Raw genomic sequence first — 72,089 nt, 5'->3', positions numbered from 1 at the left:
TGTTTCGGAATAAATAAATTATTATTATGTTTTATATTAAACAGTTTTACATCCAAATCAGTAGTTTATCTGATGCTTTAATTTAAGTGAAATGTTATTTCTTCATCCAAATGATTTCTAAAATAAATTCATTTCTTTGTTGATTTCTTACTCGATTTAAAAATTTTAAACTCACTTTAGTGGAAATAAATTGATCATGTGGATCTTATATACATTGATATTATTGGCACGTGAGTTGTCCGTGCAGTTATGATAGAAATATGGGCACGAGGTGCCGTGAAAATATAAAAGTGGGCTGATACCCGTATGTTTATGATTTTGAAATAAGGTATCACAAGGTGACTTTTATTTGAAAGATATTTATTTGAAAGATTTATATTGGAAAGACTTGATTAATTGGTTGTACTTGTATTCATTATTTGTTGCGAAATATTTATGGTATTTTTTTCACCCTGCTGTGTATATCACTGGTTGATTATTGTTGCCATCATTGCTATTTGTTTCCTATTATTTTTTTTGTATACTATATTGCACAGGTTATTAGACTAGTGAGTGTCTTGACTGTACCTCGTCACTACTCCATTGAGGTTAGTCTTGATACTTACTGGGCACTGTTGTGGTGTGCTCATTCTACACTTCTGCACAATGTTTTGTGCAGATCCAGGTATTTCGAAGTCAGTTGATCATTAGCTAGTTGTGTGGACTGTTGCTGTGGAGACTCAAGGTAAACCTGCTGCTGGGTTCGCAGGCTTTGGAGTCACCTTCTGATTTGTATTCATACTGTTTACCTTATTTCAAACAGTTGTATATGGAAAAGTTTAGCAGACTCTATAGAGCTTATGACTTGTACTACCGGTTTTGGGAATTTATAGAGATTTCTATTTAACTTGTTAGACGTTATTTAGAAAAATGTTGTTGTTTCAATTAATGTTAGGCGTACCTAGTCCCTAAGACTAGGTATCATCACGATACCAAACGGAGGGAAAACTGGGTCGTGACAAGTTGGTATCAGAGCTCTAGGTTCATAGGTGCTACGAGGCATAAGCGAGTTTAGTACAGTCTTGCAGATCGGTACGGAGACGTCTGTACTTATCTTCGAGAGGCTACGGAACTATTAGGACAACCTCACTTCTTTCATTCCATTATGGAGCTTATTGATCTCGGAGTTTGAACTTTTATCATTCGATTCTCTCAGAGGTGGTGAGAACACGAGGTGCAGTTATTGACGACGCTGTTCCCGGAGCAGGTATCGCTAGAGGCAGAGGTAGAGGCCAACGAGGAGTAAGTGTCGCAATCAGAGCACCTACCAGAGCAGCAGTTGAAGAGTCAGTAGTTGCAGTTGGGGAGCAGGTACCAGGTGCGCCTGTTGTTACCCCCAGACTTCAGGAGACCTTTGCACAATTCCTGAGCATGTTTAGTACATTGACTCAGGCGGGGTTGATTCCGGTTGCCCTAGCTATTTTAAAGACCGGGGAGGAACCCAAACTCCCGCCGCCCACACTCCAGAGCAACGAGTTCATGTTGGTCAGGTTCCAAGTGTCATAGCGACACAGCATGTGGTTCCAGTTCAGCCCGTGGTCAGGGCATCAGCATCTGAGGAAGAGTAACTTAGACTTGAAAGGTTCAAGAAATATGACCCTCCTACATTCAGTGGTTTAGCTTCAGAGAGTGCACATAGTTTTCTGGAGGAGTGCCACCGCATTCTCCGTACTATGGGTATTGTGGAGACTAGTGGGGTTGTTTTTACTACGTTCCATCTCAGGGGAGCGGCTTATCAGTGGTGGCGGGCATATGAATTAGGTAGCCCAACCGAGTTAGCTTCACTTAAGTGGGTTCAGTTTTCAGAGATGTTCCTGAGAGAGTTTTGTACCTCAGTCCCTTCGAGATGCATGGCACGCAGAGTTTGAGCGGCTGCACCAGGGCACTTTATCAGTGTTAGAGTATGCCGTTAGACATGCATCTGTTTTGGTCGCCATAGTTATAGAGCGTGTCCGTAGATTCATTGAGAGACTCAGACATGTTATTCGGTTTAGCATGGCTCGAGAGTTAGAATTAGATGTTTCGTTTCAGCAGGTAGTAGGGATCGCTCGCAGTGTAAAGGGTATGTGGGATCAGGAGAGAAAGGACAGGCGGGGCCATGAGAGAGAGTACAGGCGAGATCAGGAGAGAGAGGACAGGGAGGCGAGGAGGCTTCGTAGACCGGAGAGATCTACTGGTCCTTATTTTGGAGGCAGGGAACGACATGGTTGAGGTTTTATAGGTCAGCCAGTTCAGTTTGCACTTCAGGCTTCGCACAATGTTTCAGGTGCTCATGGGTCTCAGAGTACCCGTACCGCACAGTTCCCACAGCCACGCCAGCAGATGGGTTGCTTTAAGTATGGTGACCCTAGTCACATTATGAGAGATTTTTCTAGACTTGGGAGGGGTGAATTTTATCAGAACACTCAGACTATGGGGCCCAGTGCAGCTACTACCCCACGTGCACAGCCAGTTAGGGGTGAAGGATAGACGGGTAAAGGGCACCTAAGAGGTAGAGGCCTGACCCGTTGATATAATCATTATGTTTTGGCTGAGGCCGATACACCATATGGTATCGTTACAGGTACGATCCCGAATTGTTATAAAAGAATATTTTCCCTTAATTTGATTCAGATCTGAATATTGAGGTGAGTCCTCCTATTATGCTCCGCTTATGGGTGAGCTTCGTAAATTTGTGACCCACTTATATGTTTATCCTTGTTGGGAGATTTGAAGGTGTGAGCCCGTGTCTGTCAGTTATTTTTGTACACTATTGAAGGGTATAAATTCAAAAGTAATTTTTATTATTCATTACAGTGGGTTTAATGTATTTCATAATAACTGACTCCAATTTTTATGAATTATATGCCCTACTGGTATGAGGGTACATTATATGTTATGAAAATTGCTTATGAAATATATTGAAAAGAAGAAAGAAAGGAAATTGAAAATTTTATTTGGCACAATGTGCAACATACTTGTGATTCGGAGTTGAGGACGAGATCCTCGCATTTTTACATGGTGTAAAATATTTAAACCGGGCTACAAGTCGCGGTGGAAGTTATATAAGGACGAGGTCCTTGTGATGAAATATGTATAAGTTTAAAATTCTCCCTTTGTGAAATTTAATTTGTACAATAATATTAATAGGGAGTCATGCCTGTTAGGCTTATTTGATAATTCTTTTATATTTTATGTTCATAATGAGCCATTTTTGTACTGTAAATATTGAGTTTTATCTTATGAGATGAGTGCCCAGGTGGCATTAAATGTGACTCATTAATCCGAGTAAGTAATCATGAGGTCTTCATGCCTCACATTTTGTTATCAGTATTGTGAAAATTCGAAATGAGGTGTTGGTCAATATAGGATTAATTGATGATGCCAGAATTAATTGTGAACGGTTTTTAAGACCAGAAATGTGGTAATGAGCATACATATGATGTGCTTCATATCCTAATATCATTGTGATAATGCAGTGCTTGTAATGCTGAGATTGTGCTATTGATATATACATTGTGCTATTTTATTGGGTTGTGGATGTGTTGTTAGGAGTTATTTTGGTGTTACTCTGGCAGGTGGTTAGGCCTAATTACAGGGGAGACTCTGCCGAAATTTCTGAAAAGTTTGGGAGTTAGTAAAATTTGGAGGATTGGGATTTACAAAGGAAGAGATAAGTATGTTATGTGTTTGGGGACGAATGATCCTAGGCGAGGAAGAATGTAACACCCCAGAGAAAGTTTTAAAGTACTTCAACACTATCAAGAAAAATTAATATGTGAGTAGGCACGAGTTGCTATATCCAGTTAAGACTAATACAGTATGTTGTTGTAAAAAAAATCAGGCCTTTTGAAAAATGTTGGACTATAAGATATTGATCTTGAAGTTTATCAAGATGGATAAAACAAAATCTCAAATGAGATGGTGTTGTCGATCTTATCTCAAATGCGGTAGCATGGACTCAACCGTAAGTATATGTGTAAAAGTAAAATCATCAATTTGGTAACCTCAGAATAATTATTAGAACGTTCGAGGACGAACGTTTGATTAAGAGGTGGAGAATGTAACGACCCGACTTATCGTTTTAAGAATTTAATGCCTCGTTTAGTGGCTTAAGGTCTCGAACAACTTCACAATATGTATTATGACCCGTGGGTGTGGTCGAGTTTGATTTACTAAAGATTCAGAATTTAATTAAAAGAGCAATTCTTATTTAGAAACTTAAATGGAAAGAGTTGACCGGAGAGATTACTTTTAAGCAAACGACCCCGAAATAGAATTTAGAGGATGGCAGTAGTTTCGTATGATGATTTCGGACTTAGGCGTATGTTCAGAGTTGGATTTGGAAGTCCGTAGGACAATTCGACGCATTTTGGCGAAAGTTGAAAAATAGAAGATTTTTGGAGAAAAAATCCTACCGAAGGGTGAATTTTTGATAACAAGGTCAGATTTCGATTCCGAAAATGGGAATAGCTCCCTTACGTCAATTATGACTTGTGTACAAAATTTGAAGTCATTCCGGATTTATTTGATACGTTTCGGCGCAAAACATAGAAGTTGAGAGATTTATAAGTTAAGAAATTTGGGAGTCTTGCCATGGTCAATATCGGGTCAAGACAACCTCTTTTCAGTATTTTGAATACGCGAACAGGTCCGTAGCGTATTTTATGATTGAAATTCATATATGGTTTGTGTCTAGGAGATTCCAGATGAGTTTCAGGATGAGTTTTGAGCGAGTCCGGACATTTTGGCACTCTAAATATTGTTCTGGCACTTTCGGGGATGCGGACCGTGCATTTTTTGGCGCTGAGGCGAAGGAGGGACGCGGCCCCCGAAAATTGGGGTGCTGAGGCGAAGGAGGGGCATGGACAGCAGCAGAATTTTGCGGTCACGCTAAAATTTTTGCGAACCGCGCAATTTTGTCCGCGGCCGCGCTCCAGGAAGTTCTGCAGCCCGTATGTCCGACTTCGGAAGCCTATATCTTTTGATTCACAAGGAATTTTGAGATGATTCAAAAACAAAAGTTGTACTCCCTTCATGTCTAGTTTCTAGAAAGGCAAAGAAGTCATCATTTGGACATCTGTAGAGAAAGTTATGGCCAAAATACTAAAGCTTGGCAATGCAGCCACCAACCTTTTGCAGCCGCAGTGGGAATTCCGCGGACCGCAGTAAGGCGTTCGCAGGGGCGGTGGAAATGCGCGGTCAGCGTATTGAGAATATGATAGGTGTACTATATATCCGAGGTTTAGGTTATTATTTTATTTTTGAACTTTGGGAGCTCGGTTGGAGATGATTTTTCGTGAGTTTTTCAAGAAATTCATCAGGATAAGTGATTTTAACTCGGATTTGGTTAATATACATGAATATATCAGTGATTTTATCATTTAGTTAGTACTTTGAGATGGAAATTTGGGGAAAAGTTGTAGAAGCTTCATAAACCACAAATTTAAGATTTGAAGGTTCATTTGACATCGGAATTTGATAATTTTAGTATGGTTGAACTCGTATCGGAATGGGTGATTAGATTTCGTGAAAATTATGTCGGATTCCGGGAGCGGATCCTGCGTTGACTTTTATTTACTTTTTGAAATAAAATTTTAAGTCGACGTATTATTATCCGAAATTATTTTCGATTAATTTTAATGAAGTTATGCAATTAATTTGGATAGATTTGAGCGGTCCGGAGGTCAATTCAAGAAAGAAGACAATTTTGGAATATCGGCATAAATTTAAAAAGGTAAGTGTCTTGCTTAACCTCGAGTGGGGGAATTACCCCTTAGGCATTGAGTCTTATGTGCAATTTGTGTAATTGAAAATCAAGTACGTGAGGTGACGAGTACGTACTTGGGTTATATGTGCAAATTACATTGGTTAAAATCCTTAGGCACGACTTATGTATTAAATGAAAAATTATTGGTACTTATTAAATCTTTTAATTGTCTTGCCTAAATTCTAGTCTTGTTGGTTTTGTTTCTATATGATGATTTGGTGGGATTGCCACTTTGATTCTTATGTGAATTATTATTGGTTGAGTTGTTCACTCCCGGATATATTTTGTTAAAATTTTGTGTACACTATGGTCGAGCCATGGGCTCCTTATTATGAAAATTTATGTATTATTGAATTTTATGGCAAATTATAATATTTGAGCACTCGATGTGCAATCTGTGATAAATTGTAATAACTAAGCACTTAATGTGCAAATCTGTGATATGTTGTAATATTTGATCACTTGAGGTGAAATTTATGAGATGTGATATTGGCACGTTATATTGTTGGGAAGTTTGTTCGGGTGTTTGCATGAGGTTTCTGCCGTGCTATTATTATTGATTTATGCACATGTGATATATATATATATATATATATATATATATATATATATATATGTGTGTGTGTGTGTGTGTGTGTGTGTGTGTGTGTGTGTGTGTGTGTGTGTGTGTGTGTGTGTGTGTGTGTGTGTGTGTGTGTGTGTGTGTGTGTGTGTGTGTGTGTGTGTGTGTGTGTGTGGCGAGACAAGGCGGGCACTTACTTTATTATTGCACACGTGGCGAGACAATGGGGGGCTATGTCGGGGATTGATTTGTGATGGCCTGGGGGCATTGTTTGTTGTTGCATATTTATTTTGGGACTATGAGGCGGTACCTCGGGAGATCCCCTGTTGAGCATTTACTTTGGGACTATGTTTGCACTTACCCTTGGTTACTTTGTTTATTTTTCATGATATGTAAATTCCTGTGTTCTTCCGTGATGTATTATTTGATTTTATTATGTATTTTGTATTCCTTATTGTACTGTGTTGATTCTGGCTCTTTGTACTAGACTCTAAGAATTTGTGTTTTACCGGGTTTTTTTCGAGATTTGAGTTGTTTCGAAATAAAAAAATTATTATTGTGTTTTAAATTAAACAGTTTTACATCCAAATCAGTAGTTTATCTGATGCTTTAATTTAAGTGAAATGTTATTTCTTCATCCAAATGATTTCTAAACTAAATTCATTCTTTGTTGATTTCTTACTCGATTTACAAATTTTAAACTCACTTTAGTGGAAATAAATTGATCATGTGGATCTTATATACATTGATAATATTGGCACGTTAGTTGTCCGTACAATTATGATAGAAATATGGGCACGAGGTACCGTGAAAATATGAAAGTGGACTAAGATCCGTATGTTTATGATTTTGAAATACGGTGTCACAAGGTGACTTTTATTTGAAAGATATTTATTTGAAAGATTTATATTGGAAAGACTTGATTAATTGGTTGTACTTGTATTCATTATTTGTTGCGAAATATTTATGGTGTTATGTCACCCTGTTGTGTATATCACTTGTTGATTATTGTTGCCATCATTTCTATTTGTTTCCTAATTTTTTTTTGTATACTATATTACACAAGTTTTTAGACTAGTGAGTGTCTCGATTGTACCTCGTCACTACTCCACTGAGGTTAGTCTTGATACTTATTGGGCACCGCTGTGGTGTGCTCATTCTACACTTCTGCACATTTTTTTGTGCAGATCCAGTATTTCGAAGTCAGTTGATCATTAGCTAGTTGTGTGGACTATCGCACCTTCTGATTGTATTCATATTGTTTACATTATTTCAAACAGTTGTATATAGAAAATTAGCAGACTCTATAGAATTTATGACTTGTACTACGGTTTTGGGAATTTTAAGAGATTTCTATTTAACTTGTTAGATGTTATTTAGAAAAATGTCGTTGTATCAATTAATATTAGGCTTACCTAGTCCCTAAGACTAGGTGCCATCACGATACCAGACTGAGGAAAAACTGGGTCGTGATAGTTAAACTATAAAAACTATATTTATAAACAAATCCCAACACATATATTTGTAACACAAGTTCTCTGTCATATACCTCAATAGGTACTAGGGACATACGTAGACATGCTTGAATATCACTTTACTGGAATGAATAATATAGGCATCCTTAACTGCTAAGAGTAGAACCACTTATGGAATAGCATTACGTTTATGTATCGTTACTTGGATCATGCCAAAAGAAAGAAGGGATAGCCTCAACATACCTGAGTCGATTCTCTTGACAATCCTCTAACACACGTTAATTGCGACAAAACACGAAACAAGTTATATGAAAAGCCTGAAGCAATAACGCTTCTTATGCAAAGACCATCTTGGCTGAACCTTTTTCTTAAGTAACTTATGAAATGAAAAGCTTGAATGAAGCTCTTTAGAACAAAAACATTACTGATGTTATGGAAAGGTTTGTTGGAACGCTTTCATAAGATATTATAGTGTTATCCTCATTTTTGTTTAGGTGGCCTACGTAATTATTGCTTGGTGTTATCGACGAGTTGTGTAAAGTGGGAGAGGTTAACAAGGCAAGAAAGCTCATGGATGAAATGATTAGCAAAGGGGTGAAACCAAATGAATACACTTACAACACATTATTGGATGCTTATATGAAGAAGTCAGATTTTGTGGCTGTGAAAGGAATTTTGAGGCTAATGAAAAAGGATGGTGTGAATCTTGACACCTTGCTCTTTTATTACTTAGTCATTAAAAGGAAAGGGGCTGCTTGCCACGTAATCCCCTTTTGGGGAATTTAAACTTTATCCGATAATCAATTAGGTAGTATCTCGCTACCCGGTAATTAACTAATTACCTGCGTAATTAAGAATTGTCTCAAATTACTTAAAATACTACTCACTTTTAACACACTTTATATAACTTGCTATCATGGTCATGTGGTACCATATAAAATAAATACATACACTATTATTTTATTAAAATATCCATGTAAAATATATATATTTTCTCAACTTCTAATTTTTCTAATCTCATATAAAAAGTAAAATTTTCGTACGCTTAATTCTTAAAATGGTAAAAAGATAACCTTCTTTTCTTGTGAGAAAATAATTTCTATCTTTACAATAAAGAAAATCTCATAAACTTTCTTATATTATGTGTATAATTTAAAACATATTCGAAAGTATTAATATAAATAACTATATAAAATCAAATTTTCAAACCATTTTTTCTTTACAAAAAAAAAAAGTTCCACTCAAAATACTATATCAAATATATATATATAACGATATCAAGGTTGTTAAACTTACAGGGTGTAACACGTCCGTAGTCCTAAAATAAATATGCAAGACAGGGGGATCTCCCGGAATACGTCTGTAGTCCCAATTTAAATATGCAATGCAAGATAAAATGATAGGTATGACATTGAATTATACAGTTTACACAAATCACAGATACTGGAGTAAATATAATAAATTAAACAATATAAGATATAAGTAAAGTTTACGGTAACACAGTTAAAGAAATTCTCGAAACTTTAACAGTTAAGGGAGCTCTCGGTTTAGAACAAGGTAAACACAATGGGAATCTCCCGGGATACCGTCCCTTACTTCCGAATGAATATGCAGTATAGGGGGATCTCTCGGAATACGTCTGTAGTCCCAAAGTAAATATGCAGTACTGGGGGATCTCCCGGAATACGTCCGTAGTCCCAAAATAAATATGCAAGACAGGGGGATCTCCCGGAATACGTCTGTAGTCCCAATTTAAATATGCAAGACTGGGGATCTCCCGGAATACATCCGTACCGACCGGTCGTTTCGGGAGTTATAGCCCCATTTTCTCCATTTCTGCTTCCTTTATGCTCTTAAAGTTATATTATGATATAGCAGGTTAGCTGGTTCGGGACCGGAGTGGTTTCGGAGTAGAATGAGGCACTTAGTCTCTTATGTAAAACCTTAAGTTGGAAAAGTCAACCGGATACGGACCTATGTGTAAACGATCTCGGATTCGAATTCTGATAATTCCAATAGCTCTGTATGGTGATTTGAGCTTAGGAGCGTGTCCAAAATATTATTTTGAAGTCCGTAGAGGAATTAGGCTTGAAATGCCGAAAGTTTAATTTTTGAGAAGTTTGACCGGGGGGTGACTTTTTGATATCGGGGTCGGAATCCGATTCTGAAAATGAAAATACCTCTATTATTTTATTTGTGACTTGTGTGCAAAATTTGAGGTCAATCGGACGTGATTTGATAGGTTCCGGAGTCGTTTGTAGAAATTAGAAATTTCAAAGTTCATTAGGCTTGAATTGGGGTGTAATTCATGATTTTAGCGTTGTTTGAGGTGATTTGAGGGACTAATTCCGTATGATGTTTTAGGACTTGTTAGTATATTTGGTCGAGGTCCCGAGGGTCTCGGGTGAGTTTTGGATAGTTAACGGATCAAAAATTTGGACTTGAATAGCTGCTGGAATTTTCTGATAATGTTTTCCTTCTACGTGATCGCGTGAATGCGTTTGCGATCACGTAGGCTTAGTTGGTCAGTGAGGATTTTCATTCCACGCGATCGCGTGGGGATATCTGCAATCGCGTAGGGTTAATGTGACGCAGTGGCAATTTGTGATTCGCGATCGCGTGAAGCGTGATGCGATCGCGTAGCTATGAAATTTTGTGACTCGCGAACGCATGACGAAGGTCACGTTCGCGTAGAGTAAGTGGAGTAGAGTAGAAGTCACGCGTTTTGTTCTTCGCGATCGCGTGGACTAGTCCGCGATCGCGTATGTCTGTGATGTTGAAACTATATGATACTTATATATTTTAGAAAGAGTTTCTATAAATTGGGCTGAATGCCATGTTTGGGCCTTGCGCCAGTGCTGTTTGGACCCTTAGGGGCTGTTTCTTACTATCCTCTCATTGTTTTCGATTGAAAATCTATACTCAGTCATGTTTATACTTGTTTACCGCATAACTCAATTTTATGACTCTACTTGGATGCATATAAATGTTTTGGGCCGAATGCCCTGTTTTACTGAAATGCCCGAGTAGCTTGAGAGGTTTATGAGTGAGTGAGGCCGAGGGTCTGATTTGTGAGGATGAGTGTGGATCGGGGCTGCCCACCTACATCATACTTTATTATTATAGCACGTGAGTTATCCGTGCAGATTATAGCGCTTGGGCTGAAGGAGCCCCTCCGGAGTCTGTACACACCCCCAGTGAGCGTAGGTACCTACTGAGTGCGAGTGCCGAATGTTGAGCGACTGGGAGGCATGAGTGATTGTGAGGTATGCCCGAGTGGCAAGAGTGATTATGAGGTATGCCCGAGTGGCAAGAGTGATTATGAGGTATACTCGAGTGGCACGAGTGACTGTGAGGTTTGCCAGATGGGCTATTTATGATTTCATCATTTTTGCTCACCTTTGCATTTTTTCTCTATTTGAAAACTATTGAAAAACATCTTTAAATGATTTTTACTGGAACTGGGTTTAAACGAGATATTTTGATTCAAATCCTAATTTTAAAAGCATGTGATATTTTACTGAGATTTCTTGATATAAACATTATATGCTTTATTGCTCGTCACTACTGCTCAGTCTTTATTTATTATTGTTATTTACTGAGTTGGCATACTCACGTTACTCCATGCACCTTGTGTGCAGATTCAGGTGTAGCTAGACACGGTAGCGGTTGTTGATTATTTTGGTTGCAGATTTTCTCGGGGATAGCAAGGTAGCTGCTTGGCGACCGCAGCCCCTGCTCTTCTCCCTCTTATCTTTCTCTAGTTGTATTTATCTATTTTCCAGACTGAGTTAGCCGTGATATTGTTAGACAGATTGTAGTAGATGTTCATGACTAGTGACACCCTGATGTCGGGATTTAATTTGAACTCCTTTGCGAAGGTTTTTATGTTAAAAAGCACTAAAATTATCTTTGAAATAAAAATATCGGTTATTTTTGGAAATGAGTCGGCTTGCCTAGTTCCACGATAGGCGTTATCACGACAGGAGTTTGTTTGGGTCGTGACAGAATACGTCCATAGTCCTAAAATAAATATGCAAGACAGAGGGATCTCCCGGAATACGTCTGTAGTCCAAATTTAACTATGCAGTGCTGGGGGATCTCCCGGAATACGTCCGTAGTCCCAAAATAAATATGCAAGATATGGAGATCTCCCGGAATACGTGTAGTCCCAATTTAAATATGCAATACAAGATAAAATGACAGGTATGGCATTGAATTATACAGTTTAAGCTAAGCAATTAAACATATTGGTGTAATTTAATAAGAGAAACAATTTATGATTTAAAAAGGATAAACGGGATTTTTGCAATAACATCCTATGTACGTACTCGTCACCTCATGTACACGGCGCCCACACATCAATAATATCAAAATATCCTAAGGGAAAAGTCCCTAACATAAGGTTAGGCAAGCCACTTACCTCGAACCGCTCAAATCAACTCGATATCACGTTCTTGCCACGAGTATCCGACTCCAAATGGCTCGAATCTATTCAAATTAATTGCATAATATAAATATAAATACAAGTAACTAATTTAACTAATTAATTCGAAGCTAAAGCGTGAAATTAGGAAAAACGCCTGAAACGTCTCCCCGAGCTCACGTCTCGGAATCGAGTAAAAATTATAAATTATGAACACCTATTCACTCACGAGTTCACTCGTCCAAAAATTATCCAATTCCGACACCTATAACTCGATCAAAACCCAAAAATTCAATTGGGGAACTTCCCCCAAATTCCCACTCTTTCAATTAAATCCCTTGATTAAATGAGAAAAATTACTATAGATTAATGAAATATACATGAATTAAAGTTAAGAATTGTTACCTACTGATTTCCTCTTCAAAACCCTTGCAAAATCAACTTCTCCCGAGCTAAAATTCGAATTGGTGAAAAAATGAGGAATGAACCCTCGAATCTTCCTCTTCAACCCAGCGATTTTCGCACCTGCGGTCACGCACCTACGGACAAACCTATCGTAGCTGCGAAGTCTACTTACTTGGGATGGGTCCGTACCTGCGACCCCTGGGCAGCATCTGCGGTTCCACTTCTGCGGACTACCAACCGCACCTGCGAGCCCGGCTTGACAACCCATTTTCGCATCTGCGAGCTTCCCATGCTCGCAGGTGCGGTCAAACTTGTGCACCTGTGCTCCATCACCAGCCCCACCAGTTCCGCATTTGCGCACTCCCCCCCTCCCCCCACACCCACGACTCTCGCACCTGCGACCTCTCTTCCGCAAGTGCGAAACACTAGAACCAGCAAAGGCACCAGATTTTCCTAAGTCCAAATTTCATTCTGTTAAGCATCTGAAACACACCCGAGGCCCCCGGGACCTCAACCAAACATACCAACCAATTCTAAAACACCATACGAACTTAGTCGAACCTTCAAACCACATCGAACAACACCAAAATCTTTAATTAAGCACGGATTCAAGCCTAAGAATTTAGAATTTTCCAAATTCTACAAACGACGTCGAACCACATCAAATCTAGTCCGAATGACCTTAAATTTTATACACAGGTCACAAATGACACTACGAACCTACAGCCACTTTCGGAATTCCATTCCGAGCTCGATATCAAAATTTCCACTATCGGCCGGAATCGCCGATAAACTAACTTTCGCTAATTCAAGCTTAAATCTACTACAGTCCTTTAAAATACATTCCGAATGCGCTCCTAAGCTCAAAATCACTCAACGGAGCTAACGGAGTCGACGGAATTCTATTCTGGATCTGTCTTCACATACTTCCGACTACGGTCCAATTTCTAAGGCTTAAACTCACAACTAGGGACTAAGTATCTCAAAACTCTCCGAATTCCATAACCAATCACTCCGGCAAATCCCAAAAGTATAAACAAATGTGAGGAAGTAGATATTAGGGAATCGGGGCTCTAATTCTCAAAACGACTGGCCAGGTCATTACAATATGTCATTAAAAAAATGCACTTCAAATAGTCTTGTGTAGAATAATTCTTTAATCAGAAACTTCTTATAATCAATAATTAATAAAAGTTGAGAAGTTATGATTTTAAATACAAATTAAGCTATATTTTTAATAAATAGTAGACAGTGCTTGCATAAGAGATGCACTTCATTGTAGTTGCCACGCATCTCCTGGTTTATATTCCTTTTTCTAAAGAACAAATAGTAACCATTTATATTAACCACAATGCATTTCTTTTTGGCATGATTACAGTGGAGGTAAGTAGCATTTCTTTGCAATTTTATCTAAGTTCATTTGAATCTAGAAATGATAATAATTTTACTCAGAATGACTGGCCAGTGACTGTGTCCCTATAACCACCAAAAGTGGTAGGCTCGAGGGGGAGTCCTTATGCACCATGCCTATTATTTTGTATTTCATTGAAAGCAAAATTGGCATATATCCTAATGAAATACATCATGTTATGCCAACGCATTATCTATCAACGCATTATGGCCTAGCATGCCTTTATATGGGTAAAGCATTGGGTTTGAGTCCTAATGCACCATATTGATAATAATAATAATAATAATAATAATAATAATAATAATAACTAAAGAAAAAATAATATAATTTTCATGAAAAAGCATAATAATAATAATAATAATAATAATAAATAAATAAATAAATAAAAATAATGTATTTTTTATGAAAAAGTATGAAACTTGTTCCACTTGATTTGCTCCATTCTTGAAATGATTGTGATAGCAGTGCATGATAAGTCTAAATAAAGACAAGTGGTTGACAAATGAATGTGGGCGTACGAAAAACCAAAATAATAATAGTTATCATTATGGTAATTATAAAAAGGGAGAACAAAGCAATGTTTACCATCAAAGTGGTATGAAAAAAATAATAAAGTGCATCGCTATGATTATACTTCATTCTTTGAAGAGAATGTGACTTGTGATAAACATTGAGAATGCAGACTCATTCCTGAAAGTGAATGTGAAAATATATATGTGATAAAGATTATGCATAATAATGTACTTATGCATGGTTGGATAAATACAATAACTCACCTCTAAGGGAGGTTTGAGACAAATAAAGATAATGAATATTATTGTGTAGTTACATGAATATATCATTGGTCGCATACATGTGATACGCAAAAAAATATATTTTGTCATGCCTTATGAAAGTTATTAAAAACAAAATTAAAGCAAGAAATTATTAAGCTTATGGTGATTTTGAACATGACAATTATTATGATATGATTCTCTTTGTGGAGGAGACATTCATTATATGGATGGTGTGACGAAAGATCGTATAGTACAAAAGCAGTTAAGAGCTCTAAAAGAACTAATTTGTTACTATCCGGATGAATGAAATTATTCATGACATTAATATTGTAGTAAATCTCAAAAGAAACATTTTGATTTACAAATATATAAACCAAAGTGGTTGGCATATTGAGACTATAAATGAAAAGAAGATTGAATAACTTTATATTACTATAATCATACCGGGTAAATATGAAAGGTTACCTGACTTTTCTTCTATTTGTATTACACAAGTGTATGCATCATGATACAATCACATGTCACAAGTAAACTAGAGCTTTACCGTAATAAATATTAGTTGGCATGACCGGTTGGCCATCCCGGTTCAATTATGATGCGAAAAATTAATTGAGAATTACATTGACATATATTGAAGAAATAGAAGATTCTTCAAGAATTCTCATGTTCTACTTATTCTCATGATATACCAGTTAAGGTCGGGATTGAATCCCTTGATTTCTGGAGAAAATAAAAGGTGATAAATATATGAGCTCAGTCACCTGCCATGTGGACCTTTTATTATTATATGATTTTAATAGATGCATCTATTCTATGGTCACATGTACATTTGTTCAACTTGCAGATTGACTTTTGCAAGGTTACTTGCTCAAATTATTAGAGCAAAGTTCCAGAATATAAATTATGATAATTTATCTTGATAATACTGGTTTAAATCCAAGTTGGTTTAGTAGAAATTGTATGCCTCCAATTATATCTAAATCATTGGTTATGTGAACAAAACTCCCAAAACAAAATTTGGTATGAGATGTATTATTTAATATACAGCAGCACTTGTATGCATCTAGCCAAGTTATAAAAAGTTCTTCCTATCACAATCGGTTTAGGATCAGGAACCAAATAATTTCCATCTAGAAATATGGATGTGCTATATGATTTAATTATGCCACCACAATGCACAAAGATGGGTTCCCAAAGAAGGTTGGAAAATGTGTTGGTGATCCCAACATTAGGAAGACAAAATGGGCAGCTGAGAAATTGATACGCGGAATGAATTATTATGAATACATATAGATCCTCGTACAAGAAAATATAAACTTGAATTTCAAGTGAAAATTCATTCGCAAATTATTGCCAGACGCATTTGCTGACCTAAAGCTAAATATTATATTTCAGCTGCTAATGCTCCAAATAGAATAACGTCCCTGATGGGCAGATTTTATGGCACACATAAAGCATAATAGACTAATCGGTTCCAAAGATAAAATTCCTTGAAGAAGGAGAGGAGCAAATGTTCAAGATGGTCATAATAAGGAGGCAAGTGCTCTAGAAGAGTACCACGACATAACAATTCATAAGACCTCATGGGAGAGGCTCAGGTACCTGAAAATAATGAGATAAAGAGATCTCAATAAGTTATGTCTTTATTGAGTAATTATGGAACCGATATAAAATGATCGTCGACGATGTTGTTAATATAATATAACGCTCAATATTATTAATATTAACGAGGATCTTGAGCTCAAATCTGTCATGGAATGTAGACAGATAGATGATTGGCCAAAATAAAATAAAATACACAATCAAGATTTATTTCACTTGAAAAATGAAAAGTTAGACAGATAGTCCCAACACCTGAAAGTATAAAGCCAGTGGAGGTATAAATGTGTTCTTGTGCGAAAAAAGTCAAGTCGATAGACATAAAGATGACTTGTGTCACAAGAAGATTTGTAAATATCCTAGCATTGATTATATAGAGACATGTTCTCCTGTGGTGGATGTAGTAATTTCAGGTTTTAATCTGGCAATACATGAAAAACTTGATATGCGTATAATGGAAATCATTGAAGGATTTAAATTGTTCTGAAGCATATTAAGGTTTCCAAGAAATTTATTAAATAAAGTTTCAAAAATCCTTATATGAATTGAAACAATCAGGGACCAAGTGGTATAATCACCTGAGTGAGTACCTGTTGAAAGAAGGGTACAACAATGATTCAATTTGTCTTTGTGTCTTTATAAAAAGATTTGGATCTGAATTTGTTATAATCGTCATGTATGTTGATGATTTAAATATCATTGGAACTCCTAGGGAGCTTCCTAAAGTAGTAGACTGTTTAAGAAAGAATTTGAAATGAGAGATCTTGAAAAGACAAAATTTTATCTTGGTCTACAAATTGAGTATATGAAAGATGGAATTTTTGTCCATCAATCAGCATACACTGAAAAGATTTTGAATATTCTATATGGATAAAGCACATCCATTGAGTACCCCGATAGTTGTGAGATCACTCGATATAAATAAAGATCCATTCCGACCTTATGAAAATAGTGAAGAGCTTCTTGGTCCTAAAGTACCATATCGTAGTGCAATTGGTGCACTAATGTATCTTGCTAACACTAAGGCCTGACATAACTTTTTTAGTTAATGTCTTAGCAAGATATAGCTTTTCTCCTACAAGGAGACACTGAAATAGAATCAAACATATATTGCGGTATCTAAAAGGGACTACCGATATGGGCTTATTTTATGGTGTTTACATGTGGAGGCACTGCCATATCTTGGCGATCGACTAAGCAGTCAATCGTGGCTACATCATCTAATCATGCTGAGATAATTTCTATTCATGAAGCAAGTCGAGAATATGTATGGTTGAGGTCTATAATACATCTTATTTGAGACAAATGTGGTTTAATGTGTGATAAACTACCCACAATTTTGTATGAAGACAATGCAACATGCATAGCCCAATTGAAGGGGGGATTCATAAAAGGAGATAGGACAAGGCACATTTCACCAAAGTTATTTTTCACACATGATCTTCAAGAGAATGGTGATATCAATATACAACAGATTCATTCAAGTAATAATATGACTGATTTGTTCACCAAATCTCTACCGACGTCAACCTTCAAGAAACTAGTGTACAAGATTGGGATGTGAATGCTCAGGGATGTGAATTGATGCTCTCATCATGGGGAGTTAATACGTGTTGTACTCTTTTTCCCTTACAAAGTTTTGTCCCACAGGGTTTTCCTTGCAAGGTTTTTAACGAGGAAACCAAAAAGCGTATTTCTAAACATATGTACTCTTTTTCCTTCACTGGATTTGTTTTCCCATAGAGTTTTTTCCTAATAAGGTTTTAACAAGGCACATTATTTATGGACATCCAAAGGAGAGTGTTATAAGAAAAATTAAATTATGGTGGATGTCTACTCTTCTCCATTATCTCCATAACTTCCAATACTCTAATAATTATGGGGTTATGATTGTAACTCTATAACCTCATCCATGATCTTCCTCTCAAATGCTTAATGACATGTTCAATGACATATTTTGCAATAGTGATTCTTCACTTTTCATGCATATATAAAGGCCTTGTAAAAGATATGAATAGATATACACAATTGAAGAAGAAAATCTCTTCCTTCTCTCTATCTCCACTTCTTGTTCATGTTTTACTAAATTATTTTTATTTCATAACAACATTTCTTGTTCATGTTTTACTAAATTGCATTTATTTCATAACAAAATTTGAATTCCCAATTTTATTTTAGAAACAGAAGAAAGTAACTAAGTGTCACGACCCAAAAATCCCACCTGCCTTGATAACGCCTATCTCACTACTAGGCAAGCCAACAATCTCAACAAACCACCATATTTTTTAAATGCGAAAAACATAATAATTAAATTCAGCGAAAGAAACTCACAATTTCAAATATAACACTCCCAAAACCCGGTGTTACTGAGCACATGAGCATCTAATATGAATATAAAGTCTAACTGATAAAATTACTGTCTGAAAATATAGAACAATACAATAATTAAACAGGAAGGGAATCAAGTCTGCGGACGTCAAGCAGCTACCTTGATAGTCCCTAACATAATTAACTTCAAAATCTGCCAGCCATCGTATCCGGGAGCACCTGGATCTGCACACGAGGTGTAGAGTGCAGTATGAGTACAACTAACTCAATAAGTAACAAGAATAACCTCTGAGCTGAAAGAAATGACGAGCTCCGTAGGTACAATCCAGTATAAATAATGGTACAAAAATGTAGCCATGCTTTCAAATTTAACAGTTAAACTCAGTACAAGTGTAATAGATCAATACTGCATGATATGAGAAATATGACATCTTAGTAGAAAAACCTTATGTAAATACTGGTCACAAATTATCCGGTCACCCGATACTGTTTATGGCCAATCTAGCCCAGGGGTGTTCCAACCCGTATATAAATACACATCGACTGACAGTCAGTCACTCAGTACCTAAGGCCAATTTAGCACTGGGAGTAATTTATCCCCAAATATAAATGATACGGACAAGATCTATGTCTAGGTATATTCATTACAATATAAATAAGTAAGGCAAGTCCATGCCCTCGGAAATCTATCCCGAATATACATAATCATCTACGCTCACTCGAGGTGCGTACAAACTCCAGAGGGGCTCCTTCAACCCAAGCGTGATATAAAGCCTTTATGGCCTACTCCAGGCGGGCAGTCCCGATCCGTATAATAATAAATCCTATAAGGCTTGTTGTAGGCGGGCAACCCCGATCCATAAAATAGTAAAGCCTATAAGGCATGCTGTATACGGGCAGCCCGGATCCAAATGATAGTAAAGCCTATAAGGTCTGCTGCAGGCGGGCAGCCCCGAACCAAATGATAGTAAAGCCTATAAGGCTTACTGCAGACGAGCAGCTCCGATCCAAATGATAGTAATGTATAAAGCCATTATGGCCTGCTGCAGGCGGGCAACCCCGATCCAGAACAACAATAATATATATAAAGCCAATATCGCCTGCTGCGGCGCGCAGCTCGATCCCATAAATATCCTCACAATGGATGAATGTGACTGAGTTGAAATGTGTATTTTTTTTAAAACAACTATTTTTATAGAAACACGACCCCATGGGTCCAAATATTTTGGCACATAGTCTAAACAAGATCTTTAATAAAAGTCTCAACTCAATTTCCTAACATGAGGAGAATATTCGAATAATAACACGATTCTTTATATTTTACAACTCCACAGACTTTATTAAGTCACAATTTTTATGGTGCACTCCCACACGCTCGTCACCAAGTATGTGCGTCATCTTCAAATTCATACCCTCATAATCAAGTTTAGAAGTGTTACTTACCTCAAACCGTGTAATTCTTTACTTCGCTATGCCTTTGCCTCGTGAATTGGCCTCCAACCGCCTCGAATCTAGACACAATTAATTCGATTCAGTCAATAAAATTTATTGAAATTAACTCCATATGAAAATATAATTTTTCCATAAAAATTCGAAATTTAACTCAAAATTCGCCTGTGGGGCCCATATCTTGGAACCCGACAAAAGTTATAAAATCCAAAATTCCATTCAACCACGAGTCTAACCATATTAATTTTACTTAATTCCGACATCAACTCGACCCTCAAATCTTCAAATTAAACCAAGAGGGTTTTCTAATCTTTCCAACTTAATTCACCCATTAAATGTTAAAAACAACCATGGATTCGGGTAATTTGACCAATAATGAGTTAAGAACACTTACCCTAAACACCCACATAAGAATCTCTCCAAAAATCTCCTTCTACCGAGCTCCCAATTTGATTTTGTGTTATGAACTCAAAACCCCCATTTTGGAACTTTTAATTCTACCCAGTGTTATGCCTTCCGACCTCTGCCCTTCGCGTTCACGAGACACGAGCCGCGTTCGCGAATGCTTAACACCAAGCAGGCCCCCGCGTCCGCCCACTCACGTTCTTGTAAGCTTCCTATGTCTCTTCTTTGCGTTCGCGTCTCCTTCACACGTTCGCGATGGGTAAATCCCAGCATCCCAAAATCCTTCTTCGCGAATGCGTGAGACTCTTCGCGTTCGCGAAGAACAATACCAGATATCAGTTCCAGTAGTTGCAAAATAAGGAAAAATTATCTAAAACCATCCCCGACTCACCGAGCCCCCCGGGACCTCAACCAAACATACCATCAAGTCCCAAAATATCATACGAACTTAGTCGAACCCTCAAATCACCCAAACAACGCTAAAACCATGAATCATACCCCAATTCAAGCCTAATGAGCTTTGAAATTTCAAATTTTATATCTTGTGCCGAAACACATCAAATCAATCCGGAATGACTTCAAATTTTGCACACAAATCACATTTCACATTACGGGCCTATTCCCATTTCCATAATCGGATTCCGACCCTGATATCAAAAAGTCAACCCCCCGGTCAAACTTTCCAAAATTTTAACTTTCGCCGTTTCAAGCCTAATTCCACTACGGACCTCCTAATAATTTTCGGGACATGCACCTAAGTACAAAAATCACCATACAGAGCTATTGGAATCACTAAAATTCAAATCAAAGGTCGTTTACATATAATTCAACATCCGATCAACTTTTCAACTTAAGTTTTTAATTATGAGACTAAGTGTCTCATTTCACTCTGAAATCCTTCCGGACCCGAACCAATTACTTCGAAAAGTCATACAACAACTGTAAGGCATAAATTGAGATGTAGAATGGGGAACGGGGCTGTAATACTCAAAATGACCTGTCGGGTCGTTATATTCTCCTCCACTTAAACATATGTTCGTCCTCGAACGTGCCAAGAGTTATTTCCAAGCCACCAAATCATTATTCCATCTTACCACGCACATACCCGGGGGGTGATCACACGCCACCCTATTATGTGTAAATTGTATAGGCCTGACAACACAATATAATTAAAAATCATTACTTCAACCTTAGCCCATAAACCTTGGAATTCAATTTCCAACATTCAGAAAATTCTTTTCAAGACCTGAATCTCACATCTACATGTTGTATGAGTCTAAACAAGCTATATCAAGCCATAACCATAACCCCAGATATAATCACTTTCTAAGCCGACTTTCAATATTATCCTCCTAATATACCGTAATCAAACCTAATAGTACCCATTCTAGGTCCAATGACCTTATTTTATTAAACACAACTATCCCATTGACATGCCACACCAATACAACTCAATCCACAAATGTGCAAACTTGTACCCAAAATGGAAGATGTCTCAAAGTAGAGAACTGTATTGTAAGTTCAATAAGCACCACCACAACTGTAATGTTATAAGCTCATTATATATAGTAGAACCAAGATACACAAATTTAATAACAGTTACTAGCTCTTCTAGAGCTCACATTAACATCACCGACAACTCACGTGCTATAGTATCAATATATGAACCCGCACGGACAACGCACGTGCCAATAATATAATCCATCTGGCATGGTCACAAGCCTCCAGTACAAGCATATCATACATGAGCAATCAAATAAGTATACATGTATATGATAAATGAATTAGAATTCACATTCTCCTGGACTGGTACATATAACACGCCATAGAGTAGGCATGTGTAAAGTGCGCTATCACAACTCAAATCGGTAATTAATGCAAAAATAGTAACTACCCAGTTTATTTAGGGAATTAGCCTCTTTGTAACCTCAAGTATAACCCAGATAGTCCTCAACAAAGGTACAAATAAGAGAAACGTTATAATTTTACGCTTAACAGTCAACTCTAGGCATATCTTTGCCTAAGCATTCTTCCGAGTATGAATACTCGCCCCGATGCCCGCACATGGGCCCAAACCTCACATATATGCTCACTCATAGCACGTAGCTATCATAATTAATTAACGCAACTAGTGCTTCCACCGAGTTTTAAATAAAATAGTCACCTCAAACAGGTCGCAACCCCGAAACAATATGCTTCTAAGAACTCCCAGTCTCCAATTTTATAGAACACATGAATTACCGTAACTGGTCCCAACTCCAGCGCTCAAATGACAAACACATCTTTCATGCACAATCTTCCCACTAGGAATATTTTCATAATTCTTCTATGCCACATATCAATAATTTGAATATCAAAAGTTTATCAACTAGGTGAGTATCGCAATAACGATGACATCCGAAAGTCAAAACACAATGCGCCTTTTGAAATGCGCACCATTCTCAAGGATTACCAAGTAGTTATAGCATTCATCTAAATATATAAAACTGACCATTCTGTCCAAAATTTGTGACATTCCCTTCAAGAATGAACTACCACCTTATACATGTAAATCTAAATCCCGCACAACACACCACATCTATCATGTGAAAAGCACGAGAATCTCATTATAAACTCTGAGTCACCAGCAAATTACATACCCTATAAGTTAGAAACCTTTCTCTTGCTTCTTTCCAGGATGAAATCACAATACACAATATGTTTTCCACACCGGTAGAAAATATCCGGCTCAAACCATGGTAGAAACCATAAAGAACACTTTGAAATCCATTTGCACATAACCAAGCTATCAGAATTAAATTCCTCTAACTCGACCAAGCCACACAGGTTGCCATATCCGAAAGTATTGCCGCAAAACACACGTAAAGCCCCACCTCATCCTAAGAACCAAAAGAACCGAACATACCATTACTATACTAAACCAGCATGTTACCCATTTGTCCAATTTTCTCCGAGTTTCTTCTGAATTACCCTCAAGTTAACAATTCTCTCAGTCAGAACACAACGATCCTTACCCAAAGCTCATTACAAGACATCTTAACAGATAACCACATCGCCCTAAGGCCTATAAGCTATTGTATTCTTCTTAAGCACCCCCATAAGTACCATAACTAAAACGCCCACTCTGAAAATACCTTATGTGAATTTAAAATTATTCCTTTTTCCTTTCTTATACTGAAATGTAGAATCCATAGTCAAATAGAATTACCGTCGTCCTGATACCATCCAATGTAAGTAACTGATTCTAGTGATATACAAATTTGAAAATTTTTCAATTGCCACATATACATTTTGAATCCATTAGAACCCTCTCGAGAGTTATCCACTCTGCTTAAATATAATTTGCTCCGCCCTAAACGGGCCGAAAGACATGTGCTATTTTAGCACAATCAACACTCAAAGAAGTAACCATGTCTTAAAAATACCAATCAAATTCATACTTCGTGCACACTACGTCCTTCAAAATAACAACTTAATCATCCCATAATTTCAATATACTCATAAAGTGCAATATAACTTGTATCCAGGTATTTCCTTACTCGAGTCATTCTCGATATCAATCCTTGCAAGTCATAATCGAATCACATGTATACCTCAAACCGAAACCAGTACAACACATAACTATGAAATCAAATCGTCAATAGCAGGCTCCCCCACTTGGCTCAAAGCCATAGAACAAAACACTCAATAACTCACAATACACATACTCTATTACTGCCATAATACTGCAGTCAATTCAACAAAAATTCTTTACAAGCTCAGGTACCACAAACCACAAAATACCTCAATTCATCCGCTAAGCTCGCTTTCATTCTCGTGACAGTCAAGTCAACTTTTTCAAACAGATTCAAATTCAAATCTCAACACATACACTCCGCTGGTAGAAAAAAAACTCCCCACTCAACATTATAAGGAACACACCTATGTAGATTACTCTGCAGAAGATAATCCACCTGTTTAGCCTCATATTGACATCTTGTTATTCCCTTTCGCAGCCACAATTACTACACAATCACTTACTCTTTCTGAGTCCAGACTCATTAACAAGACATGAGAATTTAATTTGTCCCACAATTTAACAACGTGAAAGCTCCATCAATACACTCACAATTCAAGACTATACGTCAAATCAAGACAGAAATCAAGTACCCAATAGCAAACTCTTGAGTCACAAGTAACTTTATTCATCACATTCAACCCTTCCGAACACATCCCGCAATCACATCATACTTATCATATAGTCATTCAAATGCTCATCGAGCCATAATTTTCACTCACAGGGATACTACCGGACATATGATTCCAAATGTACAAGTTTACATAACTGAAACTACCGATCTTAAGTTGCGGTCTAACCCTGGTCGCAAGTCCTCCAGACTGGCCCATAATCAAAACACAGAAAAAATATCACGAATATCGTTCATGGAATCACAAGCCGGTGATGCACAACTGATACTAAGCGCTCACATACACACACGAATGCGTGGAAGGAATTCAAAGAGTTATGTTTCAAGCTGAATCAATTCTGCACGATATAATACAAGAAAGTAAAATTTTCTTAAGGGTTCGACAACCTCTCGAAGATAAGTACAAACGTCTCCGTACCGATCCGCAAGACTCTACTAAACCTGTTCATGACTCGTGAGACCTATATAACCTTAGAGCTCCGATACCAACTTGTCACGACCCAAAAATCTCACCTGTCGTGATGGCGCCTATCTCACTACTAGGCAAGCTGAAAATCTCAATAAACCACCATATCTTTTAAATGCGAAAAACATAATAATTAAATTCAGCGGAAGAAACTCATAATTTCAAATATAACACTCCCAAAATCCGGTGTCACTGAGTACATGAGCATCTAATATGAATACAAAGTCTAACTGATAAAATTACTGTCTGAAAATATAGAACAGTACAATAATTAAACAGGAAGGGAATCAAGTTTGCGGACGTCAAGAAGCTACCTTGATAGTCCCCAACATAATTAACTTCGAAATCTACCAGCCGTTGTATCCGGGAGCACCTGGATCTGCACACGAGGTGTAGAGTGTAGTATGAGTACAACTAACTCAATAAGTAACAAGACTAACCTCTGAGCTGAAAGAAATGACGAGCTCCGTAGGTACAATCCAGTATAAATAATGGTACAAAAATGTAGCCATGCTTTCAAATTTAACAGAAACTCAGTACAAGTGTAATAGATCAATACTGCATGATATGAGAAATATGACATCTTAGTAGAAAGACCTCATGTAAATACTGGTCACAAATTATCCGGTCATCCGATACTGTTTATGGCCAATCTAGACCAGGGGTGTTCTAACCCGTATATAAATACACATCGACTGACAGTCAGTCACTCAGTACCTAAGGCCAATCCAGCACTGGGAGTAATTTATCCCCAAATATAAATGATACGGACAAGATCTATGTCTAGGTATATTCATTACAATATAAATAAGTAAGGCAAGTCCATGCCCTCGGAAATCCATCCCGAATATACATAATCATCTACGCTCACTGGAGGTGTGTACAAACTCCGGAGGAGCTCCTTCAACCCAAGCGTGATATAAAGCCTTTATGGCCTACTGCAGGCGGGCAGTCTCGATCCGTATAATAATAAATCTTATAAGGCTTACTGTAGGCGGGCAACCCCGATCCATAAAATAATAAAGCCCATAAGGCGTGCTGCAGGCATGCAGCCCCAATCCAAATGATAGTAAAGCCTATAAGGCCTGCTGCAGGCGGGCATCCCCGATCCAAATGATAGTGAAGCCTATAAGGCCTGCTGCAGGCGGGCAGTCCCGATCCAGAACAACAATAATATATATAAAGTCAATATGGCAAGCTGCGGCGCGTAGCTCGATCCCATAAATATCCTCACAATGGATGAATATGACTGAGTGTGAAATGTACATTTTTTAAAAATAATTATTTCAACAGCAACACGACCCCATGGGTCCAAAAATATAGGCACATAGCCTAAACATGATCTTTAATAAGAGTCTTAGCTCAATTTCCTAACACGGGGAGAATATTCGAATAATAACATGATTCTTTATATTTTATAAATCCACAGAATTTATTAAGCCACAATTTCTATGGTGCACGCCCACACACTCGTCACCTAACATGTGTGTCACCTTCAAATAATTGATATAACACCAAATTTAAGAATTCATACCCTCAAAATCAAGTTTAGAAGTGTTACTTACCTCAAACCGTGTAATTCTTTACTCCGCTATGCCTTTGCCTCATGAATCGGCCTCCAAACGCCTCGAATCTAGCCACAATTAATTCGATTCAGTCAATAAAATTTATTAGAATTAATTCCATATAAAAATACAAATTTTCCATAAAAATTCGAAATTTAACTCAAAATTCGCCTGTGGGGCCCATGTCTCAGAACCCGACAAAAGTTATAAAATCCGAAATCTCATTCAACCACGAGTCTAACCATACCAATTTTACTTAATTCCGACATCAACTCGACCCTCAAATCTTCAAATTAATTCAAGAGGGTTTTCTAATCTTTCCAACTTAATTCACCAATTAAATGTTAACAACAACCATGTATTAGGGTAATTTGACCAATAATGAATTAAGAACACGTACCTCAAATACCCACGCAAGAATCTCTCTAAAAATTACCTTCTACCGAGCTCCCACTTTGATTTTGTGTTATGAACTCAAAACCCCCGTTTTGGAACTTTTAATTCTGCCCAGAAATGCCTTCATCGCGGTCGCGACCATCGCTTCGCGTTCGCGAAGCACAAAAATATACTGCCAAGATTCCTTTTTTGCGTTCGCGATCTCCTCATCGCGTTCGCGATGCCTTCCGACCTCTGCCCTTCGCGTTCGCGAACCCCCAGCTCCATTTCCTCTTCGCGTTCGCGTCCGCCCACTTGTGTTCTCGTAGGCTTCCCCTGTCTCTTCTTCGCGTTCATGTCTCCTTCACGCATTCGCGATGGGTAAATCCCAGTAGCCCAAAATCCTTCTTCGCGAATGCGTGAGACCCTTCGCTTCGCGAACGCGTGAGACCCTTCGCGTTCGCGAAGAACAATACCAGATATCAGTTCCAGCAGTTGCAAAACAAGAAAAAATGATCCGAAACCATCCCGGAACTCACCTGAGCCCCTCAGGACCTCAACCAAACATACCATCAAGTCCCAAAACATCATACGAACTTAGTCGAACCCTCAAATCACCTCAAACAATGCTAAAATCACGAATCATACCCCAATTCAAGCTTAATGAGCTTTGAAATTTCAAATTCTATATCTTGTGCCGAAACACATCAAATCAATCCAGAATGACTTTAAATTTTGCTCACAAGTCACATTTTACATTACGGACCTATTCCAATTTTCAGAATCGGATTCTGACTGCGATATCAAAAAGTCAACCTCCTGGTCAAACTTCCCAAAATTTTAACTTTCGCCATTTCAAGCCTAATTCCACTACTAACCTCTAAATAATTTTTCGGACACGCTCCTAAGTCCAAAAAAAACTTTTCCAACTTAAGTTTTTAATTATGAGACTAAGTGTCTCATTTCACTCTAAAATCCTTCCGGACCCGAACCAATTACTTCGAAAAGTCATACAACAACTGTAAAGCATAAATTGAACAGTAGATGGGGGAACGAGGCTGTAATACTCAAAACGACCGGCCGCGTCGATACACTAAATGTCTCAGAGTTAAATTTTGATAATGAAGAATTTTTCGCTGGGTGCTTCTTTCTTTAACGGTCTATATTTCAATTAATCAGTCTAATATTAAAAAAATATTAATCGGTCTAATGAATTTTGATATCAATAGCTATAAAAATCAGTGTTTTAAAAGGCGCGGGAGTAAGGCGATGCATTTTACATATGCTTCAGCGGGGCGTAAGCCCCATAGGTATTTAATTTTTAATATTTTATAAAATAATATAATGACAGTAAATATTTATAAACAGGTAAAATTGCATAAAAATTGAAGAAAACTATATATATGTGTGCTCCATCCCCACAAAAACTAATCAAAATAATCTATTATACATATATATATGTGTGTGTGTGTGTGTGTGTGTGTGTGTGTGTGTGTGTGTGTGTGCATCCCCACAAAAAACTAATCAAAACAATCTATTATACGTTACTTACAAGCACAAGTAATTTAAGTCTAAAAGAATAAAATTTTCTATATGGAGGAACAAAAAGGATGATTAACCTGCAATTTGAACTTTGAATCTGCTGCTATGAAGAAGAATGTAGTTCTCTTTGTATTTGTAAAAAAAATTAAATATTAGTTGCTTTTGGGAGATATTAGCAGACTAGCGGATAAGATAAAAAATTGAGAAAACCATGAATTAGGGCTTAAATCAATAAAAAAGGTCTTTACTTTTAAATTTAATACTTTTGAGTTCCTTTTTAAACCTTTTGAGTAATTACCTAATTAACTTTCGATAATTTGGGTATTATATAAAAGATTAATTCAACAAATTTTGTTTTAATTTAAAAAAGTCTCTGGGGCTTACTCCTTACTAAAAACGCGTCTTGAACGCCCGGGCGTACGTCCCGCACTTTCTCCCCACACGCTCGCCCCGGGGCATTTTTGGTACGCCTCGCCCCTGGGGTCTGCCCCAAAAACGCCTTTTAAAACATTGATAAAAATCAAATAATGTAAAACTAGCTTTAGGAAACACACACGGTCCAAGCCCGAATCGAAAGCGAACCAAAACTACTATTCGAGCGGCTTCATTTCAACTACTTTAATTCCCTTATCTATAGACAGGAATGGTATAAATCCATTTTCAGTCCCCTTGAGCTCTAGACAAAGCAACAACAATGGCGGGACTAACCAGTCTCAAGCTATCTCTGTTTCCCAATTCGTGTGCACTCTCTTCCTCTTCCTCTCTCTCCTTCCCATCCTCAAAGCCATTCCTCGTTTTAACCCGAATTTTCCACAGAACATCCCACCGTTTCCCTAGTAAGTACCCCCTCCCCCCAGTCTTCTTACTGTGGCAATGTTCTTCTTTTTCTACTCAAAAACTTTGTGTGTTATATTTAATTTTCTTGTTTTGGACATTGTCAGAGATATATGCGTATTCTAGCAATGATATTAAAGTAGGCAGCAACATTGAAGTCGATGGAGCTCCTTGCAAGGTTATAGGTGACTACAAACCACCCACTTCATATTATCTTTTTTATTTTCGTATTCCATATGATAGTATAATAGTACCATTTTCAGATTATCCATATTTTTCTGACTGGTTAGCATTTACTTCTCATAGTACATTGTTGCTAATTTTGATTTTTTAATTAGCTTTTTATTGCTTTATTATGCTAAGCATGTAGGAGTACTTTTCACAAGTAAAGGAAAGGGGTTGTGAACCAGCTCTAGTAATTTGTCTAAGTAATTTGTGAAAATTCAAGCTTTAGACAGTCAAGTAACTAGTTTCAAAGAAGTAAAAGTTCTATGCTATTTACAATTTCTGGAGGGTACTATTTTAATAAGTTCGAAATTTTGTAGCCATGTGTAATTGTCCTACCGACCCCGAATAGCACGATAATTACTGTTGAAAATACACAAACTAGAGCAAGACTAGTGGATTCCCGAGTGAAGTTTAAGGTTTCATGATTAAAATTGAGTTATTGACTGAATGATTATGCGAAAATTTGCTCAGATCATTGTTGGTCCACTCAGACTTTTTCTTTTCCTTCTAAAAAAAAGTGTATCTTCTGAATATGAATATATATGGAATAGCTTGGTATCTAGTACACCTAAAATTTGGTTGACTCTTTTACGGTCTGATAATATTTATTATTTGGGTGTGTTTAGAGTTTCTTCATGTAAAGCCTGGGAAAGGAGCTGCATTTGTGAGGACCACATTGCGCAATTATGTAACAGGGAACACCGTTGAGAAAACTTTTAGAGCTGGAAGTAAGGTAATATCTTTGGAACCACCTGCTCTTCAATGCTTATTCTCTTACTCTGTCCGCGTTATATGCTTCCAGTGGATTTTATTGCTAAGTTCATGCCACATGCATGTCATCTATACTATATAAGAACTTGTTATGTAGCTCGAGCCATTCTTTTTGCATAACTTTGTTGGATAAGTTCCTTATTAATAGGAACGACAACACTAATTGTGTTGCTTGACTTTCACCAGGCAATAGGATATCTGTCGAAGGCAGTGTGAAAGTTCCTTTCCTTCTTGTTTAGAACATAAGATACATTTCAATCTACTGAAAGACTCTCAGATCTATTACTTTGATAATGGATCTGCAACTTTGTCGTCATTTTTTTTTCTCCAACCAAATTGACACTGCCTATGTGATTTTAAATTTCAGTTGACATTCAACTATCTCTGCAGATAGAAGAGGCAAATATCTACAAGGAGACAAAGCAATTCACTTACAAAGATGGTGCCCAGTTTGTCTTCATGGATCTGGTATAGTAAAGTAACTTTTAATAGAGGGGTCCAATGTGCTAGTTTTGTTCTTGTAGCATCAGTAAAATGCAGCTTATGCAGGTTACTATTATAGAGCTCCCAAATCCCAATCCGTAAAAGTGACCCTCCGCCATCCTTCTCCCTTCCTCCAAAGCAAAAATAAATCAGAAAAAAGAAAGAAAAGAGCAAGCATAAACCTGGCCACATGTTAATGGGCTTGGTTACTTGTGGGATTATGCCTAACTCTAGCAGCAATTCTCTCTTTTTGACTGTTTCCCTTTGAAATGCGAGATACTACTTTTATCCCTTGTTAATATTTAGCCCCTATGTTAGGATCGAGAACCCGGGTAGTGCGGAATTTAGTCAAACAACGGTATAATGACAATAACAAAGACAATGGAAGTTGATAACAACGACAATTAAAGTAGATAAAGAAGACACAAATTTAACGTGGTTCGGTCAAAGTGACCTACGTCCACAAGCGGAGAGGAGCAATTTACTATAACAATAAGAGTACAAAAGAGAGTACAAAATTAGAGTAAACACTCTAATTAATCCCAAATACCCTAAGAGAATAACCTCACAAGATCACTCCAAAGAAAGGGTTCACACAAGTGCTTCCCAACACCAACTCTCATACAAAATACTCTTAATAAAGGAAGAAAGGAAAAAACAAAAATTGAAGACAAGTCTTGTTGGTGTGTCTAAAATGAACTAATTGCCTTCCCTTTTATAGGTAAAAAAGTCTTGGTCTCTTAGGTGTAAAAGAAGAGATACAAGTTGTGCAAATGATATCCACCATATAATGCAATATTTTTGGGTCCCAAAGAATATTGCCAACAAAGTCTACACTTTGCAAAGATGCTTATGCTTATGTGAGATGGACTCCATTAGCCAAAATATTGGCCATAATTACAAATCTTCACCTTGGCCTAATTATGGCTGATATAGTAAATTTGATCCACCTTCTCCGCAAAAGTCCCAATGGGCATATGTCAAAATTTAATGCCATCAAAATCAGACAAGTTGTCTGATACCGAAACTGTAGTAGGACCTATAACAGTGGATCCCAATAAAGTATACAACGAACCAGATCTGTGTGCTTTCCTGATCACAAGAGCACCATGAGAAACTTTCAGAACTCTACCTTCACCTGTGTACTTGCACCCAAGAGATTTTAGAGTGCCCAAAGAGATGAGATTTTTCTTCAAGTCAGGAACATGTCTAACATCAGTGAGAATTCTCACCACACTATCGTGCATTTTGATTCGGACTGTACCTTTTCCAAAAACTTTGCAGGCAGCATTGTTGTCCATCAAGACAACTCCACATCCAATAGATTCATATGTGGTAAACAAATACCGATTGTGACACATATGATAAGAACAACCTGAATCTAAAATCTACTCATTGTTAGATTTGAAACTATTATTAGTTGCTAAAAAAATAGTTCCCTCAGTCTCATCAGCAGCTACACTTGCTTCGGCAGTGTCAGTATTTTTGTGCTCATTTTTCCTTTCCTAATGCTTTTCTTTATTTTTCAGCTTATAGCATTCGGAGATATTGTGACATTTCTTATGACAATAGCGACACTCTAAATTATTGTATCTGGATATGGAATCGTATTTTCCCCTAACAAACAAGCCAACTTCCACTTGAGTTCCATTAGCTTCCCCAGTAATATCACTATCTATCTGTTCTTTTGATTTTAAGATAGATTTAATATCCTTATAAGAGATATTATCCTTTGCATAAAGCATAGTATCTCTTATATGCTTAAAAGATGGGGTAGAGAACAAAGCAGTAACACGACTTGATCCTCATCTTTAATTTCAGCATCTATATTACTCAAATCCATAAGAATGGAATCAAATGTGTCAAGATGAGAGAGAATAGAGGTACCTTCACCCATACGAATTGTATAAAGCTTCTGCTTTAGGTAAAGTCTATTTTCCACCGTCCTCTTCATATATAAGGTTTTCAATTTTTCCCACATGCCTTTAGCTGTGGTTTCTACAGAAACTTCACGTAAAACCTCATTTGAGAGATTTAAAATGATACCTGCTTTTGCCTTTTTGTCTATGATGACAAACTCCTCGTCCGTCATTTTATCCGGCTTCTTCTCCTTTCCTTGCAACGCCAAGTCTAAGCCATCCTGAATTAGGATAGCTTCCATTTTTAATTGCCACATTCTGAAGTTTGCACTTCGGTCAAATTTCTCAGCATAGGTCTTTATTAGAGTCATTTTGGCTATTGAAACTAACCCGGTTAGATCTGGCTCTGATATCAATTTGTTAGGATCGGGAACCCAGGTAGTGCGGAATTTAGCCAAACAACGGTATAATGACAATAACAAAGACAATGGAAGTTGATAACAACGACAATTAAAGTAGATAAAGAAACACAAATTTAACGTGGTTCGGTCAAAGTGACCTACGTCCACAGGCGGAGAGGAGCAATTTACTATAACAATAAGAGTACAAAAGAGAGTACAAAATTAGAGTAAACACTCTAATTAATCCCAAATACCCTAAGAGAATAACCTCACAAGATCACTCCAAAGAAAGGGTTCACACAAGTGCTTCCCAACACTAACTCTCATACAAAACACTCTTAATAAAGGAAGAAAGGAAGAAACAAAAATTGAAGACAAGTCTTGTTGGTGTGTCTAAAATGAACTAATTGCCTTCCCTTTTATAGGCAAAAAAGTCTTTGTCTCTTAGGTGTAAAAGAAGAGATACAAGTTGTGCAAATGATGTCCACTACATAATGCAATATTTTTGGGTCCCAAAGAATATTGCCAACAAAGTCTACACTTTGCAAGGATGCTTATGCTTATGTGAGATGGACTCCATTAGCCAAAATATTGGCCATAATTACACCGTATAATATTCTGGAGAGTATGTCTTTCATCTGATCCTTGGACTAATTTATTTGGTTTTGGTGAAGTTCTAAATATCTTATCTATAGTTGCACCTTACAAGTCCCTTAAGTTGTGGGTTCTGCCCTTTCTTATCCCAATTTAGCTGTGCTAGTCAGACAGGTAAAAGTGGTTTATTCAGATATTTGAGTATAGAAGTATAGTGTGCATTTCCAAAAAATTGGAGTTTTACATCTTTTGTGTGCTTGGTGTAATCTGAAACAGGAAAACAATGTAAATATTTTTGTTAACTTCGTTGTCTCACTACATGTTTAAAGGGATATGAAAGTTCTTTTTGCTGTAAATATCAGTATCTTCTTGGTGCATATGAATGAAATACTTATAAAAATACAAAGGAAAAGGTTCAATGTTGCTTCCTGATGTCTTAATTGGTCTCGTTAATGAGCAAAAATAATGTCTTAATTGGTTACATTACTTGTGTGGATCAAGTTCCCTCCAATGCCCCTTAGTCCATACCCACTTCTAGGAAGGATGAATTAGAATTTGGTTATCTTTGTCCCCCTTATATGTATACACTATATAAACTATGATAACTTTGGGGCAATTTTTATTGCAGACCAGTTATGAAGAATATCGTCTAAATGAAAAAGATGTTGGAGATAAAGCAAAGTTTCTAAAAGAGGGCATGGACTGCAGTTTGCTTTTCTGGAATGGAAAGGTATTTTCCAATGCTGAACTTATTTTCAGTGTTTGCAGTTCTGATTTTCTCCTTTGAAAGTGTCAATCCAGAATCTCTGATTAACCCTATAGCTTGTCTTGTCGAAGCTAGTACTTTCGTATCTATTTTTTAACGGTAATCAATATACTAAGGTTAATATTTTCATAGGTGATCGACTTTGAATTGCCTATAACAGTGAAGTTGACAGTGGTGGAGGTTGATCCAGGTCTCAAAGGTGACACTGCACAAGGTAATCATTTCTTCTTTTCTAGCCTTGAGCTTGAATGGAGAAACATGGTCAGTGAGGATTCATATAGCCAATCCGAACTTGTCTGGGACTGCAGCACAGTTATAGCTTCAACAATTGAACTGGGAGACTAATGTCTATGAGGGGATTATTCTTAATGTGTGTAACTTGGTCCCCCCAAAACGTGTCAGCTTTGCCTTTTTCCCCCCATTGCCTTCAGTTGGGTTGGGATGGGGGAGCCAAGTTTTACTCTGAAGTCCCCTTCATTATCTTCCTATCATGCCCGTCCCTCTTCAGTTTGTAGAAACCATAGATGACGTCCCACTTCCTTCTTTCGTTATAGTTTATCCGGAATATTTCCAATTAAATAGAAAATGTTGTTGCGAGAGCCGAGAAGTATAGTCATATGTAAATATTGAATATTGACTCGCATTCAAGGTGTATGTGGGCAACTGTTTCCTATCTTCTGCCTATGATTCAATTGTAATAGGGCTATAGCATTATAATTATCCATGTCTTTGGTCCATCTTTGTGTCAACCATTGAAATTTCTTGACGGTCTTCTGAATGGCTACTATGACGCCAAATATACATTTGATGGTCAATTGTGTAGAGTAAATTACTCCTTTTCTTTTTGTTCTTTTGCGAGCTTGTGAATATGATTTGTATTATGTGGCAGGTGGATCAAAGCCAGCAACCGTTGACACCGGTGCAGTTATTAATGTTCCGTTATTCATAGGAAGGGGAGAGGAAATTTTGGTGGATACTAGAAACGGACAATACATGAGTCGCGCAAAGGAGGCTTGAGATAAGTTTTGTAGCAACTGGAAATTTTGGTATTAAAATCAAGTGTTATCCGGAGTAACATTAGGACCTCACTGCAGATGCTCGTTTGTTTTCCACCCATTTGAGTAGACAATATAAATTGGAGCTAAAAAGTCTCTGTTGTAATGAAGAGACAGGTGGTTATTACAGTAAATGTAAACGTCCTCATTCATTTTTTGATGTATCCTACACATCTGGGAAAAACAGGTTTCATTAACATGAAAATTGGAATGATTTAAGAATAACATGGCCCTGGCCAAGGATGTCCAAATTTTTCCTTCTATAAAGAAGGGGAAAGTATAGTTTACCACCAAAATAATAGCCGATAAATGTATATTAATGTATAATATACGTATTCATATTTGGCTAGCAAATGTTACTATTTTAAAATTTATACACAAATGCTTGCAAAAGTGTCTAATTAGGCTTTGGCAAGCAAAACATCCATGTATAAACAAAATGGCTAAACTTATAAAAATTTAAGAACATTACGACATTGTTTTAGAAAAAAGTCAGAACTAAAACGATCTCCTTTTTGTCACTTGGGAAATATAGATCCCTAGATATGTTTGTTGTTGTTTTCGTCATTTGCAATTTTAAAAAAAGTGATTTTTAAAATTAAAAATTGTTTATTAGTCCTATTAAACAACAAATCCTAATCAATGTTTAATTGGTTTCACTCTCACTCTTCACTATTGTCTCTAGGAAGAAACAAAAGAAAAACCCTTTCTTCAAAATCACCAGTTTGCCACTGCTCGAAGCTCTTCGGCAGACCGCGACTCCGACTCCAACTCCGACTCCGACTGACCTATCTCCACCTCCACGTCGACTCTCTCCGTCGGCGTCGCCGGAAAAGGTCTTCTTCTTACTCTTATTTTTCAGTTAGCAATTGGTAAATATATTCAGTTTCGTAGCAATTCCTAGTTTCATGGCACCAATATCCATATCGGATATCTCAGTTTCTCCCCTTTCTTTTTTTGACTTAAGTCTCTCACTTTATTCCCTTTTCTTCCTCCAATCTAGTTTAAGGCCCGTTTGATTTTTGTACTAAAATGAGCTGTTGTGTATCAATGTAGCCCATTTGCTCATCAATGTAAGTATGAAAAGTGGGTTGAGACCTTATTTTCGGCCACTTCTACACTTATTTAATCTGTATTCCTTGTTTTCCATACTTCTTTTTTTCTCTCGTTCTCCGGTCTACTGGTGATTTTTTTCCGGACTTCTGTGAAATTCGAAACTGAGGTCTGAGATAGGTCCGGTGAATTCTACATTTGTGAGAGCAGTTACATTCATGTGGGTAAGCTTTGAAAATAGAGTTTTGGGACAACTTTTGATCCTTTGCGCAATAAATTGTGTACAATGTAATTTAAGGTCAAAGGCGATATTTTAAGGAAACAATTGATATTGACTGTATGTTGTTCTATTAGAGCCTCTTTCAGCTGATCTAAATACTTTAACGACTAAGAATGTGATGTTGACTGTGGAAAGTGAGTTTCTTTGTACTTATAGAGCCAAAGAGAAGTCTCGCCAGTTGAATATGTATTGATTTTTGGGATGTGGTAAAGTAGGACAACTTACACACTTTAAACCATCTGAATGGATGTTCTTTTGAATTTTACCAAAAATGACAACTTCTTTGTGTTTAGGCCTGTAACTGTTTATTCCCTATGGATTTTAAAACCAAAAGCCCGTCAAGGATAATTGTACTGCCGGTGTTTATATTTGTGCAATGTGCTCTGATTATTTTTCATTAATTTGTGGATGTGTACTGAAAATGAGTACTTTTTGCTCGATCTTGTTATCGTGGCATGATTACTTTTGGTTGCTATCGCAGTAGAATTGTAAACTCACTGTATTTATATCCCAGATTCTCTCCATTTTGTGAGTGCCTTTGATCTGTTTACGGGTAAGTTGATAAGGTTATTCTTCAAGAGAAAAAAATTCCCAAGTGAAGGTGTTAAAATCTTGCTATGCTAACTGGTTGTGGTTTGATGCATCATACCTCCAATAGGAAACAAATTTTCTTTGAATTTGAAGTAAGTGTTTCACAAATTAGCTGATTGGTTGGTTCTTTGGCAGATGAAGTACATGAAGCCATACAACTTATTTCAAGAATTGCTCAAGTCAAATACACTTGCAAGTAGTCGTTTTCTTGGGTTGGATGTGGGCGATAAGTACGTTGGTCTAGCTGTTTCGGATTCAACCAATAAAGTTGCATCACCTCTCGCGTAATGTAGCTTCTCTGAAACTTCTAAAATTCTGGTCACGTCATGCTCAGTTTTATGACATCATTGTATTAGAAAAAAATGACATTAATGTTGGGTACATGCAGTGTTCTCATCCGCAAGAAAACAAATATCGACTTGATGGCCAAAGATTTCCAGAGTCTGGTAAGGTTAACCATCTTGCAAGATTATACTTTACATGTCCTAAGTTAAATTTGCTTCTGATTTGCCTAAAAATGGATTGTTAAATGATGGCTTAATAATAATGAGAGACTTGCAACGAAATCCCCAGCTGCATACGAACATAAAAAATACTACACGTTGTGCCATGTAGATTGATGTGACTATATTGTTACTTAATAGGTCCCTCAGATTCTTTTGTAAACTTATCAAAATATTATATAGTTAACTTACGATTTCTAGCAATTTGGTTCATTAAGTGGTTAAAGAGTTTTGTTGCTTGCCTTCTGCTACTTTTAACCTAATTCAAAGACCCAAATCGATTAATCAATCAACACGCGCAGTTACATATAAAAGATTTTATTTTCTTAATAATTGTTTTGCAGAAGTCTATTTGTTATGAACCCAGCTTCTCTCTTTTCTCCACCTTTGACCATCACGGTACTACAAAGAAATCTAAACTCTGTGTGTTCTAAGTTACTTGGATGTACATTGTACATTCATCATATTTGGACGACAATAAAACTTGCTTTCTATAATAGTAGTGAATAATGTACTACTGCAAAATGCAAAATTTCATCCTCCCTTCTACCTTCAAATAACTCTTATTTTTTCTTTTTTGTCTGTAGGTTTCTGAACTTTCCTTGGGGGCCTTTGTTTTCGGCTATCCGTTTGATAGACAGAAATTGAGTCGAGATGTATGTTTTCACTTTGATAATGATTTGGTCTGCTCTATTAGCACGGTTTGAAATCAACATTTTTTCGTTCTTTATCAGGCTGTGCAAGTTAAGTTTCTCATTGACGACCTTTGTCGGACGGGGGAACTTAGAGGTGTAAAGTACACATTTTGGGATGAATGTTTCACATCTAAGGTATATGATCTTAACTTTTTAACTTTGTAAAAACAGAGTCATGTCTTATTATCAAGATAGTATCGCACAATTCTTCTTTTTGAAAGGTTGCGACTAGTTTACGTTCTTCTTTTTGAAAGGTTGCGACTAGTTTACGTTTAACTCTCCTACCAAAATAATGTTAGTTGATGTACTTACCGTCGATAACTGAGCTTGAATCTTCGTTTGTTATTGTTAATGTTAACTTATAGTTGCATGTAAAAGAAAGATTTAGGCCTACCACAGTATGACTCTTTAAATAACTATAAGCAAGCTTTTGCTTTCAAATGCGAAATGACCAACAATTATATGTACTGTTTTGCTTTCAGAATGTTGAGCTGTTACTACAACCTTTAAAGTTGCACCCAGCACAGACGAAGACGATGTTAGACAAATTTGCAGCAGTCGGAATACTTCAGGTAATAAAAGAACTTACCCCGTCTGTACAGTTGAGTTAAAACCATAGTTTACTTCGCTGAATAAGTATGTATTCTTTTCAATGCTTAGACAAGTTCATAATTTACTTCGCTGAAGAAGTACAATTTCTTTTCAACACTGAGACAAGTTCCTTAATCGACATTCAGTTAAAAAGAGAAAAAAGGTGATTTATGGGAATAATTTGTGGCTGAAATATTCGGAAAAACTTTTGCAATTCATAGCTGTAATAGTCTCAGCTTATTTTCAACTAAGATAAGTAGATATTTTTTTTTTCATATTTATTTAAGTAACTGGAGTAACTGAGGCAAATCTTTGCCCCTAATTTTTTAGCTCCTTTTGTTTTTTGTGTTTTTTCTTTGGGGCAGTCAAATTGTTAGGCTAGCATTTACATCTAATAAAGAGTTCATTAGTTCAAACTAGAGTTTCAATAAATTTTTCACGATTCGATAAAGTCTTAGTGTCCCATTTCAGTTAGATTCATTTCAGGATTAGCCTTGCCTCTTCTCTTGGAAAAAAAGAGGAGCACAATTTGGTGTTACTGTGAAGGCTTTGCATGTTGTAATACAATAATTATGATGGTTTGTGGCAGGGGTACTTGGACTTTGTTAACAGGAAACACGCCTCGACGCCTGACAAAGACTCTTCTGAGGATGGTCCCTAATAAAACCTACATCTGATTACATTAATTCCTTCAAAAGATGGACATGTAACATTGTAGTTATACTAACATTGAAATAATGGGTTGTAGATTAGTGTATTTTGTTAAACATTTTTGTATTTACCCTATGTGTAAATTGTAACACTGTATTCAGCAAGACTCTAATGGTATGGACCACGGGGTGGGGTTCTTTGTTGGGAGTCTTTTGACATCTTAACCACATTTGAGGTTCTTAGTGATTAAGTAATAACTCGTGTAAAACTTTAATAAGATTGGACAATTATAATTACTACTTATTGTGCATCACACAACTGACACTTATCTCTTTTTTGTGGAGTTGTTAAAGTGGTATATTAAGTGGTAGGTGTTAATCCTTTGTATACATACAGCACAAAAGCAATCAATCAGTACAATAAAGCTATTAATTACTTGTATTGCTTCCCATTTTCTGAATACATTTTTTCCAAATAGCTCCTTTGGTTATCTCTCTCCAGTTCTCATATCATCCCTATGGATTTTCTGCAAGGCAAGCTCTCGAATGCATCGGGCAATATTTGAACGAAAAAACACATTATTTCTTGATCGGTGGTGTGGCATAGGTGTCTCAATTCCAATTCTTAATAAGATAACCCAACTTTAAAATAATGTGTTTTTCAGCTTCTGAAGCTGGCATGATTCATGTCACAAGTTTTGTATTGCCTGATGTATTCAGAGCTTGACTATCATAATATAAACTTCTGTGCGATCTCTTCAGAAAACCAACTTTTGAAGATGATGCAAAAGGGTGCACCTTTTTTGTGCTAGAGCTATAGTAAGTTTTAATAGGAGTAACTTCCAATTCCAAACTAAAAGCTTTAGTTAACTTCAGAGTTGGAAGTTACTCCTTTTAAAACGAAAGATTTTTCTAAGATTGTTATAAGTTATCTTCATTCAAAGCTACTTCTTTTAAACTGAAGATTATTTGGTAGGCTTTCCATAAAAAACCAAATTTTCAATACTCACTCTGCTGTCTATCAGCACTGAGGGAGATGCAACCACAGAAACAAGGTTGTTTAGTTTGTTCTATTAGTATAACTAGTATTAAGGTACGTGCGTTGCACGTGTGTATAATGTCAGTAAACTAAAATTTGTATACAAGAAAAAATTAATTATGCAAAATATAAAATAACAGTGATTTAAGTGACAAAAATAAACGTGATTACATAGACGTAGTAATTGGATATTTTCAGAGCTTGCAAAGATAAACAGATCAGTTAAGTTAGTTATATATTATTTTAATTATAGGTATTTTATTTTATGAGATAATAATATGTTAGTATATTATTGAATCTAACCCAATTTCTCTTTCATAAACGATGTTGTCGGTCCTAAAAATTTCAAATTATTTATTTAATACTGAAAGAAAAATGACGACTCTTTATCATTTAATCATTTAGATGCATATTAATTTATAGTAATAATAACTTAGCAAGTAAAATATTTAATCAAAGAAAATATGAAAAAAGTTTTTAAGCTAATCAGCGTATTTAAATATAATTAATAATTTAAGGTTGTAAAAGGAACAAAAAACTCAAAAGAGTAAATTTACAGAAAAAAATATAAATGAAGAACATATAATTTCAATGAGCTATATATAGTGAAACTGCGTATGGACATATAACGCAAAGATTAGTAGCAAAAATTCGAGAAGAAAATATTCAAAGAAAATATAAATCAATAGTTAATTTCAAACATTAGTTTGAATAGTAGAAACATATTTTAGCTAGGAGCATAAAATGTAATTCGACTTCATTAGGTCCTATACTAAAATTAATGCACTGCAATTGATCGCAAGTGGTAAGATCATAACAAAGAGAAAAGGAATGATTTAAATTTTCTTTAGAATTGTCAAACGGAACCTTCATGCTTAATGCAGACACTAAAAAAACGTACTTAAAAGACAAATCTGCACTCTAGACTAATTTGCCATAAACATTGGTTTTGAGCCTACAAATATGATATGAAAATAAATTATAGTTTATAATCTTAATGCAATAATGAAAGGACAAAGTTTATCCAATAGATCATTAAATTTTAATTGATTTCAAACTCCTTTATTAGGCAAAAATATACAATATTTCATATTATAATTTTATTTAGCATAAATTTATGAATGTGTGATTTATCAAGAACAGAGCGGGAGAGAATTCTTATGTTGACGAAGAAGGGAAACTTCAGTTATCTTCATGAATAGTAATCCGGGGCGAAACAAATTATAGTCATGTTACATAATATAATTAATAAAGAATTTATATAAAGTAGAATTTTAATAAATTTTAAGTCCTAAATATTAGGTTCCATACATAAACGCATACTCCTAAGTTTGAGGTAAAAGTGCTCGAGTTTTTACCATAAAAAATAAAAAATTCCTAAACCTAAGCCAAGGTGGAAGTGCTCGAAAAGTTTACCAAAATAATTTATAAATAGTTAATAAATTTTGTACCTAAGATAATTATAAAGAATTAGTGATATTTTTCTTACAAGGAATTGATTGTTTTTTAAAAAAAAGATTTCTAAACCTAAAAAGAGGCCAAAGCACTCAAAGTTTTTATAACTTATAACAAATAAAAGAAAACTCCTAAACATAAAAGGAATTGAAAGTACTCAAAACTTTTACCTAAATTACCTTTTTTTTTTTAAAGGAATTAATTGTTGAAGGCATGACAAACAAAAGGACTCCCAAAGCGTAAAAGTAGTAAACGACGTTTGTGAAACACGTCACAAAATATTGTGATTTTTCATTGTTATTATTTTTTTTTACTAATTTGTTATATTACACAGTTTAAATTAGGAAAATATTTAATTCATAAAATCTAATTGATATCAAATTCCTAAATATTAGGAAACTATTAAATGACTATTCATATTTCTAATATTATAGAAATAATTAAATTACTATTTTATCTAGTGTGAAATTTATTTCTAAAGGGTAAAAAAGGCGAACGATATTTCGCTAAGGGCCTTCGTGCTTTTAATATAGTACTAGTCTCGGGGTGTGTGTATTTTTTGAGAATAATTTTTTTTAAAATTACGTGTATACCATTATTTAAAAATACTTTTAAGTTATAAACTGAAATATTAAAAAAAATTATAAATTCTTTTAAAAGGACAAATGTAGATTTTATTTAACTTACTAATAGAAAAAGAAATCCTTCCTCGCATAAGCCTTTAGATAGCTTAAGCTTCGAGATTCCTTTACTCCTAGCATATTTGGATCAGTCTCATGATGACGAGATTTTACATGGGATATCGAGTTTTTGAACTCTATTTTAGCTTTCTCCGGCTGTCATAAAGGTTGAAGAGTGGCTCAAAATAAAGAGTTTAAAGTTTAAATCAATTAAAATTTTAAAATAAAAAAAATTGCTTTGAAGAAAGAATCAGTTCAACTTTCTAGAAGAAAATAAGGCAATAAGAATGTATTTGACAAATAAAACATAAGCAATTCAATACTCATTCGCATATTATGCTTTAGTTTTTTTATACCTTTTTGGAAACATTCATTAACTATCGTTTACTTCTTCTTTTTTTGGTATTTCTATTCCTAACTATATCTGCTCCAAAATTTTCTGTCTAGCTATATATTCTCATCTTTATTTATTCATATTTTTTCATGGATAAGATACTGAAACATAGTCTTTTTTAATCATATGCAAAAAATCAAGAATTAAAGTATCGACAGTATTTACTTCTCAGATTATCTTGATTTTTAAGAAAGCAAAATATGATAAGCAAAACACTAAAGAAATTTAATTACATATATTATCATATTATCATGGTATAAGAATATTATTTTCAAGAATCCAACTTTAACCATCGAGTTATAATCCAAGGAATGATCATTATGCATACTATAAATACATTAAGTGAATTGATAAAAAAACAAACCAAAAATAAAGATACAAAGAATAATACTCGCTTGAGTTCCAATGATGACATTGAGAACATATAAAGTGTCCTTTCGAGGTTCACCTTGCAAATAAAGTTTAAATATAAATAAATAAGCCCGAAAAATAAATTCACATATACTACTCAAACACATATACAAACATACATATAAAATAACATTGATAGTAAAAATTAAGACAATCTTTCAACTCCTATTTAGATAAACCATTATTCTTACTAATTTAGAATATTTTGCTATATAGTATACAAACACCACAACTATTTGGATGATAAACTTTTAACCGATACACGCTAATGCAAGAAAGGTAGAATATAAGGAATGATATTCCGAATATTATTCTTTTGAAAGACACTAAATTTGAATGAACAACGGAAAAAAAGGAAGAGAAAGGCAAAAAAAATACACTTCGTGGGTAAGGGCTTGCAATAATACCTTTGTTAAATCCTCTTCTTTCATATCTTTCATCAATCTCATTGCAAACAATCTTTGCCTTCTTCTATCATTATCATCATCTACTTCTGACTCGAAAAACTGTTAAATGCATTCATATAAAATTTGCAATCTACTTCTATTCAAATTGAAACCTATTTCGCAAAGAAATTAAATTTAAAATTCTAAAATTATAGCATAGGTTTCTTGCTGGTGCACCTTTTACCGATGGTGAGAGATGCTTGCTACTTGCTAGACAAATAAAACTATATGATTGATATGAACCTGGAACAGTTGTGACTACTTTCCCTACAATATTAATTTTAGAATCAATCGTTATATTTATTTAACAAATACCAAAGACTCCTAAACCTAAAAGTAGTCTTAAGTGACAAAAGTTTCCTATTTTAATAATTTTTCTAACGTTACATTTTTTTAATAATATTTTTTTTGGTGTTACATCATTTAAATAAGGAAGGATTTATACAATCCATTTAATAATGGAATTTTTTACATACTTCTAATAAGGAAGAATTTAATGTACAAATTTAGTTTATTTAAAGCTCCTAAATATTAGGAAAAAACTTAAAATGACGACTTTGTTTGATAAAAAATCGATTTTTAAGGGTAAAAAAAACGAACGACATTTTGCTAAGGACCTTCGTGCTTTTAATATAGTATAGATAGATTAATTCCAGCATAAAATCATCAATTGTCTGGTTAACCGCATAAAATAATAATCACTGCATAAGAAACTAATGCAACATTTCTTCACTATTAAATAATATCCCCACCCATTAAGCTATGTGAAAAATGATGTACTATAGCCCCACCCATTAAAACAAGAATACGTATATTAGCAATAGAAGAATTAAACTACTTTAAAACAAAGTAGCCTTAAAATCCTTCATTGTTAATCATTATTAATAATTAATAATCACCGCACAATAGCCGCCCACTATCATTCACTGCATAAAAATGTTGTCATTATTACTCACCGGCATAACAAGTATGTGATTGAAGAGGCATATTATCCCACCTTACCATTTCAAGGCAGAGAAGTAAAGTAAGCTTCCCTTCATGCTGGAAACATTCTCTAAAGTGGCATAATGTTTGTTTCTCAAAAACTTTACCCTCCATTAAGCTTATGTCCAAAGTGAAAGACAATTGTGCATATCCCACTACAGAAAATTTCCCCTATAATAAATTGGGAGTTTATGTGTAATGTTAGGATGAACATATACATAAATAGGACCTCACTGAATGACACAAGCACAAAGAACCTCATGCCAATTGCCAACTGAAAAAAAGAGCTGATCGCGACATCACTTGATGTTACACTCTACCCGCGCAATCATTCTTCAGCGATGACTATTATCAGACATTTCCGTGGGAAACATGATTAGGTACCTCTCCTTGATTATCCAAAGGCATATACTGTGCCATGATGGCGCGGATCTCTGAATCCATGTATCTCTGCATATAAATAGGTTTTCAGGTTACACACACTAGGAAAGAAGAACATAACATGAACTAGAAGCCTACAACACAGATAAAAATGCACTTAAGGCAATGGCCACGTATTTCTGCACGGATCAACAACTGATGAACATGCCACGGATATGGTTGTTGCAGCGCACAGAGTAAGACCCGAATGAACTTGTAATGACTTCGCCATAAAGGGCAGCCCGATGCACAAAGCATCACGCAGGATTCGGGAAAGGGCCGTACCCCTAAGGGTGTGATATAGACAGCCTACCCTAATGCAAGCATTAGTGGCTGCTTCCACGACTCGGACTCGAACCTGTGACCTGTAAAGTTGTGTACCATAATGTAAGAATCCACATTGACACAACTTTACCGTTGCTACAATGCTCCCCTTCAAATAAATACATCACAACATTTCTAAGTTGTTTCCCGTGTTGGGCTCCAAAAGAAGTTGCTCAATCTTGGTTTTATCTGGTGGAATCCTATTCCTTAGATTTCTTCTCGGAAATTCTCAGGTTGACACTTATTCGAAGAGAGTATTATACGTGGATACTTGTACACTCCGATAAACTGACTTGGATTAGCACTAGATTTCCAATTTTCGACATTGTTGTGTATCCCAAACCCAAAGGTCATAGTTGACCAAAATTGAAGAATTAAAAACAAAATTAACAAGACATACCCGGATCCTATACTTGTACACAGCATATGCTCCAACTCCTGCAGCTGCCAAACCCAAGATGATAACCCAAACAAGGCCCCAGCTAAATTCTGTTTTGACATCCTTGCCTGCATCTTTTTAAAAAAAAAGTTAAGATCAAACTACATCGGATTTTGAAATCACAGTAGCTTAAAGCTGTTCGTGAAATTCTGTTACAGATAAAGAAGCTAATTGAGCACCACAACCATCACATTATAAAACATTTAACTAGCTTCATCCATTGTTAAAAACATATTTCCATCAATATGAGAACTTCAAACTCACTTATACACGTGTCATGTTCGTGCATGTACAACAAATTGCCTTTGCAACTGCAGTCATAACCACCCCATGTGTTCTTGCATTTGCACTCTGGGCACTGGCATGCTAGCCTTTCTTTGCATTCATCAATATCTGCAAAAGAGCAAAAAGATTTAAAAAAAAAAAAAATCGCATCAGCAAAATATTAGTCATATTGGTACTCCCTCTGTCCCGTTTTACGTAAACTGTTTGACTGGGCATAGAGCTTAAAACATTAAGGAAGGCTTTTAACATGTAAACCAAATATATGCAAATTATCAAATTATCCTTTTAATTGAGTGGTGGTGAGAGTTCCACATGTCTTTTCATTTTCTCTATCCCTATAAAGAATGAATGTTTATATTACGTGGTCCCAACAAGTCATGTCCTCAAGGGTAAAATGAAAATACTAAACTCTAACAATTTCAAAAAAGAGAAGGGTGTCATTCTTTTTGGGACACGAAAAAGGAAAGCGTGTCACATAAAATGCTACAGAGAGAGTACTAATAAAGAGCAAGACTATCCCTACCTCTACATCTCTATAGGCATATACAGGATAATGTTTTTCTCGGATGGAAAATAAGATGACGGTTCTACAGAGAAAAAGAAAGTGGAAAACTTTTTGTTGCAATCAAAGAGAACGAAGATTTAAATCCTCAAGTAGATGAAGGTTAAGAAGATTCTAACAGCTGACAACCCCTAGTTATTCCACAAATGCTAACAGCAGCAAATTTCAAAAAATGATATATAATGAATAACAGATTCTCTGTACCTTCACAACTATTCACTCCATCTCCTTTGAATCCAAGTGGACATTTACAACCCTTTGTGTGGTCATCCTAACAAGATAAGGATAAACGTTTAGTTTCCCTGTTCAGAGAATGAAATTGAGACACAAGGAAACTCGTGTAAAGAACAAGTCAAGTAAAACCAGTAAAGTTAGAACCTGTGAGAGCCAAAAAAGAAGGGGGTAATTCAAAGAGGAAAAATTAATTTTCTAGCATCAATTCTCTAATAAAATTAAGAAACAAGAAAATTTCATATTCCAATCCGCTGCTTCAGTAAAACCAGAAGATAGGAAAGGGGTAAGCACCCCTCATAAAAGAAGGGGAATGCCGAAGATTAAAGTTCAAGAGGTAGGTAATTATGCTTGAACGCAGCCTCTTACTATGCAAGCAGAAAATGTCATGCCGTCCTTGGTTCCCTTCCAACAACCTCCATTATTTATTCCACAGCGTAATGCTCCAGATGCTGTCAAACCAAAAGCGCAAAAGATTAAGCCTCTGAAGACAATGCTCATGCATCAGAACAGAGTCTTTATATGACCAAGATTTTGAACATAGATTCTTATGTACCTTCACAGTGAGTATAACCATCACCAACAAATTTTACTCCCTGAACCATTGGGCATTCACATACTTTCCCACGGAAAGTATCCTGCAGCATAAGTGAAATTCACGGCATAGGAAATTAGCTAGCACTAAATTAGATGGAAAGATGCAAAATTATGCTATCATAGCAGTAGTCAAATGAAATATGACTGAATACCCGGCATGCAGTAATGTTAGCAGCCTTGTCCTGCCAGCACCCACCATTTGACTCTAAGCACTCATTTGTTTGTATGTCTGAGAAAGTGTAAAACAACTTGTAAATACCACCTTACCGGAGAGCATAGAGCTTATGTACCAGCTCGTCGTGAAGGCTATATCGACTAAATGTAATTGTTTACCAAGCAATAATAGCTAAGTTATGTGTATCAGCAAAATTACTATTTGGAATGTGTCAGATAAGCTAGAGCAAGATCTGCAAGAATCAGCAGTGTGCCTTTGGAGGTGGAAATACAGAAAAATGACTCGACACCTTTTGAACAACAACAACAACCTAGTATAATCCCACTAGTGGGATCTGGGAAGGGTAGTGTATACGCAGACCTTAGCCCTACCCTGGGGTAGAGAGGCTGTTTCCAAATGACCCTCGGCATCCTTCCCTCCAAGAACTCCCCACCTTGCTCTTGGGGTGACTCGAACTCACAACCTCTTGGTTGGAAGTGGAGGGTGCTTACCATCAGAGCAACCTACCTTGTCTAACTCGACACCTTTTGAAATTTAAAAAAAAAAAAACAAGAATGGTTCCCCAATTTATAAAAATTAAATGCATAAAAAAGTATGCAAACACGACTATTGGTGCAATTATAATGTCTTCAAAGCAAAACAGAGAGGATTAAAGGAAATGACCATCGGTTAAACAAATTGCAGGCTCTGTTGTCTCCTCAAAACCGGAACAAATAGCCTTGAGAACTGCTCCCTTGTCCAGTTTGCCTATAAAGAAGATAACATTAAAAAATGAGAATCTCTTTTATTTAGACAAGATACACCTTCTCACTTAAATTCTATGAGTCATACCTCTGTACTGTCTGTTGTTAATCACAAGAGTTGGCAAGATAGTCACATCTCCACGTGAGTCCTTGCCAATCTGAATGTAAAAATTCAATTCAAAAAAATCCATCAGAAACAATAGAGTCGAGGAGGTTAAAAATAGAGCTTCCTATCATTTGTTTTTTTTCCTGACATATACCTGCGCTTCTTGTTCAGCCTTTAGAACAGGGTTGTCAGCATCTGCTTCAGGATCTCCAACGCATTTATCTATCTGTTTTACATCAAAGCCTATTGCAGGGGACAAAAACAAGGTTAACGGTTAGACAAAATCTCAAGTTTACAAAGAAGAAGGAAATTAATTAGCGCAGAACCATATTAACTGAAAACACAAATTATAAAACAATACAAGGCATAATCTTTTCAGCCTAAACTTTTAGCTTTCAAAAAAGAGGTGGACTGATTCTGACAAATAATCCCGTGCTATCAGGAAGTCTGAATATTCTTGAGTTAATACTCAGACTATTGTTATCTTCAGAATATTGTAAAGTGTACCATCAAAACGAAGACAAAATTGGGGATTCTGAAGAGGACTTTTGCGTAATAGAATACTAATAGTAACTAAGCAATTGAGGCTTAGACAAACTTTTTTTTTCTGAGCAAGGAAGAATATTATTCATCAACATCATAGCACCACAGAGGAGAGAGAATATGCTCAGTTACAAAAATGTCCTCTTTTGATAAGTACAGAAAATTTCCTCTTAATCCTGTAGAAAACCGAGAAAATAATATAATGTATCTATATCATTTACATATTTGAAGTTAAACCAACAAAACTTTGTAACTCGGAGCCAGTGAGAACAATATTAATCAAGTTGCAAATATATTGTTAGCAAAAATTGATTTTTCTTAAAAGTATCGTTCAGTGTTAAGATTAATTTTGCAATTTCAACCAAAGGGAGATAGTTTCAACTAGGTGTATGTCGATTCCAGCCCAAACAAGATGATAACCAAGCCTAGTATTCAGCTTTATCTCGCTCCGGCTAATCTAAAACTGTATTGATTTATAATCCCAAAAAAATAAATATGTACAATTAATTAGTGCAACAAAATTAGCATCAGAAAGTTGAACTATGCCCAAGACACAGTTCTCGCTGCTCATGGAAAAGCATGTGAAGATAGAAATACTACCAAAATATAGTAACAGCAGTAACTAACCATCACCATCACATTACAAAAGAAAGAGAAACACAAATTGCAGTTGGTAAATTGAACCATTAACATTAAATGTACATCTATACTGGCAATAATGAGCATGAGCTGAAAATTCAAAAGCAGAAACACTAAAAGAAGGAACTCCAACTTACCATGTGATTTGACTACTTGATCTGCACACTCTTTCGTGTACTTCTTCTCTTTCATTGGACACCGGATTGCAAAGTCAGTAACATAGTCCCACCACAACCAGGGCTTGCCACTTTCATTGGCAACCTTGTAAAAGCAAGCTTGGCGCAAATTTTGCAAAACAACATCCTTCCCATCATAACCTTTGCTGAAGTCTTGCTCAGGATCCGGAGCACAGTATCTTCCATGGTTGATGCACTGAGACTTGCATTGCTTGCTCAAAATAAATGCCTCAGGACAATACCACGTTATGTAATGGGGAGTGAACTGCGTATATCCGTTCTGCTCGAGTATCTGGGCGGCGCCTTTGAAGTTTTTGACAAACTCTCTCTGGTTCTCACACTTAGGGCCACACTCATCATTACTGTTTGTCCAAAACTCGTACTCAACTCTTTCATCGGGATGTGGAAGCGCCTCTCTCCAATCAAGGTTTATGTTAACCATCTCCCCTTTAGACAGTTGCTTCTTAATGCTATCCCCAAGAGATTGACTAATTAGAGCTGACGGAATAGTTATATTTTGCAGATAATCCGCCTGTGCGTCCTCTTCCTCGGGAGTGTCCATGGTAATCAAAGGTTCACTGCGATCATCGGCAACAAGAATAGCAGCAGCTCCAGCCTTTTGAGCATTCCAAGCCTTTAGTGTGAAATAGCAGTCTGCCCGAGCAGCAGTATACACAGACCGGAAAAGGAAAAGGAGACATATGTTAGATGCGTACATAGTTTAACAAGCTCCACGTTGGTCATCCACCCCTAATTATCCAGACTTAAATACTATTGTTCATGTAGGTGGAGAATTCATTCAGGTTGGAACTTGGAACATATACAACATAGACTAATAAGCAAATCCAGTGAAATACAAAACACAAACATAGAAAAATTTCCTCATGTTCACCGAAAGAGCCAAATACAAGTGCATGCTTATTAGGAAGACTACAAAACAGCGCCCAACTTCAAAAGGTATCACCAATGTAGAAAAAAAGCTTCTTTTTCTTTTCTACTTCTCTTTGATCGGTTTGGCTTTGTAAGAATGCCGTTACTGCATTTTTCGAAATATTCGAAGATTGATAACAGAGAGCAAAAACTTTTTGAGGTATATTAACAGGCTAAAAGTCCAAGATATAGGAAATCTAAACTAGAGAATCCCTAATTGCCTCAAAAGACAGTTCAACATGGAAATGATAAGGGCCTGAAGAATTAACTTAAATAGCCGTCCACCCAACCGTTTAAACTAAAAATAGCCAGCGGATATATAATACATGTATAATTCATGTATACTGGCTAGAAAAAGTAATCAGTGAATCCGGCCGACTATTTCTGTGAAGATCCCTAGAGTAAAATGGATACAAATGATATACCATATAGCCCACTGAGGCAAAGTTGATTGACATAAACAAACCTGATATCAGATTACATAAGTTATCAAGAAAAACAAAATCAAGATAATCTATATAATCCTAAGCACCCAAATAGATAAAATGCACCTAACAATCATCATTAAAATCAATCAGTACATACAAAATTAAAGTAAAAATTCCAATTAAAAGGGGCAGAAAAGTCAGAAACTTTACCTCCGCGATCAACAAGAACAAAGACAGGCATGCTACCAGCCTTAGATTTAAATGAAATATCAGCACTTTCAAAGCTCTTACATGACTTTTGATTAGCTTTAGGGTACGCAACATTACCAACCAGTGTTCCTCCATATTGTGGGACCCCAAAATTCCCAATTGCACACTCATACACATCTTTGATTGATTCTGGTGAAGTTACTCTCAAGCTATTCTTTTCAACCACAAATCTACCATAACATGACCCAATTACAAGAAACCAAATACACACTAAAAACCCTAGCTTTTTCTTCATCTTGGACGAAAATAACAATGACCCAGATGAACAAAAGTCAAAATTAACACCTAGAAGCTGTCAAAATTAGATCTTTACAGCAAATTGATTATACCTAAATCATGTATTTGGTGATCTAAGGAAAAAAAGAATCACCTTTATTGACCTAGGTAGAGAATTTATTGATAGAGTGGAGAAAATGGAAAAGAAAAAAACAAAAAGAGTGGAAAAGTTCAGAATGGAACGTGTAAACTGTGCTAAAGTAAGGAAATGTTTATTTGAGTCCCGACACGAATTATCAGGTTGATAGTTTCATATTCTCTCCGCTGAGTTCTGGATTTTTTATTCTCTTGTTTTTTCTCTCGCTAACTTCCAGAAAGTCTTTAGATGAAAGGGCAGACTGATTCTATTAGTAGTAGATCTAAATAGCTACTTTATCAATGTCCTAATCAAAGATTTGGACTTTTTCTTCTCACCTTTTTTATGATTACTGCAAAAATATGTATTTTACCTATCGCGTGTTGTCTCTTTGTTTTAAGTTATGTGGTAAAGTCTAAGGTATGAAATTTAGAAAAGAAATAAATGTAGTTATAAACCGGTCCGATTTACTATTTATTTTTTCTAGTTGATATACATAAATTATATAGTATTGATTATACACACACACACACACACACACATATATATATATATATATATATATATATATATATATATATATATATATATATATATATATATATATATATATTTAAAAAATTAGGTGTGCGATTATTTGGGTTAAATCTATAATTATTATAAAAATATTTATTAATAGTAAGATGAAAGTTTAAGTTATATTATCTCATAATTTAGAAAGTTGTAATTGTTTTTTGAAACTTACTAAAGAAGATATTGTCATTTAAAAAGTCTAATAATTTTTAATTATTCAAAATTTGTAATTAGTAATACTTCTACTTTCTAATTATATAATTTATTTTCAAGTATTTTAAATTTTTTTAGACATTCGACTTTACAACAAGAATTAGATACTTTAACTTTGTTCTTGAGCCGCACTTTTTTGCGAGCTGATGAATGTATTTCTACAACCCGAAAATAGAGGAAAGAAAAAAAATTAAAATAATAAGATATTTGTTACTTATGAATATTGTTTTGTCCTTAATTAATGGTTAAGAAGATGATGAGGTATGGCGGCTTTTATTGCCTTTGGGACCAATGATGAGTGGGACCCTATGAGGTGGCTCCTCCAATAGGATCCTTAGGCATAATCCACGTGTAATGTCCAATAAATATTCTGATTTCTAACTTTTATAGTAATTATACTTAATCATAATAAACTAATATAATTTTGCAAATAATAATGTAGACAATATTCTATTACTTCAAAGTTAAAATATTAATTGAAGCTTTGTAGCAAATTTGAATCGTGTGTCTTCTAAAAGATTTTAAGAATTTCATTTAGTCAAATTTTCAATATATCAAGAAAAAAGGATAAAGGCTTGTAATTTGTAACTAGAAAAATCATCTCATTAAAATGAGGTTAGGCCAAGTTTTCCTCTTTATATGTATTTATTTATTTATTTATTTTATTGCTAATAATAATCTAATAGTAGAGGATGGGAATAGTAATTATGGGTATTTGGTGCAACTATATGGATAACTACTTCTAAAACGTGTAGCATTCCAACGCCACGTGCAAATGGTCAACTTGACATTGCTTTGAGCATTTAAAAAAAGAAATGAAGAAATAGAAAAGAGAAAACAAAAGAAAGAGAATCCAGTCTAGAGTAAAAACAATATACTAATATCATAAAAAAAAGTTTTGGTACCTAACATGCCAAAACGCCGGTCTTGGACGGGGAGTTAGGTCGCAAACCAATTTTTCTTGGAAAAAACGACTATTAGTCCATTATTTTTTTTCCTTTTTTCATAAAACTTTTGAACGTGAGAAGGCTCGTAATTACAGTGTTAGGAATTTTATTAAGAGATTTCAAAATATAAAGTAGTAGAAGAGAAGACCTTTCTATAAGAAATAAAAAGTTCATTCTTAAGAGTTAAGACTTAATTTGTCAGGGACAAAGCAATAATATCAATGATGGCTCCAAATTTTATTCCTCAAATAACTTTTCTTCATTTTTCCTCAAAATATGTTCATTGCTTATTACCATTCAGGTAAAAGGTAATCAGTAGAAGACTATGTAATAAATATATAAACAATGAAGACTATAAGGAATTCTTAATTTATTAAGAAATAGGCCAAATATATAGACGGCCCTTTAAAGTTGGTTTTAAATTCAATTTTAACACCTTAACTTAGTCAGTTTCCTATTAAGCACTTAATCTTAACATAAACCGTACCTATTAGATACAAATACTGAGGTGGCAAAGTGAGTATATCACACTTCTTTTTGAGAGCGTGGATACAAAATATTGAGTGTCAATTGAAGATTAGGGTATAATTTTTCTTCCATCTCCTTTATTTGGCTTCTCTGCAAATATCACCCCATCACGCCACCTCCATAGCCATTGTCTTCATCACCACCTCATTCTCACCTCCACCGTTTTGGCCAATTTCACCACATGTACTTTCACAGCATAAGCACCTCCATCTCCCACCGAACTATCACCGTGAAAATCACTTCGAACTCCACCACCTCTCCACCGTTAGAAACAAAACTTCGCATCATAATATCAAAACTCCACAGCTTCTTCAAACAATTCTAGACTAGATATACCCAAATTCGCAATTTCAAGCTGATAATTTATAAATTTCTCATTAAAGAAGAAATCAAAACACCAACATAATAATACCTAGATGAAATTGAAAAGGAAAAATAAAAATAACAGAGGATAAAGAATTGAAATAGAGGATAAATTTTTTCAAGGGTTGGCGTCTTATTTTAGGACAAAAAAAGTTTTTGAGAAGTTCCACCAGAAAAGTAGCAAGTAAGACTCCATTAATGGGGTATGATCATGGATTTAAAATAAATGACAGTGATAGACTTTTGCCGGAGAAACCAGAGGGGTCAACGACATCGGTGTGGAACTTCACCTACTGTCGTTCTCTTAGACAAATAATAGAAAAAATGGTTAAAAGAGAGAGTTTACTAATGAGAGAGATTTGACAGAGAAAGAGACCGATTGATGATTGGGAGGGGTTCATTTAGAGAAAAAGACGATGGGAGAGGCAAGGTGGAGAAGGAAAAAAGTTTATATTTTTTGGGGGTATATTGTTAATATATTATTTGGGTTAAAACAGGTGTTGTTATTTGATTTATTTTTTTTGTCACGTCATCATGCTTGACTTCACGCTGTTACTTTTGTTTACTGGTGGTTAGACGATGGCCTAATAGGTAGAGTTTATGTTAGGATTAAGTGTTTAATAGGAAACAGTTTAAGTTGAAGTGTCAAAATGGAATTTGGAGCCAACTTTAAGGGCTCTCTATGTATTTGGCCCAAGAAATATAAGTATGAAATATTTAAAATGACATTATTGAATAGTATGTATTAAGAGATAGATCACCTTCATAATAAAAAGTTACATAAATAAACTTAGTAAGTTGAAAGCTGCAAATTACGTCCCCAAAAAGGGAACTATATAACTTGTTTGGCCAAGTTTCTCCAAATCCAAAAATACTTTTTTTTTTTTTCAAAAAAGTATTTTTTTTTTTTCAAGTTGAAGTGTTTGGCCAAACTTTTAAAAGAAGTGTTTTTGAGTAGAAACAAAAGAAGTTTTAGAGAAATAGAAAAAAGTAGATTCTTTCCAAAAACACTTTTTTTAAAAACACTTTTGAGAAAAATACACTTAGAAGCAGTTTCTAAAAGTTTGATCAAACACTAATTGCTGCTCAGAAGTGCTTTTCAAATTAATTAGTCAAACACAAACAACTTCTCACCAAAAGTACTTTTGAGAAAAACACTTCTCAAAATAAGCTGATTTTTGTAGCTCGGTCTAACAGACTATTAAGCGGATAGAATTTGTCTCCTCTTTCCGCCTTAGGTAAAATTTTAAATTTAAGCACTTTTTCGATTTTTAGGAGTTGATAAGGGTTGCTCTAGTGGTGAACACCCTCCACTTCCAATCCAGAGATTGTGAGTTCGAGTCACCCCAAGAGCAAGGTGGAGAGAGGGAGCCGAGGGTCTATCGGAAACAACCTCTCTACCCCAGAGTATGGGTAAGATCTGCGTACACACTACCCTTTCCAAACCCCACTAATAATATAATATTGGGTTATTGTTGTTGTTATACATGGTAGGGGTTGTTGTCGTGAAACTTGACCTCCCCCCTTTTCAATTATTATTTGATATGACCACGTGTTATGGCCTTCACACGCACTAATTTGTAGATGTAAACTTGTGATGAAGGCGTTGAAAGAGAAAGAGACATACAAAAAAATCAATAGAGAGAAGTTATTTCACAATTTTTAGAATATATCAAAATCCAGGCATATCTAACAAAAGTTAAAAAATAATGAACCGTATGAATGATACTAAACAGAAGACTAGTGCTTACAAAAAGACTCTTAATATATTAGAAATATAACTATACCCCTATTGTTAGATTATTATAAAATACTACAGAGTATTGAAATATTACGGACCCATACATACAATTTATGATATTGAAGATTTATACACCAATTTTAGTATAACTTTGTACCACTTTAACATGGAATAACTAATCCATGTATAAGTTATACGTGGATAAAACAACAAAATGACAAAAGTATCCTTATCTTTTTCCTAGAAACCTATGAAAGTAAAATATCCAAGGATATATTTGTAAACTCATAGTCTTTTAGTTTAAAAAATAAATAAATATTTTATATGATATCTTGTATATCCAGTTTTAGTACAATGAATCCAACACACAATAAGAAATAATTTATGCATTACTAATTCATATATTAATCCCTGCATTAGTATTCCATGTATAACTTATTTCGAATCAAACGACCCCTTAATGTTTTAAACACTCGGAATTAACGCAGATTCATCTATACTCCTTACTAGAAGCTCAAAAAGATTCAACCGCATTTCAACCCAAAAGACTCAAAAGATCATCACACTCGGCATTTTAAACTTCCTCATACAAGTAAAAGCCTACCACAAAAGGTTTTGACACAAAATACAAAACTAGCAGAAGCAGGGCAAGAACATTTTCTCAAGCAAAACATGTGATGCAATTGACATTACAAGAAATTGCTGAAATGAGTTTATTGGATAGCAGCGACACCTGGGTTCGTTTATTCAGCTCTAGGCATATATATACATATACAGTTGCTTTAACTCAATCATCTCTGCCTACTTCTTTTCGTAGGCCACCGCAGCTGAATGCGAAAGCTTGTGGTGGTATCGGTGAATAGAAGTTTGAGTACAACATGAAACCCTCAGAGGTTAAAAGCTTGGATAGGGGAAAGAAATAAGAGTCCGTGGCAGCCGAATATATTCAGCCTAACATAGATTTCAATATGTACAAGTTTAACTACATTTTTCGCGACTCACAACAGCCGTCGTTACTTTTGTACATGGCATACAAGTGATGTAAGAGAATTGAAATTGAAAATACAAACCAATTGTTGTTCCTGAGGGGCCGAGGATGACACTACTCACGCTTATCCTCCTCGGGATCTTCTCTTTGGTCACTTATAATCTCTGTCGAAGCAGACCCTTTCTTTTCTTTTCTTTCAAGCATGGTCCCTGAGTCACTAATAACCCTCACTCCGGCCATTACCCTCACTCCAGTTGTGAGAGAGAGAGCTTCCTCATCGTAATCATCTTCAGTTTCCCCAGCATACGCATACCTAAAGTAAACAAGCAAAAAACAATTTTAGCCTAAGTTTCTCGGACTCTGGTAGGGGTAGGGTCTGCGTACACACTACCCTCCCCAAATTCCACATTGTGGGATAATACTGGGTATGTTGTTGTTGTTGCTCGAACTCGGGTGCGGGCATCTGATACGAGCACTGATCCAAGTGTCGGATTCAGCAAAATCTAAAATTTAAGACTCGGGGGTGCGGATCTAGGTATGGATACGGGTGTAAGGATTCGGCTAAAAAAATTCAAAATTATAAAAAATAAAGCCATAAGTCCGAACTCAAAACACGACCCCTTGAATTCTTGTTTTTTCTGGAACACAAAGCAGCAAATATGACACAAAAGTACTACAATATTGAAGGTATGCCATTTTCTATGTCTTAAATCTGTTTTATTTTTAATTTTGAGAAATAAAAATCTCAAGTTCCCCCAAATTTGTCGATGGACTCAGGTCAAAGTATCCGAAGTTAGTTGACCGAATCCGGGACGTATCCCGCTCCCGCACCGCTCCCGTCCCGTGTCGAGACGGGTACGGCACCAAAAACGAAGAATCCGCGCAACTTAGATTTTAGTAGATAATTCCTAGTTACATAGATGCAGATCTATACTTAAATCAACCATGAGTTTGCTATTCCTGCTACACAAGTAGGAGTAATAATGTTTCTCCACTAAAATTAACCAGAAAGACTCTGGAAAACTTAAACAGCAACAGAATCTCAATACTGGAGAAACTCCATAAACCTATTCATTATAAATGAATTTTGAACACTAAATAGATAGCTATAATAGACATTGGAAGATTTGTGACCGATAGATAGTTACTCTTCTCATACACTTTTTTCATTTATAGACCACAATTTCTGCAAAATTGACATTTTAAATTGCCTGCATCTTTCTATTGCTCAATTTATCATCGGTGATACATCCTTTATAATACGTGTCATGCCTGAACATTCTATGTCACAAAAGTTCAATCAGACACCAAAAATTAGAAAATATTGTCGAGCACAATACCTATTTAATAATCATAAAACTTGAATGGCCCATGTCAAGGTTACAATTGATAATAACAAAAAACTGGGTTGACTAGTGTTAACAACAAATATCAACGATTTTGTCAAACATTTTCATAGAAAGGCTAATTGAAAGAAAGAACGGTTCAAGTTAAAACATCTACCTGGTTGGATTACTTGAAGGAGCCCAGAGGATACATATTACTACCAACAATGAAAAGGCAAGCAAACTCCAGAAAGCTGGAATAATCCAGGAAATTCGCCATAGCTCACTTAACGGGTCGCTAGCATTGAAGTACAGCTGAACCAGAATATAGATGAGTGATATGAAAGAAGCATTATTCTTGCACACGTGTCGGCTTAAAAAAACCATTAAATAACATGACCACAGGTAACTCGCTGACATCTCTTCCTCATGTTATCGAATGCAAGGATGAAAAATGACAGGGCGTCGAAAAGGTATTTAAATTTCCACGCTCTACCCACCATTACTCTCACCCACCCGATATATTTAATGTACCACTTTAGTATATTCTTCCCAAATTTCATCAACTGAATCTCACAGTATCCAAACATGCCAATTACCAAGATACCTATGAATAAGAGAGAGAGAGAGAGAGAGAGCTTTGTAGAGAAGTCAAGATAAGTAAAAGAACGTGTATATGTTATCCCTATAAACCAGGGCCGGCTCTAAGTTGTTCCAAGTAAGGCTTTTGCCTTAGGCCTCCAAATTTTGGGGGCCCCATTTTTTTAGAAATAATAGGTTTATAAGTATTTAAAAAAAATAATATTTAGTACTTTTCACACAAAAGTAGAGTTTTTCTATAACAATTGCCTCAAAGAAAAGAAGTTTTTCAAGATTATAATTGATAAAATCTTACTGAGATAAACAATGTCTCAAGGTAGATTAAATGAGTTGACTATATTATCAATTGAAAAGGAATTATTAGAGGAAATTGATTATAAAAAATTATTAACAATTTTGCATCTCGAAAAGATAGAAAAATAAGACTTCAATTAAATTATACTCATATCATAACTTTCTTTTAAAAATTTAGGCCTCACATTAAACTTTGGCTTTAGGCCACACGTGTGTTTCAGCCGCCCCTGCTATAAACTATCATCAAAGTACAAACAAGATGCGCTACGATATCCTCACCCGCCCTTCTTGCTATGTAAGTTCTGTTTACTTACCATACCCACATCTTCAACAAGTACTAAGGTTTCAACTATCACATACCTTTACCTTCATTTTAACCAAAAGACGCTACTCCTATGTGTATCGTGGAACTTACCACCACTAATTAGGAGAGGGATCTCATAGATAGACCGCATTTCATGTATTTGGATTTTGGAGACCATTTTTTGTATTCAGAAATTGAAATTAAATTACCTCATAGCCAACCCAAGCAATGGAAAGCAGCACAAAAATTGCAAGGGAATTGGTAAACTTTCTATAAAGATCAAGTTTTGCCATGCTTTTCCGCATCTGCAGTTAAGAGTGACAAAATAATCAATAACTGAATGAAATAATTACACGAACTACAGTAATAAAGTCAAATACGTCTCGTGTTAAAAAGTTTAGATTAAGAAATAGATTAACTAAATTAATTATATCAAGAAGGTTGTGTACTCTCTTCTCTTCTGTTATTGTTTACCCCTTACTCTTTAGCATTTCTTGTAAGCTAAATCCTATCTTGTGCGCCAAGATGTAATATGTTCATATTTTAACATTATGACAAAATCAACAAATATGGAAAGAATGAACACATACACACACATATAAATGTATAATTACTTTTTTTTAAGATATGGAGAGAATATATAATAACATATTTGCAGAAACATACATATATCTATTTGGATAAAACGAGAAAGAAGACTTGACGCACAAAAGGGTTCAAAGCCTATATGATGACCAAGTCATTTGTAGATTGTCTGGGTGAAAAATGCACACAGTTACAACTATCATAATCCCATCCAAACTGCTAAATCCAAAAGAACTGACAGAATTGCGCCAACACTCACATTTGCACGGTTTGGTAAGATCATACAAGCAATGGAAATCATCATTTTACTCCAAACATCTACCTGTAATTTTTCCAATGTCTTGGATAATGATGAGAATATCCACAAAATAACCGACGCATCCAAGAAAACAACAGGAAGCACCAGATATATCTTGGTTTTCCTTGAGAAGTCATTGATGCTGCCCAAATGCTCCACAAGTTCAAGTGCCCCAGTGGCAATAAAATACATTAGGCATAAAAGATACACTTTTGAGGTTACGCCACCAAGCGTAGGCCGAACAACACCATAACCCATTGAAACGACTAAAAGAAGTGCACGAGACAACGTCTTCTTTACAGCAGTCATTGTGACTGCCCATATCGTAATTACCATAGGTCTGCTTCCTGTGGCATTAAGATTTGCATATTCAAAATACCAGAGAGCCATTTCAGACATGCCAAGGGCAATGACAGCAGTAATCTGATAATGTAGCTGTATAACATCCTTCCAAAACTGGACAAACTTCAGGAACCAGAATAGACCAAGTACAAGATAGGCTAAAGAAGCAAGTCCGTAGAAAGTCATCAACGGTACCATTCTCCCTGGTAAGTATCCATCTGGATTTTTCCAAACTGTTCTTCCTCTGATTATTGTTCCCTTAAGTGCTGGGTCACAAAACATGAAATAAAGATAGTACATCCCAGTACTATTTATTTCAACTGTTGCGGGAAGCATATTAGCTTCCTGATTCTTTCCTTCAAAATACGTCTGAATACGTAGTGGCCACAGTGGGTTGTCTTGGTTGTGCTGGATCATAACCTCTCCTACCGTGCAGAACTTTTCTTGAGCAAGTTTTGGAGTACAACACAGTGCATTAGACTTTGCAAAAGCACCTCCAATCTTTTCTCTGTCTCTGACCTCAAGAATGATAGTTTCAATCAAACCAGTTCGACTCTGCATCTCATTTGTTGCATCAGCAGATTCCTTTGTCCTCAAAAAAACAATATCTTCAAATCTGCAAAGCTAAAATCAACCGTGAGGTATGAATCTCAAGGTCCATAGAAGATTATTGAAATAAACGAACCAGAAAGAATATGCTAGTATATAAAAATCTCAAAATAAAATTACTACCCAGCTAAGAAGCAAGAAATTTATCAAAGAAGCTATTAAAGAAACCATAAAACTTCTTAGTGAGTATGTTAAACACGATAGAGTAGCTCAGGCTCCGCGAAATGTGTTTTTCGAGAGAAGTGAAGTAAACTTAAACAGTAAAAAGAAGATGTTTTCCCATTACCAGCATTTGTATGAGCATCACAGTGATCAAACAATTGCACCATTTAATCTTTAATATGTTAAACATAATACATGCAGACACTCATATAATGGTAAATACTAAATACTACTCTTTCTGTCCCATTTCACGTAGCACACTTTCCTTTTTAGTTTGTCCCAAAAAGAATGGTACATTTTCATATTTAGAAATAATTTAACTTTAAAATTAAAATGACCCTTAATGAAATGATTTGTAAGACATATCCTAAATTTATCCATGGCTAATCTTGGAGCCAAAGCATACTAGCTTGGAGCCAAAGAATAAAAGTATTTTCTTTTATTCTTTTTTTCTTTACTTGGAGACCAAGAACATTGCCCTATAAATATAGGCCATCTTACTTCATTTGAATCATCCCATATTTTGATTAGAAACTCATTTTGAGTATTCTTGTGATAGAGAGTTTTGTTATATTCCATAGAGTTAGTGTTGGGAAACACTTTGAGTGAACCTGTTCTTTGTGAGTGATTGTAGCGAGGTTATTCTCTTGAGATATATTTTGGGATAATTAAAGTTTCATCTCTAATTTTGTACTCTCTTTTGTGTACCGGTTATTATAGTGAAATTGCTCCTCTCCACTTGTGGACGTAGGTCACCTTGATCAAACCATGTTAAATTTTGTGCCTTCATTATATGCTTTAATTGTCGTTATTATCAACTTGCATTGCCTTTGTTATCGTCATTATAACATTGTTTGGCTAAATTCTGCATTACTCGGGTTCCCGATCCTAACATGATCTATAGTCCCACAAATAATTTTAGACTACAAGATTTCTTTTTTAAACTTTGTGACCTATCAAACGGTGTCATATAAATTGGAGCGGAGGAAGTATTAGTTAGGCCATCTCCAACCCACCTCCATTTTTACATTCAAACTCCATTTTCGAGTCAAAAATGGAGGAATTTTGCTCCAACCCAGCTGCAATTTGCCTCCATTTTGGAGGGTGAACAGTGTCACTCCAAATTTGGAGTGACACTATTCATCCACTCCATCACTAGTCCCTATTATTTTATTTATTATTTATTATTATTTAACCCTTTTAATTTATCATATTATATATATATCTAATTATGATTATCTTATATCTCAATGATTTCACTTTTATTTGAATTATCCATTAATATGTATAATCTATAATATTTACTTACAAATTATATTATATAAATTTTATGGTATAAAATAATTTTATTTTAAATGGTTATATAAGAAAGAAATATGAATTATATGGGATGGATATGTAAAAAAGAAAAAAAGAAAGGATTTGTTTAATGGAAATAAGAAAATAAAATTTAAATAAAAGATAATAATGTAATATAAAAGAGATACCTGTTTCTGGTACACCCAAATATAAAAAGTAATATTCTTGTTTGGAGTAAAAAATGGAGTAAGGGTTGGAATTAGTTTAATACATTTTGGAGTAAAATTTGGAGTGAAGGATTGGAGATACCTTAGAAGCATAATGATCAATCAATCAGTCAACTAAGCTTCAATTAAAAACTAGCTGGGGTCGATAAAATGAATTATTTATGTGCACTAAAATAGAGTAGTATAATAAAGATAATTGCAAAAATGAAACTCTGTGAGGGGCGCGTGTGTAAGAGAAATAGCGCGTGGAGGTACCTGATGAAGGATTTTCCTTCAAGGGGTTTATCAGGGGAAGCATTTGAGGACGATTTGGAAGCATAGAGACCCTCAGTTCCACCATGGAAGAAGAAAGCGTTGGACTTTGGAATAAATTGCTCATCTTTGTACTCGTGAATTGAAGCTAATACGTTACTGATTAAGTTGAATGTATAGAAGAGTAGAATTAGAGAGCCTATCGATAACTCGGAAGTGCCGTGTTTCATTGATTGTTTCGCCGTCTTTCGCCGTGTGCGGTGGAGCAAAGGTGGTAGTGTTTGGTGGCAGTACAGTTCAGTAGAAGCAGAGAAACCAAACAGAATCTAACATAGAGCTGACGTCGAACTTACTAGAGTCATTTAATCCTCCATAACGACGTCGTTCCTTTGAATTTAATTCTTCTCAATCAAATAAAGAGTTTTATTCTCATTAAAAAGAAATTCGATTTTTATTCTCTCTCTTAAAATTAGAGTATCAAAAGCTTGAGTTGATATTTTAGGCTAACTAAGTCGCCAATGGATTCATAAGAAAACTTTAGTAATGTTTTTTTTATAAAAAAGATTGTTTGATTTGTTATCTATAGTTTTATACGATTTTTCTCTCTATTTAAAAAAATAGAGAACCTTTAATTTGGTGATTAAACAAAATAACAGAACAAGCAACTGAAAAAAGTAATTATAAATTGAACAAATTGTGCTATGATATATTGTTTAGTCTAAATTGATCGAATTCAGTTTGATCCAAGTTGAGTTGGATTGTTGCTCATTACTTTATCCGTTAGAATACGTCTAAAATTAGCTCAATTTATAAATTTGACAAAAATTCAGAGAAGAGTATGACTAAATTCATTTGGCCAAAATACATAATTGTCCCATCCCCGAAACTCAACCTTTTGGCTTTTTTCTAAAATATAAATAAATTTAAAATATATATATTTTGTCGACTATTATTTTTAGAAGCGACTAACAATTTACATTAAATTATTTATATTTCTTGTGGTTCATTCCTTAAAAAAAAATTGAATGTTATCACTAATCACACAATTAGGCCATATTGAACGGATGCCTTCCCAATTGGTTTCGACCTCAAAGAATGACACTGCACCAAGACAATTAGGGATATACAAAGAAAATCGATAAATCACACTAAATCGATAATTCGAGCTAAATCGAAAAAAAAATCTAATGTGGTTGGGTTTGATTTGGTTTGCTATTGAAAAATAAAATCCGACCATAATTGGTTTGATTTGGTTTTAACTAAAAAAGTCAAACCGAAACCAAACCAACCCGATAATATATTTATATAATTTTTAAAAATATTTATACATATAAATATTTATTGTAATGCAATTTTTAAATATTTTTTAAATTTTTTCAAAGTTTTATCCGTCACACCCCCTTTTTCCCGAGGGATGGAGGAGTTGGAGTTTTTCAATTAAAGTGACATTATTCGAAATGAGATTATTTATTTAATTAGAGTCGCCATTTGGAATAATTATTATGGTGTCCCAAGTCACCGGTTTATTTTAGAATCCCAAATCGAGGAAATTGACTCTATTTATGATCCGCGAACACAGAAGACCATGTAAGGAATTTTGTTAACCCTGAAGAAGGTGTGAGGCACTCCCGATTTCCGTAGTTTTAGCACGGTCGCTTAATAATTAATACTTGGCCTAATTATCTGATTTTATTACATGTTTTAGACCTATTGTGCATTTTACTCTTTACCGCTTTTAATTATTTACTTAACCACTTTTTAGTATTTATGGAGTTATTTTTTTTTTGAACAAGTTACGATGTCGTACACTTGTCATTTTGGTACATATTGCGAATCGCGCCACGTGAAACGTATCCGCGGTTTGCAACATGTTTATTTTATTATTTTTGAAGTTATGGTCAAGTCGCGTGAAACGCGCACTTGAGTTGGGATTTACGTATCGCGACTATGCCACGGAAACCGTACTCATAGTCACGAGGATTTATTAATCGCGCCTAAAGCAACTAAGACATGTTCATAATTTGTTTTTCCTTATGAGTTTGAGATCTTTGTAAGGTCAAGAGCTATGGAAATAGGTCAGCTTTTGCTCTTACTAAATTAGGCGTGACAGAAACTATTTTGACCTAGATAAATAAAATTGATCGTAGTACAATTGATCCTTTAAAACCAACTAAAAAATAGGCTCAGTTACTAGTTCACCATGCTACTCCACTAGTCCATTGTCCATTAGCCATTTTTAGTAATACATACTTCATTAAACAAACTCAACTCCCTTTAAATCTAATTAACACTCATGACCCAACTATATAAAATGTGTTGACCAAGACATCTTTACTTTAACATGTACAAATTAATCTATCTCAAATATAAACAGAGAATACGTGCCTTCCTACTACTACACATGACTTTAGATTCATATAAATCAAAAATAAATATACCTTTAACCCCAAAATGCTCAACAATCAAACCAACTGATAATGAAAATTAAAACACCAACTAATCATGAAAAACAACTAAACTAGAATAATATAATAAAAATTCATGCCAAATAAAGTCAACAAAGAACTACAATTCAAAGAGATATGACTGGAGCATGGCAATAAACATTACTGAAATGGAAAAGAAACAAACCTTTGAGGTGAAAAACTTTCTTCACTATATTGATAAAAAAAATCTTCAAGTTTGAATTACAATAGGAAAGTTCCGGCTACAACTTAAAGGAGAACAGGACGTCGAACGGAATTCGAACAACTTCGACGGAACCAGATTCAGATAAACGAGAACGTCGCTGAAAATGGACCTCGAACAGGACCTCTTAAACCTCACGCAAACGGGAGAACAAGATTGGGACTTGGCTGAATTTTTATGGGTTTCAGGGTGATTTTTGTGTGGTGAAACTGATGTTTTTGTTTTTCGAAAGAAAGACGAAGAAAGAATGACACGAATAGAAATTCTCTTAACGTAAAAGAAGCAAAATATTTCTCTCAAATCCCTCCCCTCTATTTTTTTTTTCTATCTCCCCTTTCTTTCTCCATTTCTCTTCTATTTATAGAAAAATTTTCGGAATTTTTTCAGTTTTTTTTAAATTATTTTATTATTTTTTAATTAAAAAGAATTCTCACTTCCCATTTTTCTTTTTAAAATATATAAATAATTTCCCATTTTCCTTTAATTTTATGTTTTAATTTCTCACTGTTTTTACTTTTATTATATTTAAATTCTTACTTTTTTTACTTTTTTTCCCACTTATTTTACTTTTTTTAATTTTTTTAAATTTTCCACTCTCTTTTACTTTTTTTAAAAAACAAACTCAGCTACCTTCACTTTTATTATCTAATTCCAACTTTCTTTTACTTTTTATTTTTTTAATTTTTATTAAATAATTTCCACCAACTTGTAATTTTACTTTTTAATTCTATACTTCTACTTTTCCTATTTTTTATTCAAATTCGATTTTTTTTTTTAAAAAATATATTAATAATTTAATTTTTTCGGGTTTTTAATTTATTTTATTTTAAAATAAATACAACAACAACAACAACCCAGCGAAATCCCACTAGTGGGGTCTGGTGAGGGTAGTGTGTACGTGGACCTTACCCCTACCCCGAAGAGGTAGAGAGGCTGTTTCCGAAAGACCCTCGGCTCAAGAGGACAAAAAGACAAAATAAGACAATATCAGTATCACCACAGAAATCATAGAAAAAATAGGAACAACATGAAATCCAGAAGAAAAATGCAAAGCAAAAACGAAAAAAAACAAAAACGAAAACGATAGCTAGTAAATAGGCCCGACACTGAAACACAAAATAGTAAGAGACGACATTGCCACTAGTTAGCTTAGACAAAAATCCTACCAGACTAGTCTCACAATGATATGAAATAAGACAAGACTCAACTACCTCCTAACCTACAATCCTAATACTCGACCTCCACATCTTCCTATCAAGTGTCATGTCCTCGAAAATCTGAAGCATCGCCATGTCCTGCCTGATCACCTCTCCCCAATACTTCTTCGGCCTCCCTCTACCTCTTCTCGTGCCCTTCACAACCAGTCGCTCATACCTCCTTACCGGGGCATCTGGTCTCCTCCTCTGTACATGCCCGGACCATCTGAGCTTCGCTTCCTGCATCTTGTCATCAATGGGAGCTACACGCACCTTCTCTCGAATATCAACATTCCCAATCTTATCCATCCTAGTATGCCCGCACATCCACCTCAACATCCTCATTTCTGCTACTCTCATCTTCTGGATATGTGAGTTCTTAACAGCCCAACACTCAGCCTCATATATCATGGCTGGTCTAACCACCATTTTATAGAACTTACTTTTGAGTATCAGTGGCATTTTCTTGTTACACAGGACTACATATGCTAACCTCCACCTCATCTATCCTATCCCAATACGGTATGTGACATCCTCGTCGATCTCCCCTTCCCCCTGGATAACCGACCCAAGGTACTTGAAGCTGCCTCTACTTGGGATGACCTGTGAGTCAAGCCTCACATCCACGCCCACTTCCCCCGGCTCAGCGCTGAACTTACACTCCAGGTATTCCGTCTTCGTCCTGCTCCGCTTGAGACCCTTAGACTCAAGAGCCTGTCTCCAAATGTCCAGCCTCTCGTTAACACCAGCTCGTGTTTCATCAATTAAAACTATGTCATCGGCGAATAGCATGCACCATGGCACCTCCCCTTGAATATGGTGTGTTAACGCGTCCAACACAAGGGAGAATAGGAACGGACTGAGCGCAGAGCCTTGATGTAGCCCCATAACAACCGAAAAATGCTCAGGGTCGCCTCCTACTATCCTTACCCGTGTCTTAGCCCCATCATACATGTCCTTAATTGCCATAATGTAAGGAACCGATACACCTTTTGCCTCCAAGCATCTCCAGATAACTTCTCTAGGAACCTTGTCATATGCTTTCTCTAGGTCAATAAAAATCATGTGCAAGTCCTTCTTCCTATCTCTGTACTGTTTCACCAACCGCCTAACAAGGTGTATAGCTTCTGTAGTAGAACGACCCGGCATGAACCCGAACTGGTTGTCGGAAACAGACACCGACATTCTCACCCTCGCTTCAACCACCCTCTCCCACACTTTCATGGTATGACTCAGTAATTTGATACCCTTATAATTATTACAACTATGGATATCACCTTTGTTCTTATACAATGGAACCACCATACTCTACCTCCACTCATCCGACATCCTCTTCGCCTTAAATATAACATTGAACAACCCAGTCAACCACTCCAAACCTGCTCTCCCCACACACTTCCAAAATTCCACCGGAATCTCGTCAGGCCCTGTCGCTCTGCCCCTACTCATCTTACTCATAGCTCCCACGACCTCCTCCACCTTGATGCGCATGCAGTACCCAACTTCACGCTGACTCTCGGAAGGCTCCAATTCACTTAGCACGATATCCCGATCCCCTTCTTCATTCAGAAGTTTATGAAAGTAAGTCTGCCATCTCTTCTTAATCTGGGAATCTTCCATCAATACTCTACCATCGTCGTCCTTGATGCATCTCACTTGGTCCAAATCCCGAGCCTTCCTTTCTCTCAACTTGGACAGCCGGAATAGCTTATTCTCCCCGCCTTTTCCCCCAGTTCCTCGTACATACGACCATAAGCTGCAGTCTTAGCCTCTGTGACCTCCAGCTTAGCTTCCTTCCTAGCTACCTTATACCTCTCTATGCATGAACGCCTCTCATCCTCACCTATGCTCCCCACTAACTTCAGATATGCCGCTTTTTTCGCTTCCACTTTACCCTGGACCACTTTATTCCACCACCAGTATTCTTTGTGCCCGCCAGCGACGCCCGTCGAGAACCCTAAATAGTACAGGTGAGTCAAACAATTAAATGATCTAAGCATCTACGACAAAGTGTAATGAGACAGGAACGTATAACCTGGTATCGTCGACGGAGACGGTGGGGCCGATGGTGGTAGTCGAAGAACTGGCCAGAGTTGATGGGTAATGAATCACTTGGCTTGCAGACGGGTCTGATTTGCGTGTGACCACGACACCGCAAATAGGCCTGAAACTTGGTTGTGGTTGTTCCCACTCGCCGGCGACCGATCCGTATCTCGCTGGAGTCTGCTGTCTTGTTCACTATGGAGTGAAAGAGCGCACCCCCAGTGCACACGGGGCTGGACAAGTGAAACGAGGGGGAAAAGAGGACAACCGGTAGAGTGTAGAATATTAGAGAGACGTCGCCGACGTCTCGCCGGCTAGGGGTGGGCATATTTCGATCAGAACCGAAAAAATCGACCGAACCGAATTTTTTTTTATTTTAGTTTCGGTTATTTGGTTTTTTTGGTCGGTTTCGGTTTAAAATTTTAAAATTTTAGTTTTTCGGTTCGGTTTTCTGTTATTAATTTATTTAGTTCAGTTAACCAAAAAATCGAATTATTAGCATATAAATTCTTTAAGTTATATATAGGCTAAGCCCATAGATAATAAATTAATACTATCAGGTCCAATCTATCAAAGACCCAACCCAATTAAGTAAGTCCATCAGCTTCCCAATCTTAAAGACTTTGTATCCATCAGCTTCCCAATCTTAAAGACTTTCACTCTATTAAAACTTCCATAGCATATATGATAGTTTACCGGGAGGATTTCACACAAAGTTATAATTTACACTATGTTTGAATTTTATGATCCATAATAGTATGCAAAGTTTAGTCATTTTGTTTTTATAAAAACAATATTTCCAAGAAGTCCGAAGTTTTGAAAAAAAACAACAAATTCGCCAGTCCTATTATTACATAGAAGGAGCCCAACCGAAAATCGATCTGAAAAAAACCGAACCGAAATTAGAAAATCGAGATGATCCGAACCGAACTTATTTCAGTTCGATTTCGGGTAACCTTTACAAAACCGAAAACCAAATAACCGAACCGAATTTCTTCAAACCGAACCGAACCGACTGAATGCCCACCCCTATCGCCGGCAGTGAGAGATGGAGAAGACAAGACGGGAAAGAGGAGAAACAGGGCGAGAGATATGGGGGAAGAGAGGGAGGAGGGGTGTGGGCTGATGAGGAGGAGAGTGAAGAGAGAGAGGACTTACCTGGGCAGAGGGTAGTCGCCGGCGACTGAATTGATTGCTGGTTTTGTTACCGTTATGTTACCATTAACGGGAAGGGAACGCTTGGGGGAGAGAGAGAGAGAGTCAAGTGAGCAGCGGACAAAATAATCTATTTTCTATTTTAAAATAAAGGTAAAAAATAAGAATAAAAATAAAAATAATATTAATAGTAATAATTGACCATTTAAATTATCTTTAATTTTTACCCTATATATAAAAAAAAGTGTAACAAAGCTAAAAAATATATATTAAATTCTGAAAATATTTACATAGTAGAAGGTGATAAAAATTTAAATATAGTCAAAAATTAGGTGCTCACAGCTGCCCCTCTTTGCTTGGAAACATGAAGAGTTTTCAGTCAAAGACTAGGTGAGCCATGTGACTAATTTTTGACCAAACCATTATTCAAAAGGAAAAGAAATAAAAGATAGGGTGCAACCGATTCCTGGTTTGGACATCCTACATATCCCGGGTTATAGGGGAATCAGGTCGCGTTTAGTTCAAGGAGAATGGTAGAATGATGAGTTGAGAAGTCGAGTGAGGTTCGGTCGAGGCTCTGGTCTGTGGTCCTGCTATTATATCAAAACAAAAAGA

General features: G+C 35.8%; 4 protein-coding genes across 11 annotated transcripts; 2 read left to right on the top strand and 2 right to left on the bottom strand.

Moving 5' to 3' along the window:
* The first annotated feature begins 29,360 nt into the window (after window positions 1–29,360).
* Window positions 29,361–35,975, top strand: LOC107827635 (uncharacterized). The gene is made up of 7 exons (XM_016654810.2): window positions 29,361–29,595; window positions 29,701–29,778; window positions 30,448–30,554; window positions 30,983–31,060; window positions 34,558–34,659; window positions 34,828–34,909; window positions 35,585–35,975. The coding sequence occupies exons 1-7, from the start codon at window positions 29,454–29,456 to the stop codon at window positions 35,710–35,712; spliced, it is 717 nt and encodes a 238-aa protein (XP_016510296.1). The 5' UTR covers window positions 29,361–29,453; the 3' UTR covers window positions 35,713–35,975.
* A 425-nt stretch (window positions 35,976–36,400) lies between these two features.
* Window positions 36,401–40,421, top strand: LOC107773082 (uncharacterized). 2 transcript variants are annotated; one of them, XM_075247935.1, is made up of 7 exons: window positions 36,401–36,586; window positions 37,810–37,958; window positions 38,063–38,120; window positions 38,765–38,833; window positions 38,912–39,007; window positions 39,355–39,444; window positions 40,053–40,421. In XM_075247935.1, the coding sequence occupies exons 2-7, from the start codon at window positions 37,810–37,812 to the stop codon at window positions 40,122–40,124; spliced, it is 534 nt and encodes a 177-aa protein (XP_075104036.1). In that variant the 5' UTR covers window positions 36,401–36,586; the 3' UTR covers window positions 40,125–40,421. The 2 variants fall into 2 exon arrangements, with proteins under 2 accessions (XP_075104036.1, XP_075104035.1); XM_075247934.1 differs by lacking the exon at window positions 36,401–36,586 and adding an exon at window positions 36,886–37,027 and having other exon boundaries at window positions 40,053–40,330.
* Window positions 40,422–45,608: 5,187 nt separating this feature from the next.
* On the bottom strand, window positions 45,609–53,013 carry LOC107773726 (vacuolar-sorting receptor 1). 2 transcript variants are annotated; one of them, XM_075247933.1, is made up of 12 exons: window positions 52,331–53,013; window positions 50,724–51,416; window positions 49,559–49,647; window positions 49,387–49,456; window positions 49,219–49,302; window positions 48,533–48,609; window positions 48,340–48,421; window positions 48,153–48,235; window positions 47,757–47,823; window positions 46,970–47,098; window positions 46,667–46,773; window positions 45,609–45,972 (listed from the first exon to the last, which is right to left on the bottom strand). In XM_075247933.1, the coding sequence occupies exons 1-12, from the start codon at window positions 52,623–52,625 to the stop codon at window positions 45,874–45,876; spliced, it is 1,875 nt and encodes a 624-aa protein (XP_075104034.1). In that variant the 5' UTR covers window positions 52,626–53,013; the 3' UTR covers window positions 45,609–45,873. The 2 variants fall into 2 exon arrangements, with proteins under 2 accessions (XP_075104034.1, XP_075104033.1); XM_075247932.1 differs by having other exon boundaries at window positions 46,667–46,779; window positions 52,331–53,012.
* Window positions 53,014–58,052: 5,039 nt separating this feature from the next.
* On the bottom strand, window positions 58,053–64,772 carry LOC107773115 (uncharacterized). 6 transcript variants are annotated; one of them, XM_075247848.1, is made up of 5 exons: window positions 64,396–64,772; window positions 61,526–62,459; window positions 60,828–60,923; window positions 59,599–59,735; window positions 58,053–58,408 (listed from the first exon to the last, which is right to left on the bottom strand). In XM_075247848.1, exons 1-5 carry the CDS (start codon window positions 64,620–64,622, stop codon window positions 58,210–58,212), a joined length of 1,593 nt encoding a protein of 530 aa, XP_075103949.1. In that variant the 5' UTR covers window positions 64,623–64,772; the 3' UTR covers window positions 58,053–58,209. The 6 variants fall into 6 exon arrangements, with proteins under 6 accessions (XP_075103949.1, XP_075103948.1, XP_075103952.1 ...); XM_075247847.1 differs by having other exon boundaries at window positions 61,463–62,459; window positions 64,396–64,748; XM_075247851.1 differs by having other exon boundaries at window positions 61,526–62,467; window positions 64,396–64,696.
* Between the last annotated feature and the right edge of the window lie 7,317 nt (window positions 64,773–72,089).

Source organism: Nicotiana tabacum, chromosome 24 (genome assembly GCF_000715075.1).
Source record: "Nicotiana tabacum cultivar K326 chromosome 24, ASM71507v2, whole genome shotgun sequence".
Lineage (NCBI taxonomy): Eukaryota > Viridiplantae > Streptophyta > Magnoliopsida > Solanales > Solanaceae > Nicotiana > Nicotiana tabacum.
This window is presented reverse-complemented; position numbering and strand designations above follow the sequence as displayed.

What these genes read in the sequence shown, in the direction of transcription:
- LOC107827635 (XM_016654810.2), top strand. Translation starts at nt 29,454, where the DNA reads ATGGCGGGACTAACCAGTCTCAAGCTATCTCTGTTTCCCAATTCGTGT. An exon ending in AGTTTGTCTTCATGGATCTG is followed by an intron (nt 31,061 to 34,557) that starts GTATAGTAAAGT and finishes TTTTTATTGCAG; the next exon opens with ACCAGTTATGAAGAATATCG. An exon ending in TGCTTTTCTGGAATGGAAAG is followed by an intron (nt 34,660 to 34,827) that starts GTATTTTCCAAT and finishes ATATTTTCATAG; the next exon opens with GTGATCGACTTTGAATTGCC.
- LOC107773082 (XM_075247934.1), top strand. An exon ending in CCAAAGATTTCCAGAGTCTG is followed by an intron (nt 38,121 to 38,764) that starts GTAAGGTTAACC and finishes TTTTGTCTGTAG; the next exon opens with GTTTCTGAACTTTCCTTGGG. An exon ending in ATGAATGTTTCACATCTAAG is followed by an intron (nt 39,008 to 39,354) that starts GTATATGATCTT and finishes TTTTGCTTTCAG; the next exon opens with AATGTTGAGCTGTTACTACA.
- LOC107773726 (XM_075247932.1), bottom strand. Translation starts at nt 52,625, where the DNA reads ATGAAGAAAAAGCTAGGGTTTTTAGTGTGTATTTGGTTTCTTGTAATT. An exon ending in CGAACATGACACGTGTATAA is followed by an intron (nt 46,780 to 46,969) that starts GTGAGTTTGAAG and finishes TTTTTTAAAAAG; the next exon opens with ATGCAGGCAAGGATGTCAAA. An exon ending in TGTACAAGTATAGGATCCGG is followed by an intron (nt 45,973 to 46,666) that starts GTATGTCTTGTT and finishes ATTTATATGCAG; the next exon opens with AGATACATGGATTCAGAGAT.
- LOC107773115 (XM_075247847.1), bottom strand. Translation starts at nt 64,622, where the DNA reads ATGAAACACGGCACTTCCGAGTTATCGATAGGCTCTCTAATTCTACTC. An exon ending in GAAGGAAAATCCTTCATCAG is followed by an intron (nt 62,460 to 64,395) that starts GTACCTCCACGC and finishes TTAGCTTTGCAG; the next exon opens with ATTTGAAGATATTGTTTTTT. An exon ending in TCTTACCAAACCGTGCAAAT is followed by an intron (nt 60,924 to 61,462) that starts GTGAGTGTTGGC and finishes TCTTAACTGCAG; the next exon opens with ATGCGGAAAAGCATGGCAAA.